General features: G+C 37.3%; 2 protein-coding genes across 2 annotated transcripts; one reads left to right on the top strand and one right to left on the bottom strand.

Annotated features, from left to right (window-relative positions):
• Positions 1 to 2,831: 2,831 nt before the first annotated feature.
• On the top strand, positions 2,832 to 4,297 carry LOC127661825 (cyclin-dependent kinase inhibitor 1B-like). The gene is made up of 3 exons (XM_052152783.1): positions 2,832 to 3,473; positions 3,581 to 3,677; positions 3,868 to 4,297. Exons 1-2 carry the CDS (start codon positions 2,936 to 2,938, stop codon positions 3,673 to 3,675), a joined length of 633 nt encoding a protein of 210 aa, XP_052008743.1. The 5' UTR covers positions 2,832 to 2,935; the 3' UTR covers positions 3,676 to 3,677; positions 3,868 to 4,297.
• A 3,899-nt stretch (positions 4,298 to 8,196) lies between these two features.
• Positions 8,197 to 56,607, bottom strand: LOC127660947 (potassium voltage-gated channel subfamily KQT member 1-like). Its single transcript, XM_052151487.1, has 18 exons — positions 56,457 to 56,607; positions 56,273 to 56,426; positions 47,712 to 47,802; positions 38,042 to 38,168; positions 37,859 to 37,937; positions 37,678 to 37,774; positions 36,729 to 36,869; positions 36,481 to 36,591; positions 36,294 to 36,389; positions 36,061 to 36,171; positions 35,690 to 35,828; positions 34,053 to 34,106; positions 33,780 to 33,909; positions 18,073 to 18,148; positions 15,506 to 15,600; positions 15,238 to 15,284; positions 14,970 to 15,031; positions 8,197 to 9,539 (listed from the first exon to the last, which is right to left on the bottom strand). Exons 1-18 carry the CDS (start codon positions 56,605 to 56,607, stop codon positions 9,315 to 9,317), a joined length of 1,986 nt encoding a protein of 661 aa, XP_052007447.1. The 3' UTR covers positions 8,197 to 9,314.
• Positions 56,608 to 67,951: the final 11,344 nt, after the last annotated feature.

The following is a 67,951-nucleotide window of genomic DNA, read 5'->3' as shown; positions in this document are numbered from 1 at the left end:
CACAAATATGGCAGGCTGGGCCCAAGGCCCCGAAACCTAAAAAAAATGCTATTGCTACCAAGGATGCAATATATCCGGCGAGATATATGAGGTAGGAATACATCTGAAATACATTTATGTACCTTCATACGACAACACTGTAAGCCATCTGACAATGCAGCAAGGTCATCAATCGCTTTAAAAAAATAAATCTAACTTATTCCAAATTTTCAAGGTGATCTGATTATTTAAGAAACATATATTCAATTAAAATAGAAATTAAGTTACATTATATGACTAAATATAAATATTAAATTAAATATTACAAACGTGTGTGTGTGAATGGGTGATTGGGACACAGTGTAAAGCGCTTTGGTAACCTCGAAGGTTAAAAAAGCGCTATGTAAGTACAGACCATTTACCATATTATAAATACCTAAACTTATATATGTAAGGGCTGTCAGTCGATTAAAATTTTTAATCGAATTGATTACATGATGTTGCGATTAATCGCATTTAATCGCATATACAAATATTTGCAGAGAAAGCCCCTCATATAACAATAATTCAATATATAATGATGAAATAATGATACATGTTATCTTTAAATATAAAAAAAATTATATATACTGTATATATATATATATATATATATATATATATATATATATATATATATATATATATATATATATATATATATATATATATATATATATATATATATATATATATATATATATATATATATATATTCAGATAATTAAAATGCATTACATTCCTGTAGCAGAAGAGTTAATCATTGATAAGACAATACAAAAAGCGGCTTTATAATACAATGTATTGTTTACAACCATATTATTGATCATAAGACAATCATTGTTATACAGTTCACAGCAATCCATTTCACAAGTGAATTTTTCAATCAGTCCGAGATTCATTATGAGGGCTTGTTTAAGGACCTGTCTGGGGTGCATTGCATCATAAACATAAAATGTTTAGGTCACTGTGTCAAGTTAATTATATTTTAATACTTAGAACACATCTTGAGATCACTTAGTTTGAATTTGCGCTCCATTAAATGTTTGAATGCAAGAACGTAACAAATGTCTGTTTTGTGCTGTCTGGTTGTTTTCTTGTATAAACTTAATTTTTTTAAATCGACAGACTTAATATATATATATATGGCTATATATAAAGTGTTGGGAAGTAACTGAATACATGTAGTGGGATTACATATTTAAAATAAAAAGTATAAGTTACAATTTAAATAATTGGTAATTAGAATACAGTTACATTCAAAAAGTATTTTGATTACGGAAGAGATTACTTTGCATTTTATTGTCATTTGTTTTATTTAATATTTAGTGCTTTCAGATGGAAAACATATAAATGATGCGATCCAAAGTGCATTTGAACAGTGGTGAAACAGTAGCCTAAGTTTGAAGCAAAAGAAATATAAATAAACCTTGTGTAATTTGTCAGTTTTACACTAAGATAAAATGCTATTTCTAGAATATTTTTATTTTTCCATGCACATGTTACCAGACACGATCATATTTTTTTTTAACAAGAAAATTCATGTTGGATCATCATTTCTTTTTTCTAGTGAGACCTTTGTATTGTATAATTTCAGTAACGCTGAATTTGAGGGGAGGGGTGGTAATTTAGTAGCCTACTCTTCACGAGTTATGCCATAATGCCTAACTTTAATCATGGTTAACAAGCCAAACGAGAGCTATATTATATACTCAACGTCAACAAAAATCGCGGCCGCTTGGTGAACATTGCGCCCGCTGTTGTAGCTATCAGCCGGTGAGCCTGACGTCATCGCATGCTTCATCTGGTTGGTTGCGTTTCCCGCGCGATTTGGTTGACTCCGCCCAGGGGATCAGTACATGTGCAAATGTTTGTTCTCGATTTAGATTTTACGTTTAGATTTACAGTAGCCTATATTTGCATTTTGATTTAAGTATTAATATATTTAAATTACAACATATAACCTAGTTATTTTTATTATTATTATTATTTCAATATTTGAGAACATATGTTTTTTTTTTTTTTTTTTATTCTATGTACAGAAATAAAATTCCAATTTCATATAGGTTATTTATGGTTTGGGGTTAAACCATGAAAACAATAAAATGACAATTGCGCACATTTAGGCAAGGGTCAACTGTAATGAAGGTTTTAACCGAAAGATGAATCTGCATTTTCAATTTCAAGACAAGGATATTTTCATAAATATCAGGTCAGGGCAAGCTGTCAGTGTTACAATATTTAAAACAAATATAGTTACAATATTTGTTGGCAAAACAGTTGTTTTATATTTTTGTTGGTTACATTTTGCATTGTTGTATCATGAATTGTTTTGCTGTTTAAATTTAGCTGAAAAGTGTGTAGGTTGTTCCAATGTGACAACTTACCCCATAAAAGTTCAAAACGCAAAAAATGAAAACACATTTTTATTTTCCCCCACTGGGCAGTAACGGTGGAACTGTTGAACAGTTCTTTTGTAGCCAAGACTTTTAAAGGCCTATCCGCAAACTGACCAAAACCTCTATATCCTATATTTTAAATGATTCGATTAAATAAGACAGTATATGTTCTATACAAATTCCACATTATACATCTGTTATTACATTACTGGTTTAAAACAATTCAACTTTTTTTTGTAAGCTTTCCAAAACAATAGCTTATTTCATGGTATTCATGCATGGTCTGTAAATTTGGCACTCCGGTTTTTAAAAATGCACTACTTGAAGGGGGAAGGTGACTGTGCTGATGCTGGTGGGGGGTTTATTACACAGGGCGTAGTGTCCGTCTAGCCAATCGGAGGCCTTTGCTCGTACAAACGCTGGGCTTTAACCACCGGCACAGATATAAACAGACTGCAAACAACAAGTACCAAACAAACGTCGGTCCACGTCTCGAAGCACCGACATTTATAGGCACCATGGCAAACGTGGACATATCTAACAATCTGGAGCGTCACGTTGCACGTAGAACCTTCCCCCTTCTCGCCCGGACAAGGGTTTGTCGCAACCTTTTCGGACCCGTAGATCACGAGGAACTGCACTGTGAAATGAAACGTAAACTCCAGGAGATCTCCGAACGAGACCAGAGCCGGTGGAATTTTAACTTTGAGACCAACTCGCCATTGCCTGGAGATTACGAATGGGAAGCGATGTCGCAGGACTGTTTGCCATTTGTATACAAGGATACTGTGCAAAATAAGAGAGCGCGCGCCGCGGTGTCTGTGAATGCAACAGAAGATGCATCCGTCGTTGACTGTGGATCTCACGGTTTATCGATATCGGATAGCGGTCCAGTTCAAGAATCTGCGGACATCCCGGGTAGGTCCAACGAGCGTAACCAGGAGAATCACTCCAGTGCACTTAACTCAAGACCTGCTCGCTCTGCGTTCGTAAGAAATAGACGAAAGAGGACACTGATCCCAGAATCCTCCAGAAACAGCACACCACAAATTACAGGTTAATACCTTACTGTTGCATTCTAATATTCCAGCGTTTTTAGTGTTACATGTTTTTATGTAAATTGCAATTAAAATGGCTAACAGCATATTATGATTTGCCACCAGACTTCTTCCCGAAGAGAAAAAGGACCCTGGAGTCCAAGCAAGATGAACGCACATCAACCAGCATTGAAGTAACGCCACGAAAAACTATACGATGATGGTAGGTAGTCACTATGTTTATTTATGTATTTGTAGTGATTTTTTTATCTGTATTTTCCGAGTAGGCCTATGCGAAATGTGCCAATTTCTAAAGAGTTTAATTATGAAAGAGTTTAAAAAATATCCTAATGCTTGTTTCTTTGAGAAAAATATAACTTTTTTATTGACTGTTTTTGTCATTTGCTGTACAGATATTTGCACTCCACTGAAAATGCAGCAGTCCATCTGTGTTTATCTGCAGAGCGGATGAAAGGAAACAAGGGGACGAAACTTGAACTCTCTCTCTCTTGACTCAGATACATGTAGCAATAATGGCTCCTCCAGCAGAGACTTTGTTGAAGTGTTACAATGTCTAAACGGTGCAATTTTATATTTCCTTTGTTGTAACTGTGTAGATGGCTAGGCCACACAGCTCTAATAGTCTAGAGCAATACATTTTTTTTTCTTTTGCAATGTGCAACTAACTTATTTTATTTATGTTTCATTAAAGTTTTTACATTTTATTATTTACAGCAATTGTTATTGTTTCATTATTTCTGCCATATTTTATTTTTTATTTAAGTTTTGTTTGCAGCATCATGTAAAGAATGTTTGAGCCGTGTTTTGCAAATATATTCTATAGCTCACATTGTATCTTTGAATCAAAATGTAAATTAAATTATATTTTTGCTAACCTGGTTGTATTCACGTGTGTTTATGATACTGTTGCAGTCCATTTTAACACATAATGGCATATGTATTAATGGGATGTGGGTAAACGGCGGAAAAAAATGGTTTGACCTACACTTTTGAGGAGTCAGCATTTTGCCGGTGACAAAAAGAGTAAAGTCCGGCCTCTAAACAGGACGGACTCAGCTGTTCCGCCCTCGGTGTCTGTGGGGAGGGATCTGCGGGCAGCTGCGTGCTATAGGGAGGATTTAAATGCCATTTTCTTTCCATAATGAAGGAGGCAGGTGCCCTTGGAACCCCGCTTTGTCCACATAAGACCTTCATTTTCAGCACCCTCTTAGCTATCCCGCTAATGAAACACTTACCAAGACTTGAACAAAATGGGCTTCTATTTACACGCCAACCACCTGCCTCCCCTCCCCCTACCTACACACTTTCTGTGAATAACATTTACTATAGATACCACCACACGCCAAATCTGAAATGTCATCGAGCTAGGGGAAAAAAGGAGACAAGAACAAAAAGGTATAAGGTAGCCTAAATTGTGACCAAAACGAAATGTAGGCTATAATTGTGCATGCGCAAAGTCTGTATAGGCAACGTTGTATATTTATCAATAAAAATACAATATTTTGTTAGTTAGGCCTACTTGGCCAAAACACTTTTTCAATTGCTTTATTATTATTATTATATTTTTTTCAAGCGTTATGACTAAATTAATATCGTTTCATTCAGTTGCTTTGTAGGCTATTATTATTATATTACGTCAATTATTTCACCGTCTCCATTAACATAGCCTATATCAAAATGTACTCTCTATAATGAATAACAGCAATCACAGTTGGCCTACATGTAAAGTTATTATGTTAGAAACAATAACACGTTTCTTGTGAATGAGCTCCATATCGTATCATTTAAGTCAGCTGGTTTTATTAAGTCAAAAATATTATTTAATATGACGGAAATTAGACTGACCATTATTACACCAACAAAAGAAACGTGTAGGACTATAGGTCAAACCAAATATATTTCAGTGTAAAAACTGCAGATACATTTTGTGAACAGTGCAAAAATCTTTGGAACTTGGATCAAAATGAACTTGGAAGGAATTATTGGATAAAAGAAGATTAGCCTATACATAGGCCTACACAAGTAGCCTAAATAAGGTTTATTATTCGGATGTTACACGGACAATTAAAACATTTGTTTCTCTTCCAAAACATAATAAAAAATTACATAGGCCTACGCTCAAATATTTCTTATAATTTCTGTCGTTAACGTTTAGTTTTGGTGAAGAGTGCCTGTGATTTGCCAGATATAGTCTTTCTTTAAAGAAGGTCCCATTTCCATGACCATCTGGCACCAAAAAAGGCGAAATGGAACAAAGGAAGCTAAAGGCGTAAGGCGAAGCGAGTGCCATCGCATTCACCTGCAAATGAGGCTTTGTGCTCTATATAGGAGCACTCGGTGCTCACAAATCCTGTTTGGTTTTGTTTCTAGTCCGTATCTAGTCGTGTGCAGGAAAACAGAGATACTTCAATCCGTCAGCCTCCTTTGTCATGCCAGCGACTGACCGCAATTCAGCAATTCAGACGATGAAACACTTATAACGTAGAAATGATTGTTGGGAAGCACTTAGAGTAAACGGCGTCCATGCAGCTTACATATAATTAACTTCAATTGTAATAATACTAACAAAGGGTATTTATTAGCAGGCATACTGTACAAAAACGACACTATAGTGAATAAGGAGTACTCTGTAGCCTATTTAAAAAAAGTGAAACCAAGTGTTGCAAAAAAGTTTATTCGGCATCACAACAAACATGATCAAGCAGTTTAAAAAAGCTTCAATGCATCTGTGAGATTTTTCATTTTTTCCCGTGTTAAATAGTTGAATGTCAAACGTGGTATTGCGTTTGCGACAGCTGCATGCATTCTCCAAGTAAGCGTCTGTTATAGGCTATACATAAAATGTTCTCAGTATTATTAGAATTCACGTGCTTCCCCCTCATAATTATTCATGAAAAAACGATTTTAATAAAAGTAATTGTCTGATTTGTAATGTGAGGACATTGAATCCCCAGGGTTTAAATTGGACCTCATTATTTGAGCTTTTACACTAAAATCATTATGTCCAGATTGTCAGGGTTTCCAATATGTTCAGTAAAGATGGGTTTTTGACCAGATGGGTTACATCCTCAGGCTCAAGGGACCTCCAATTTTATCAGCAAATCCCAGTGACACACATTCATTCAGCCCATACAATCTGTACATCATTAAATGAATCCTTTTTGACTAAAGAATTATTTAAAATCTCTCAGTTTTTGTAGGTCTGATTGAAAAAAAAAGAAAAAAAAAAGTTAAATACTGTGCAATGATGTAAATGTAAAATTCTCAATGCAATGTACTGCATTAGAGCACACAAAAAGAAGATGATAAAAACAGATACATTTTATGACTGGTGAGTATACTTGACAAGTTGATGTACCAGAACCATTTCTGTCTAATTCTAAAAAAAAAAAAAAAAAAAAATCTAAATTGAACTTGTAATTTATTCACTTCCAAAACACCCAAAGAACACAAATTGTCAATTTTAAAATATATATATAACAATTTTAAATTAAATACAGACAAGAAGCTCCAAACTTGGCTTTTCCTCTCTATTGATATTTATTTGGTTTTTCTTTCTAGCACAAGAAAATCACTTTTCCGCCATTTCTATTCCCATTTTGACGAAAATATCTGGAATCTGCAGTAAAACTATCCAACCACTTTTCTTTATTTTGTAACCCTTTCCATTTCTGAGCTGTTTCTCTTTCACTCAAAAACCCCATAAAACTAGTGGAGGCACTGGCAAGCTGTGTCTTCAAGGGTGGATACACCTCTATGGGTTCACTAGCTTGGATTAATGGCATTTGGTCCCAAAGTTTGCTCAGCAGTCTCAGAGACAGTGACAGCAGTACGTCCTTTTAAATGAATAACAAAGGTTTATCATTTATCTGGCAGCATATGGGCCAGACCCCTCTGTAGCAGGCCTGCTCTCTGTGGTGCCTGCCAATACTGTTGTCCTATTGATTCCATTGTTGACATAGTTGTCCTACCATGAGGAGGTATACTCTAAAGAGTAGCAAGCACTCTTCTTATTCCTCTTCCCTGTTGGGACTTTAGTCTACTTCTTGTTGACAACTTAGAAGTGATATGTAACAGAAATGTGTCTGGTCAAATTAAGATTTAGTCAGCATGAACATGTAGTGAATGGTTATGTTTGCTATTTTGCCTTTCCTGGTGCATAATCCTAAGAACTCAATTATGATAGTAAGTTAATAAAGACTTGTCATGCTTTTCAGGAGTGTATATGTGATGGAATGTCAGATTTGTTGCACATATTACAGGTGACAATGGCCAATACAAGATGCTGTTGGGGAACAAAGGCAGAGTGGACAGCCCTGTTCATGCCCAAAATAAGGTCAGAGGGTGTACATGTTGTCATCCCCATAGCAACGAAACCCCTCACCCCTGAGAGCAAATGCATTGTCATAAGATCAGAGGTCATGGTGCTCCCCATATGGTTGTGTGCAGCATAAGTCATTGATCGGTTGGGATGCTCTAAAGGAATTCTGAAAGCGTCACTGAAAGACTTTTAGAAAACGCGCAACAACTGAATGCCATAAATGCTTCCACACAAGCATAAATAGCACCATTCTGGCCTGATGGTGCAGGAAAAGAGCGGGAACCTGGGTTGCCCACACACTTGTGTTTGAATAGTGAAGATGTTTGACCCCTTGGAAACATAGGGGAAAATAAAGCACTGCAAACAGGACAAGAAGTGACTGACAAGATATTTATTCAGGGTAAAACCAGAAAACGGTTAGCCAATATTGCATTTTTGCCACAGTGAAAAACTCTCAGTACTTTATAAAATTCACAATTTGGATAAAACTGTTCACTGGAGAATTTAATCAGTAGTGTTGCTTGAAAGATCAGCACATTCACATTTGTACTTCTGTAAATATACATACATATAAACTTAATTTGGAGGACAGAGGTAAGTGAAAAGCCTCTACAGCTGAATTCACAGATCAATGTTTCTCTAAACTGTTTATGACCATTTCATAAACGGGAGCAATGAGCATTTTGTTCCTCTCAATTTTCAATAGCAATCATTTACCAGAAAAAAGGTCAATTCATAACAATCCAAAATAATGTCTTCATTGTAACATTCATATATGGAGGGTAGAGGGCAAATTCCTTACAACATAATATTTTCCAGGGCTCAACAGTTAGGATTTATTTTCTTGCTAGTTCAGATTTCATCATTTTCACTTGCTGTATATGTGCCAGGAATAATATTTTTCATTAAATGTTAAGTTTTCTTTCCATAAAACTAGCTGTGTTGGAAAACAATATGCATAGCAAAATGTTACTGATTGGTTTATGATTTTCATTGTATAACGCTTCTAAAACTATTACGTCATTCTCACAATTACCACAAAACATTGGTGACAAGTTTAAATTGGAAGAATTGGCAAGAACAATGCTCAAACATCACATAAATGTATATTTGTAAGTTTGCAGTGCAATGCAATGCAATGAAAAACAAAAACAATAAAAACAATGAATGTAACATTTGGAGTTTTGTTAACTGGCCCAAAAATCTCTCCATTCTTATTGTTGAGCACTGCTTTCTATCTGTTTAAAAAAGGAAATCATCTACTGGATAATACCAAAAAGCCATACTTATATAATTGTATGCTAAAATATGTATACATGTCTTGTTGCTTTAGAAGAAATCCAACTGTCCAACAAACTTACAGAAAAATATTTAAAAATTCAGTACATATCTTAAAAACAGCCAACTCTGAACTCTGAGATGAGCTTTAATCTGATGTTCATACCTCCCAAATATAATCTTCTCTATTAATTTAAGACAAAACTGACACAGTTTCAGGCACTTTGTGATTTAGTGGACTCAGCTTTCCACCCTATTGGGAGAGGATAAAGTTTCTGTTGAGAGTTGCTGGTAGCTGGGTAGGCTGTCTTGCCTGTCCGGCACTGTCAGGCCATGGTTAGCTGATTGTCTGTGGATGCTGACACCCCTTTTTTGCCGTCTGGCCAAATCCCCCTGACTCTCTCTACCCAACAGGAGGATCAGAGACTCAGCAATGCGGTTGAGTGTCTTGTCCATGTGTGTGATCTGTGAGGAAACGAGTGTGTGGCCTCAGCACATCTTTCAAAACATTGTCTAAAATAACATTACAATGCCTGTGTAAATACACATGTCATAAACTTGAGACAATCTGCCAATACGAAACATAAAACAACAGCTGATAAAATGGCCCATCTGTAAATTGACTTGTAAAGGCAATACATCAATTATTTTATGTGAATAGGATTAGGAAACATGAAACTAGATGTAAAGAAGTAGATTTAAAATGATCAGGCCACACTTATTTGTTAAAACTGAAGGGTTATATTATGTTGTTGAGTGCAAAACCATCTTCTTGAGACTCATTAAATAGCTATAAGTATTTAGTCCATATATTAACTATTTTAAGTCCGAGGAATTGTCTATGTGCCTAAAGACTGTATGCATGGATTGTTGTTTTTGAATATTTCAAGGGATTCATGTTTGAGGGTAAGAAAACTATCAGTAACATTCTTGCAATTCTTCATTATACAGTTGGGGAGGCAAATGTCATTTAAGCTAAGTGATGTGTGGAGCCAGGGCTGTCTACACCCCATTAGAAATAACCAGACGAGTGTCTCCGTGCTGGACCACAGTTTACACAATGATAGTGCCGCCACAGTCACATACAAACACATGTACACTTGCACAAACACACAGATTTGATCATGTAAACATATAGTAACTCCCAAGGGTGTAGATTTGTCTTAAAATTGGGGGGTTGCAGCATGAACCATTTCCATGTTTCCATTTAGTAAGGTATAAATATAAGTTGTTACCTTCCCCCCATTGGGGGCTTAAAGCAGTTTGATGTGACAAAGCATGGAGGGTCAGTAACTAGCATGTTGCATCCATACTGCAAAATCATGTAAAAGACACATTTACAGTTTTTTCTTAACAAACCATTAAATTATTATGTATCAAAATTAAAACTATAAGGAGCTATAAATGATGTTAATGTTTGTCTGAGTAAACGTGTTGTATATATGTATATTATTTAAAAAAATAAATTTTGCAATTAAATTTCACAGAAAAAAAGCACAGTTAAAGTTTAAGTGGAAGTGCTAACAGTACACTGATTAGTTGCTTAGGCGGGTGTTTGTATAAGAGCTATTTGTTCCTGTTTATGCCAGACACTGCCTGCTTCCTGTTTACCACAAAATTGGAAAGAAGAATGACACTGAAAGGGGCAGGGCATCCTGTCATCACTGAATGCTGTCCACACAGGATCTACAACAAATGGCACATTTTCAAACAGTTCTATACAGACAAAAGTCAAACACTGTGGTTCCTACTGGTTTTGCACTTCTCATCACTGACGTGTGGTCTGGGTAGGCAAACTAGGCACTGCCTACCCTGCCAAAATTAAAAAATAAAATGTTTATTAAATAATAAACTTGTATTTGTATTTTTACTTTTTATTCTTGTGATTTATATATGCAATATGTGTGTTATTCCAATTGTTTAGACGTTATGATGACAAATGTAGCAGTTACGCATAATCAACTAAAAACAAATGGTAGAATAAGCAGTGCTTTTACGGTCCATTCATTGCAGACGACACGCGGAAAACCCATGTTGCGCATGCGCACTTCGATCCTGTATTCTTTAACATGTACGGCAAAAAGCACAAATCTGCTGTGCCTTTTGACGTAAATATGTAATGCCCGTAATCATCTCCGTTACGTATCAGACATGGACCAATTAAAATCGAGATATTCCTGGACATTTGCGTAGCTAACGTCATTACACCACAGCTAGTGTACATGCCTAATCCCCGCCAAATTCAAAATCAAAATGACAGCACCAGCCATAATCACGGAATTAAGAATTTTTTCCAACTTCCAAGCTCGATTTTAATTCCAAATATGAGTTAATTGCTAGAGGGAGGTCTACGCCAGCCTTAGATTGACTAGTACAGCAAAAGGCACAAAAATTATCCGATCATTTCAAACTGATTGGTATGTAAGAAAAGATTGGCTATGTGGCTGTGCTAACAATCAGCATCCCTGCCTGCTTTTTTCAACCAGTCAGACTGTTTGGACTTCAGCGGGATATTGTGATTTGAACAACCAAGCATGAAAAGTCGTCAGCTCACATCCAGTGTCAAATTACACTGAAAACCTTTGGAAAATCTCGGATCGACCTTGCACTTGAGGAGCAAAGGAAGCTGTATATAACCTACCACAATGAAAAGGTAAAGGATTGTTGTATTGTATCTTCTGTTATAAAGATGAAGATTGCACATAAAAAAATAAGCACATAATGTTGTAAAAAATAAACAACTTATGTTCTGTTATATGTTCTGTGTTTTGACTACTGAATTTTGTATAATAATATCTAATGAAGATATATTAACAAAATCGTATATATTATATATAAAACATATATAAAATACATATACATTTCTTGATATGCCGCGCTTGTGCGTAACGTTCACTGTTTACGCGCTTGTGTGTGTGTGTGTCTGTGATAGAGAGAGAGAGAGAGAGAGTACACGATATACATCCTGATTTTTACATTTCTTGATATGCCGCGCTTGTGCGTAACGTTCACTGTTATTACGTATTATTAGCTTAAACAATAAATCAGGTAATCTGGCTTTCATAACTCAGTGCCTAGCCTCTTTAAGACATCACCGCACGTCACTGCTTCTCAGTACATCAATTACTCTTGCCACAGAAAGATGCATGGTACAAAAATGAGACCAATGACATAAAAACAGTTCTAGCCTACAGTCTTCAACACTTTTACATTCTACTTATTTTAATAAAATGATTTCAGACCAGGGTGTCACAATTCATAGAAAAAAATAATTGTGATTACAACTACGGCTGCCGCAAATAAATAACTGTACAAAGTAAATTGTGTAGATTTGGTTTGAACATTGAGGGGGACCAAATGTGGTCTCTGCGGACAAGATAAATAAGAAAAATAAATAAAGTATATCCAATGTAGGGATTTGATGTGAGATTTTGACAGATAGATTACCGTCAATAAAACACTGTTAAATGGATTTACAATTATTTGCACATTTGCTTATTATGTTAAAACTTTGATGCAAAAAATGTTTATCACATAACAATTGTCTAAACGTCTAATGCCGAGTTAAACTACACGATTTTAGGCCCGATTTTCACTCGCCGACAGTTTTGTGAAGATCGCTGACCAAAGCTCGAAATCATAGGCAAATCGGAGCTCGCTCCCGTGAACGACGATCACAATGTATGAATTATCAAAGATGCGATCTGAGAGAAGTGCTGATATCTAGATGTTCTGTACATCAGGACTCCTCCCACTGAAACTTCCCGTGCCCCGTTTCTTGCTCTCTCATTGGTTGTAGTTCAACGCTGCTGTTGTTTTCAGTTGTATTCATGGCTCCTACACACTACACGACTTTCAAAGATGTCGGATCGTGGTACCGTTCATATTACACAATTGTCTGTCTTGTCACTGAGGTTGTATCGTTATCAAATTACACGACAAATCCACGACAGGTGTGAACACATTACAAGACATGTTACGATTGACAAATCCCCGATGACTCTGCCTGGACTCCAAATTACATTTCACAACAGAATACACATGATACGACAGACGAAAACAAATGCATGATCATACGTTATGCATTTCAGAATATGTTTTTAATCACCTCAAGGGATCATATATTTTATTGGTTACAATATGAAAATGTATCTCCTACTGTAAAATCTACCTATTTGCTTACCTGACTGTCCAAGAGAATTGGCAATTTCTCTCCAACTCTTCTCTTTCTCCACCCGGTTGTGGTACAGATCAGATGAAACATCAAATATGCACTGGTGCTTCTGCCAATTTTTCCTCCATTTCTTCGGTCCAATGATACTTTCTTGATACCGCAGCCATGCTAGTTCAAATGCTAGTTCTGTTGCAGGTACTTCAGGACTCCTCCCACTGAAACTTCCCGTGCCCTGTTTCTTGCTCTCTCATTGGTTGTAGTTCAACGCTGCTGTTGTAGTCAGTCAAAACATATTTCACATTTCACGATTTGGAATTGCAGACAGGTCCAGATATTTAACATTCTAGATATCTTGCTAACATCTGCGACGCGTCGGCGCTTCTCTCAAATCGCGTCTTTGATAGTTCATACATTGCGATTGTCGCTCACGTGAGTTAGCTCTGATTTGCACACGATTTCAGGCTTTTGTCGTCGATCTCCACAAAAATGTCGGCGAGCGAAAATCGGGTTTAAAATCATGTAGTGTAAACTTGGCATAAGTGTAAACAGAGTGTTTATTAAACAGTTTATTAAAGAAATCCGATGTCTGTCAGATGCCCCAACATAAAGAATAAGCAACAGACTCTTAATACTGTCCACAACACCTTACAAATGAACCTTTGGACTATGAATAATAATGGGAACATTGCTTACAGCAGGCAATTTAAAGTCAGATCATGACTCAAATGGACCTTTATTTTTGATTGCGGTGAAACTATACAGAAGCAATGTACAAGACGCAACTTTTCAAAGTTTACTCAATGATAGTAACTACACACAAATGCACCACGTGCTGTCAGCATGCTTAAACATAACAAAAAGTGGCATCTTTAATTCAAAAAGATAAAATTCCTCTTAAAATGCTTTTCAAAATAACCAAAATTATTTTTTTTACAATTTTTAAAGAGTTTTTTTCTCACATTCCATTAAAATAGCTAATTTGCTACTTACAGAAATATCTAAGCGAGACAGAGAGGCAGAGTGAGAGAGAGAAAGAGACAGGGAGAAAGAAAGAAAGAGAGTGTGTGTGAGCGGGCATACGAAAGAGAGATGTGAACAAGTGTGTGCTGTTGTGAGTTTATGTCTGTGATGAGAGCTGTTTGTAAAAGGATTTATGGCTGGAGTGGCAAATGAACAGGAGCAGAGTGAATGTTTGTAGAGCTCCTGAATCCCTGTTTTTCTTGGAGGCCAATAGACCTCAGAATATAACGCACACACACATGACCGTTCTTTTTAGAGTTTTAACACTATCATCAGCACATATCACTCACAGAGAATGTTTAAAATGTCATCCAAATGCGATGTATGAGTGGGGGCAGTGAAAGAGAGAGGTTCACTCTCCCTCCAGGTAAAGGATTGATGATTTAAGCTTAGAGATCTTTATCTGTGGATTCTTTGCAGTAAATCCAATTGTGTTACATGCATTTTATGGTATATTGAAGAGCTGGAGCTTGAACTTTTTATACCAGTGTTTAAGTTGTTGGAAGAGTTTGTTTTTGACCAATCTTGACCAAATTGCTCCCTGAGTATGTGATATTTTGTGAATCCTTGAACATTTCTAAAGAGAAGGTTTTTATTTTTCCTGTATTCTTTTTCCCCAGCACAAAAATTCCATAAATCTCCTTCTCACTAAGTTTAGCCAAACCCTAATCTGGCTGTAGCACAAATATTCAAGAGCTTACCTTCTCCTCCATCCTGTTGAGTCTGGAGCCAATAGTGTTCGTGCCTTTGTCTTTGAGGCGCTCTACAGAAGACAAATACGGCGCCAAGATAAAAACTTAACAAAACACTTCACAAACATGAATGTGTACTAAGATTACAAGACAACCCTAAACAGCAACATTAAAAGCAAAGAAAGAATCAGATATGATTTGCTGCACTGTAGCAGCAAAACATTGTGGGGGTGGAGGGATAAGAGAGCAGAGAGTGTAATGAATGACCCAGCTTTACCTGAACTTGTCTGGAATAGAGACAGCTTCCCTAAGGACTGATCCATTCTGTCAGAGCCAAGTGCAGCACATGAAATGTTAATGGACAGAAATGGCAAATGGAATGTGAGAGGAATTGTTAAAGAGGTCAACGTATCGAGAATTCCAAAGGTCATAACACAGTCATCTATACAGCTATTATACCTATGAAATTTCATACAGGTACAGCCATGCTGAAGTAAACACTTTACTCTTCACATGCTGTCACATAAATTGTGTTTTCATCTCACCTTCTCTGCAGCTCCTTGATGCGCACCATGAGATTGAGGTTACCCTGAGAATACTGCTCAATTACGTCTCTCACATCGTATGGCTTACGTGCTTGCTGCAGGCACACATACACAAACCAGCTACTGCAATGTGCATTCATTACTTATCACAGTTTAATTAAAGACCTCTGGATAACCGAAATGTACATGTACAGTATGTACTTTGAATTCCTGGCATTTGACTTGGTTGCAATCTCTGAATTGGTGATAGTTCATCCAAATATAAAAATTAGGTCATCATTTACTCACCCTCATGCTGTTCCAAACCTGTACGGATTTCTTCCGTTTACACAAGTTATTGTTTTATTGACTTTTGATCCCCTTTTCTCCCAATTTGGAATGCCCACTTCCCTCTACTTGGTAGGTCCTCGTGGTGGCGTGGTTACTCACCTCAATCCGGGTGGCGGAGGACAAGTCTCAGTTGCCTCCGTTTCTGAGACAGTCAATCTGCGCATTTTATCACATGGCTCGTCATGCATGACACCACGGATACTCTGCATATGTAGGCTCATGCTACGTTCCGCGATCCACACACAACTTACCACATGCCCCATTGAGAGCGAGAACCACTAATCGCAACCGCGATGAGGTTACCCCATGTGACTCTACCCTCCCTAGCAACCGGGACAGTTTGGTTGCTTAGGAGACCTAGCTGGAGTCTCTCAGCACATGCTGGATTTGAACTCGCGAACCAGGGGTCATAGTCACCGTTTAAAACAGGACAGCGCAAAGAACAGGTGTAAACAGGTTGTAAAGCATTTGAGATTTGTCCACTTCAACCACATTCGGAGGTGGTCAAAAGTGCTTGAAAATGCATCTAATGTACACATTGGTATCGTAGTGTAAATGCTCATCAATTTGAAAGCAGCAGTGGAGCCTGCCATACTCACCTGTCAATTAACTGATGAGCTAAAACAAGAGTTTAAACTTTGCAGGTTTTGTGTGGCTTTAAAGGGAATGACTATTTAATCTGACATTTTTAAAAGATAATAAATACATGCACATGTACTTATTGTAACTTCTTCAGTATTCTTGTTATCAGCATGCAGGGACACAGACTAAAAGCACACACATCTGAAGCTTAGTTAATACAGGTAATATATGAAAATATTTGACAATTCTACTCTTAACATGTTTGCGCTTAGATTAAATAAAAAAGTATAATTAATAGATATGAGTTTCAGAATACTTTTTTGCACTTTATTGTCATGCAGTAATGCATTGTTGAATGATTGATGTTTGTTGACATGAAATCAGAGACTCACCTCTCAAGATCCAAACACAAGTGGTCAAAAGAATTGCATGTTACGACAAGGTGTAAACTGTTATATATCTTGCTTGTCCACTTATGATCAGATCAGCCAAAATGCAATTTAATACCTGGTGTTAACAGGGCCTTAGGCAGAATGATAGCCTCAGTCGCCGTTTACTTTATTGATTAAATAAAGGTGCAATGAGTGAATGGTGATTGAGGCTAACATTCTGATTAACATCTCTTCTTGTGTTCCACAGAAGATCACACTGGTTTTGAACATGAGGGTGAGCAAATTATGTCAGAATTTTCACTTTTGGGTGAGTAATCCATTTAAAACTTGAATCAGATGGAGCTTGTGAGTGAACCTTATGATCACTAAAGTCTGAACTAATCAGATCATCACACAGGTGAACTTTCTTCACTTGTGATATAATCAGACCCACATCAAACAAGTCCCAAGGGCTAAGATATTCTCTTGATTGTCACCTTTAAGGATAATGGCCCACATCTGCTGGCACCAACCGTACAACCTGATCAAATGCTCATTCTTTGCAAACAGGGCAGATCGAGCACAGGTGATGATGCTCTTGGCTGTTAGAGTCTATTTGAAGTTACTGACTAACATGTGGAAGCGCCACATTTGCTACAGAACTTGAGCTCAGTTTGATCAGTGTCGGTGAAACATACAAACATTCACACATCTCTGGCACAAATAACCAATTCAGGACAAACTTGAGCCATTGAAAGGAAAGTAAACATTGCCATGACATCAGACACAGCAAATCTAGCCAGCAGCATCTGACAAACACTCCAATGTGTCACAAGTGTGTGTGAGAGGAGGAGTGAAGAACAAGGAGAAAATAAGGGATTGAAAGGGGACTGAGGCAAGCAAGTGAAATAAAATATGCAGAGCAGGATGGGAGGGTAAAGGGAGAAAACAAACAAAGTGCAGTAACGAGTATTAAGTGCCACATAATCGTACAAAAGCAGGAGAAATTGTGTAGGACAGCTATTTAGGCAATCCTTTGAAATTAACATGTATGTTGTATGCTCCAGAAAAACCAACTCTCAACTCCTTCAACATCTCCCACTCAAAATGTAACAAAAGACAAGTTAAACCTTGATTAGGCTCAAATTCCTTAATAGTAATTACAACATTAATCTGAAGTCACTATTTTTGCAATAACACATAAAACAGTAAACAGTAAAACAGATATGTTTGATTGGCTGAGATTTGTTCTGTGGTGCAAAAAAAATAAAATAAAAACCTTACCAAGAACTTTTTTTTTGCCACAAAGTAGTGCATTCTCTGGATCACACGAATGGCTGCTCTGTGGGAATCCCGCAACCTGTGTTTATGTGTGTTTTGGGATTATAATCAAGATGAGAGAGAAACAAAGAAAGAAACTTTAAGTCACTATTGATTATATTAAGTGCTGGGTAGGTTCATCAAAAAGGTAATCCAATACAAATTACTAATTACTTCTGTAAAATTATAATCAGATTACTTATGGATTACTTCATCGGAAAAGTAATCAAATGACTAATTATTTACTAAATGACTTTCTAAAAAACACTTTTTTAGAAAGGACAAAACGTTTTTTCACTCGAATTCGTTAGGGGGCACATGTCCTTTGGCAGGCACAGAAACACACTCAAACGTGTTTTACATGTATTCTACATAAAATGATTTTAGAAATATGTGTAACCCAATTATTGTTCTTAAAAGTAATTGACTTAATTCAAAGTCAGTAATTGTGATCTGATTACAAGAATTTAAAATGTACTTTTTGTACAAAAAGCAATAAGATTACTGTAATTAATTAATTAAAATCACAATTAAAAATTGTGCAATATTACTGTAAACTGTTATAACTTAAAATATAGCGTATTCGTTTTTATAAGGTCACAGAGGTGGTATCTAACATTAGACTTTAATACGCCATCCCTTACTAATTTACCATAATCAATATCATGCCCTTTCTCATTTTCAATATCAACTGCAAAACAATCCTATCAGTCTCTAGCAGGCCCTCAGGTGAAGCCCAAAGACACTCCAGAGGCTGTTCATGTGGACAGGACTTTTTCAAGTGGCCATTTAGCACAAGGGTCATGACCAAGACACAGTGTCTGAGAGAAAATACTACTCAGGATTTCAACCAGCATCCCTCTGGGTAATTTGATGAAGGTTAAATTGCAGACCTTTTTATCTTTGTGCATTATCATACTCTCAGCAATGCAGATGACTGTTAATTTGCATAAAAAGATTAGGAATGGAGGAAATGGAAATACTAATGAAGCTTTTCTTGCGCCATTAATTATATACACTCCTACTTATTCTTTATTACCACTACTTTAGGATATCAAAACTATAAAAAAAAAAATCTAATGGAAGAATGGGAATTATGCAGTGACTAAAATCTTATACAGCATTTTACATATTCAAAATATAATAACAGCTTTGCACACTCTTGGCATTCTCCCAACTAACTTCATCAGCTGCCACCTGGTATACAGTTTAAAAGGTATTGTCATTAAGGGGTATTTAGTGTAGATGAAGGAAAAAAAATGAACATAAAATATGAAAACAGTGAAGGTGTCTGAATACTTTCAAAGCATGTGTTTCTCATGATATTCAAAATCTTTTGAAAAAGGCATATGTTTAAATGCTTGTTTTTGGGCTCTATTTTTGTAAGTGTGCAAAGCGCAGTGCTACTCTCACAGACTATGTGCTGCCTCTTATCTAATTTTCATTAGAGTGCTAATTCTAAGAACAATTTTCATTCACGCTAGAAGCACAAGTGGGTGTGGGTGGGAGTGTTTGCACTACCTCTGGGTGTATGCGCACAAAGGGTGAGTGAATTGTATGGTAATAAATGAATGCAATTTTCCTGAGAAATATGTCATTGTGCTAAAACGTTTCAAAAGCAGGTCTGTTTTCAGCTCAGAGTCTTAATTCAGTTCCTACATTTGCAGTTTGGAGATTCCAGCAGAAGGTGATACTAAATTTCATGCCCAAACTCTGAAAATATTGTGGAACATCAAATTATCACCATTTTATGTTCAAATATCTATAGGTCAGGCACCCATGACCCTGTTGCCGGTTCATCAGTTGTCCTTCCTTGGACCACTTTTGGTAGGTACTAACCACTGCATACCGGGAACACCCCACAAGACCTGCCGTTTTGGAGATGCTCTGTCCCCGTCGTCTAGCCATCACAATTTGGCTCTTGTCAAAGTCGCTCAGATCATTACGCTTGCCCATTTTTCATGCTTCCAACACATGAAATTCAAGAACTGACTGTTCACTTGCTGCCTAATAAATCCCACCCCTTGACAGGTGACATTTTACCAATATAATCAATGTTATTCACTTCACCTGTCAGTGATTTTAATGTTATGGCTGTTCAGTGTATCTATTTTCCTGGAAAATATTGGTGAAAATGCTAGGTAGTTTTTTTGTAGCCAAGACTTTAAGGTATGTGGCTGTGCAGAGATTAAGTTTCATAAAAAAAACATACACTGAGAAATATTTACAAGAGTAAGAAGTGACAACTCACATACACATATAACAGGCAATATCTTTTTTCTTTAAACTTATCATGATCAGTGTGATGACTGACAACAGCATGATAGGCTCTCTTTACTTGTCAAGAATGTCTTCAATTGAAAGCAACATAATCCAAACTGATAACTTCAAGCTGGAATCTGCCAGCAGTCTGCACAGTTCAGGAATCATACTTCCTTGGCTGTTGTCATTCCAATGGAGCATGAAAAAGAGAGAGACAGAGTGAGAGAGAGGGGACATAAGAGATATAACATGGGAACCACCCCATCTGTCCCTGAGACAGAGCCACTTCCTCTCTCCACTCATGGTTACCAGCATAGCAATGCTGGTCTCATGACCTCAGCGGGGTCACCATCTGCCTCTAGTGCTGGCACAAAGCCTGGCTAATGGTGAATTCTGGTGGAGACTTGCGCAGAAAGGAGAAAGGCTCCCATTGGGACAGAGAGAGAGAGAGAGAGAGAGAGAGAGAGACAGAGACAGAGAGAGAACGAGAAAAGGAGGAGATCATATGAGGCCTTCTTTCTGCCAAAAGCAGACTTCAACACTCTCTTCCATTCCCAATAATATTTTTTATGTAGTCTGTCTGCTAAACAATAGCAGCCAGATGTGAAAGCAATTGCATATCCACTGATGGCCGCCAATGACACAAACAGGCAGACAAGCTTGTCTACACAGACAAACACTGCATCATGCATCTTATTGTACTATCATTGTTATCTTTAAAAATGTGTCAAAATAATCCCAAAAGGAGAATGCAAGAATTAATGCTTCCTGTGAGAAAATTATTAAAGCTGACAGTGTTGCCTTTTGTTAGGGTGTTTGTTCTACACATTGATGTAAAGACCACAAATAAAATCAGAACTTTATCACAAATTACTGCATAATTTGTAGAATTTGTGCTGTGAACCAAAATTAAGCAACTTGTGCATGTCTTAATGGCAAGAGATGATCCAATCAAAAGAGTTTGCGTGCTTGTTCATGTAAATAACGATTGATGTTGTTCTTGTGACAATACCCGCCATAACTACACCAAATAAAGATCAAAGAAATGTATCGTGGGACAGGAAATAGCCATGTAATTTGTACCATCAACACTTCAGGCCAAAGCGTCTACCTCCCCTCCTCTAATTAACTCTAAGCCTAACTAACAGGGTGTGTTCAACAACACTTGGTTGTAGGTGGTGATCTCAGTTTGGCCTCTACATGCAGAACAATGACATCCACTATTTTACACATCTCTCATCTACCAATACTCATTATGGATGATTGATGAGCAATCACCTGATAGTAGCTCAGCACCCATGGGGCTGGACAACATATGCAACATCTACTGTATTGATTAGAGTTAAGCTGATGAGATGCTATTGGAAGGATGACGGAAATCAATAGGGGAAAGAGAAGCTTAAAAGAGAAATGAAGGTACAGAGACATATTCCTGACTGAACTAGGTCTTGTGTATGTATGGATTTTCATAACAAAGTTCGGGAGGAGCATGTTAATTTAAATGACCAATATCATCACAAGAGTAAGCACATATAAACAGCTGCTTCTTTTGGCATTTGGCCCTTCCCTTACTTGAAGATGTCCCTCGAACTCGAACTCTTCTCAATTCTCAACTGTCCCCGACTCTCCACAACAGCTTGATGAGTCTGGGATCATCTCTCCTTCTCCCAACGCGGTGTCTCAACCTCCGGACACAAATCGGGGTCTCCGAGCTATGCACTTGGAATCATTCACCCCCCACTGCATCCAACGTGTCCGATTACCCAGCTTTCCCAACATTTCCAAGCAGTACCGCCGCTCCCTATAAGCAGACTATGCAGCCTGTGTAGGGCACCAACTGCCTAGGGGGGCACCATCTTACCCTAGGAGGGCCCAAGAAATTCCACCGGCTGCTTACTCACAAGTTATACATTATTCAAGGACCCGAAAGTAATTGTGGAACACAGGTTATCGCTTTCGCGCAAGTATCACATGAAAATGTTTTCCTGCATATTATTCAAATGTTTGTTGGTGATTTAGTGTTCAAAGTGTTAGCGAAGTGTTATTGGTTTTCTTTATGTTTTAACCATATTTGAAGTGTAGTATTTAACTTTATGCACTTGCCAGGGCATGCACGGACATGCCGCAATTCACGGGTGATCGCGTGATAGTTAACTACTCATCTGGTAATTAGTTATGTTGTATAAATTGGTCTGTGATAAATATTGAGCTAAATATTACAGTTTACTCTGTAAACTGCCTGTAACATGTCAATTATTGATACTGCAGAAGGGTTGATCTGTATTATTTTCATCTGATGACGTTCATTTGGATTAATAGAATGTTTCAATTTTGATTTGAATTTATTGATAATAACCTTTCAATATTGAAGTAATTTCTTGGAAAAACCAATAATTCTGTCGAACTTAATTGCACATTCTGTGTATGTGGAGCTTTTGACTGTTATGTAAATGTGAAGAGAATATGTTTGAATTCTGGATTGAGCAGTGACAGTTAATGTACACATTCATACTATATTTTAATGTAATATGTCTGAATGTTGTTTTTCAGACTGTGAATCGACTGTGATTCAATACACTATGGAAAAGAAGCTCCAGTCTCCTCATTATTCATGTCTTGACAGACAAACAGGATTGTTTACTGCTTATATGAGTAGAGTCAGAACCTAACAGTCCATTTGCCTCTCCAACAGTAGTCATTTTTACATTTACCATAGGCTTTTCTCAGCAAAATGCTCTGCGAAAGTAGTCCAGTGGAATAATTGTCAGTACTGGAGAGCACTAGATCTAGATTTAAACAACAGTGTATTCCTGAGATGCAGGAGCATCTCATGTGCAGTCTGCAGGTCTATCGAACACCAAACCGAGTCCTGCCCCATGATTACGGCCCCTCGCTCCGAAATCCCGGTTACGAGCAAACGAACAAATGATGTCCCTCAACCCAGCAGTGGGCCTTCAGCTTCCTCCTTCAAAGATTTCAAAGGTAGAACAATGAGCTACTCAGCAGGAAAACAAATCTGTAACAATTTTAAAGACTACAGCTGCACCAAAGCTCAGTGCCATTTCCTGCACATCTGCAATTTCTGTGGAGTTGCTCATGCTTGCTCCATATGCCCTGTTCAAAAGGCTTCAAAAAAATAAAAATTTAATTGTTTCTGTCTAAGCCAAAGAACTGGTTAACTATCCTGATACATCTTTCACCCAATTTTTATTGACTGGGCTAAAACAATGTCATCTGTCATAACCTACTATCAGCGCTCACCAAACCCAAGGTAGTCGATGATCTATTAAGCAAGGAAGTTAAATCCGGCCCCTTTGAAACCCCAACCATTTGAGAACTTTCGCATCAGCCCTATTGAGGATGTTACCAGAAAATTCTCAGGGAAAAAACACCTCATTATAGACCTTTCCGCTGCCCATAACAGACCACACCCGAGCATCAACAGGCTGATATCAATCGACGAATACTCTCCAGTTACCATGATGTCGACCAAGCCATCCAAATGATCCCAAAAATAGGCAGAGGCGTATAGCTCGCAAAGGTCGGCGTAACTTAAAATCAATGCAAAACTCTTTCATGCAATGAAAGTGAACGGGGAATGAGGCTGTCATTCCCAAACATTTTATTCCTAACATCTCCCTTTGTGATCCAAAGAATAAAGAAAGTTATACGAGTATGGAAAGACAAGTAAATAATGACGGTATTTTTATTTTCAAGAACATTATCACTTTAAATTATCTGAATCTGGCAGTCTGATCTAAATAATAGTGATAATTTATTTTATTTTTAGGTGGAAAATTGGTCATTTGACCTCTCCCCAAAAGCCCCCTGCAACTCTAAGTTTAATCACAAGTAGCTAAACAGGAAACATAACAATCATGGGCTTCACTCTAATCTTATCACTAAACAGTATCCATGCACACGCATGCACGCATACATGCACACTCTTTTATACCAGCATTGCCTTGGTAAAAATATTTAAATGCATAAATGATGTGAAACATGTATTACTGGCACTACTTCAGCTGACATCCTTCCTTCAAATATATTCAACTGCACATTTTGTCATGTATGCTTGGACAGACTGCTTAATGAAGCTCGAAAAAGCAAAAACACGCTGTAGCTTGATTATAACTGCATGTTAACATACTCAGAGGTACTGCACATAGACTAAACTCAAACAGACAGATATGTAACTATAAAACAAGAGTTTGGGGTGTAAAAAATAACAATTCACTGATACATATATTCCTGGAGTGTATTAAGGTAAACACGTTTGGTGTGTTTTACCTGTGCTGAACTCCACACGTGACTCTGACTAAAGCAAGAAATAGAAAGACAGTTTTGAATAATAATTGGCATATGTGTTCTAAAATATAAAGGTGGAGATGGGGATGAGGATGTGGAGGGAGCCAGGAAGAATAGTCACCAGTGTGAGGGAAGCAGATGCTTACTGTATTTCTTTAAGATATGACTGGCTGGCCAAGATGAACAAGCTCCTCCTGAACTTACATTTGTAACTTCATAAAAATGACAACAAATGTAAGTTTGACACATAAATTATACACAGGGAACATATTCACTACAAAAATAAATAATTGAGCATAAATTTTACATTTTGTGTATTGAGAACTTAATTGAATAAAGTAAACCCAAAGACTTGACACGTCAAAATAACTCAAATGAAACGTAATATGTCGGCTAGTGACAGGAACAATTAGCGTGCTAAATACATACTGGTGGGAAACATTACTGAGTCCAACTTGGTTGCAATGTCATGATAGCAAAGCAATTGCTCAATAGATAAAGCAATGCATGCATAGAAATCAACTTGTATTGGTCCTCAACCTATGCTCAAGCTCCACGCTTCACCATGATGCTAACCCCCAAAATTACAACATGAGAAATTCTTCTAAATCTAAACAAAACCAAACATTAAACACTGACAATTCTCCCCCATTATATTAATCACAATCAAAGACACATAAAATAATACTTAATTGTTACATTTACTCTCCCTGTCGAGTCTCATGCAAAGCAAGTTGGGAACTAGAAATTTTCTGCCCAGTTTCAGTTAACCAAACCAAAAAATATGTTGTCCCAATACATGCTGATTAAGTAAAGCTGAAAAGACACTTTGTAGTAGAATCAACTCAGTATATTTAATTTCCCTTGAACATGGGAGGATTAAGCAAAAATGAAAGTAGTGAAAGTAAATGTTTATAAGTATATACTCTAGAAAAGGAGTTTTCAAATATGATGATTCCATGCAGGGGACCCCCTTGCCTAAAATATAAAGGCAACTATGTATTGTTATGTGCAAATAATTGTATATAATGTTAAGACATTTTGCAATTCATATTACTATAAACATACACCTGAAATGTTGATTCAATAACAATTTTCTTTTATTATTTGACAACTCACTATAGCCACAATTAACAATTTTCTGTAGCTTCTGTAGTTTTTAGTATTTTTTATATTTACATTAACTGAACAGGTTGCCTTTTTTCACAGTATTAAGGTTAGATGAAAACCTGAATGGCAGCATTTGTTTTACAAACACATGAATCAAACCAAACAACACCACATTCACTGATTCAAGAAGTCTTAATGGGATGGATGACCCTGATAGCTTCTACACAGTTTGTCAATGTGTGGTTACATTTTAGTGAAAGCAAGGCGCATGTCCCTTTGGACCTCCAGATGGGCCCGGTGCTCTACTGAAGTACTTTCAGTGCTGGAAATCCAGCTTCACACAAGTAGGTTGTTGCAAAATGTAAAATTAACTTTATTGCCTTCTCAGACAAAACATGGTAGTCCTTTCTTACAGACATCCAAAACTCAGAAAGAGGAAGGAAGGGGAATTTTGTTTTCATCTCTCCCTCATTTGTCAAATCAATCAGTTTCTCTTGGGCTACTAGATTCAGATGAGTGCCAACTCCTGGTGCAAATGGGTTTCTAACAAAGTCCAGGTGGGTGTTGTTCAAATCAGGAAAATATTGTTTAAAATAGCCCTGAAGATATGACAGGTGAGACTGGATTATGGGCGTGATGTTGTCAGCAGTGGAGGAGATGCACTCCTGGTTATAGATAGGAAACATTTCTGTAACTCCCTCTTTCAGTTTGCTTTCCCACAGAGATAATTTTTGCGTGAATGCGCACGCCTTATCTTGTGCATTCAGTATGTGAACATTGTGCCCTTGCATGCTCTGATTGAGGACACTGAGATGCTGAAAGAAATCTTGCCATGTATGACAAGTTCAGTATCCATTAGTCATCTTCAAAACAGTTGGCAAGCTCTGACTTTTCACCAGAGAGAAACTATCTCAGCTCTTTGCGCAGAGCATACACGTGATTTAACACAGCCCCGTGGGAAAGCCATTGTACCTCTGAGTGGAGCTGCAAGCTCTCGTAATCAGCACCCATTTCTTTACAGAGTAAACCGAATAGTCTGTGTTTCAAGGGGTGTGATTTTACATTTACATATTTACATTTATGCATTTGGCAGACGCTTTTATACAAAGCAACGTGCAGTGCACTTATTACAGGGACAATCCCCCTGGAGAAACCTGGATTTAAGTGCCTTGCTCAAGGACACAATGGTGGTGGCTGTGGGGATTGAACCAGCAACCTTCTGATTACAATGTATGTGCTTTAGCACACTACGCCACCACCACTCCCTGATTTAATATAGTCCATATTTTTAACTACATCTCTCAGCATGTGATGCAAAACATTATCAATGTGTTTGGCCATGAGAGCCTCACAGAGAAGCATACAGTGTGTGGCAACAGTGTTGGGGGCTTTCTCTTTGATCAGGGTCACCACACCACTGCGCTTACCGGTCATAACGGCAGCACCATCAGTACACACTCCAACACCGAGACCGGTCTATTGAATTGACCATCATGAATTGATCCATCATATTAAACATATTAAATATGTCCTGCCCTGTGGTTCTGCCTTCAAGGGGTCTAAATGTTTCCTGACTTGGAAACGAGGAAACGAATGTAGACCATAAACTGTGCTTGATTTTTCAACATCAGTCCTTTCATCCAACTGCAGCGCAAAATATGCATTTGTTCTAAAAGCTGCAAAGGATTATCATTGGACATGTCACCTATGCGTCTGCTCACTGTGTTGTCCAACAAAGGCAATCTACTTTTCGTGACGCTTCCTCTCCAAATAACTCCCTGACAATGTTTTTATTTGCTGGTAATAATAATGCTTTGCCAATTGTGTGTGGATTCTTAGCATATGCGATGTGGAGTAATGCCAAATATGAGGCCTTTAATCACCTCACAGGGACGGATGCTTGCTGCGTAAACGTACTAGTCTGCTGGGCCAAACACTAATCTTGATGTTTAAAAAATAGACAGTGGACTTTCCTGCCTCATTGGGATGTTTCTGCTTTAGATGGCATTTGAGCTTGGATGTTTCATGCACTCATAGGAGAGAATCTCTTGACAGAGAACACACTGGGGTCTCTCAACTACCTGCTTTAACTTACAACTAAAACCAAACGTAATGTAAGATTTGGCATATTTTCTAGTTTTTTGTTTAGCTTTCGCCAAGTCGGATTGACACGAACTGCTTGCCGGAGTGGGATTCTTTAAAAGTCTTTCCATAATTTGTAGAGTATGTACTTAGTCGCTAATTGCTCCATTCACCTTACTGTAAGTGCAAAATGTAAAGAGCGCAAAGTATTTTGGGATAAACATGTTACAAGGAACCACTCTTATAAAATATTTGTAGACTTTCTTTTTAAAATAAAATTTTTAGTAAAGTTTTCCCCAGTTTGAAAACCCCTGCTCTAGAAGACAAGTGGTCCCAATTATTTTAATAACTAACACTACACGCTACCCGCAATCTAAAGCAGAGCCATAACCACTATGTAGACATGAGAGAGGGACATGTGTTTTTCCCAATCCTGAATTTGTGGTTACATTCTTGATTTGAAGTTTGGAGACTTGAAAAGGCATGATAGAACTTACAACTGAGTCATACAGAAAGAACAGCCCACATACTAAAACCCTCTCTAATGTTTTGTTACGTCATATGATGAATCGCAAACACATGTCAATTACCACAATGTCCCCCACAGAGGCCATGTGCACTCTTGTAACTCGTCTCAGTGAGTCAAAAGATGAAGACATTTGTGTGGTGGTGGTGTTGCACCACAGGCTGCAGGATTGTGGCACTATGGCACTAAAAGGCTCATGGGGGCCCTGTGTGTCTAAGAATAGCTCTCTTGAAGAGGAGGGGAAGAGCACAGTGATTAGCCGCGGTCTGAGAATCACAAGGTTTAGGGAGTTCAGTGCAGTAAAAGACGTTATCCCAAATATCAGCACCATATTCTGCCTTGAGCTCAAATGCCTCAATGACATTTTAATAAATGGTCAGCTGAGATAAGGGCAGCTGAGGCTGTAATGACTGATAATCACTCAGTCACTCAGACCAGAGGCCGGACATTGTACAACGGCAAGAGCCCGAGGCAGGGTCTGGGCTGCTGGCCAGAAGCCATCACACACACATATGCAGACACAATGTGTGTGAGCATAAGACACACATGCATACACACACAGCAGGGGTCCCAGTGGCTTCGGCCAAGCAAAGATCTCTTTCATCCCGATCATCAAAGAGCCAGGCTAGTACGGAGAGTATTAAATGTCCTTACGAGAAGCGAAACAGAGGGATGCAGCATTCACTCTGACGTTTAGTCCTCTGCTGCTTTACACCATGACTAAATGGCTTATGTCCCAAACTTGCGGCCTCATATGAGCCTAAACATTACAGCAGCAAAGAAAGTGACAGCGTTCATTTCAGCACAGCTCTTCAGACATCACTAGTTGTCTCCCAGCCTATTGTCATGTCACGTTGCCAACTAATAAATTCACTAACTTCGCCAGGCCCTTTGAAAGAAACTTGATATGGCACATTGATCTTAATTTCACTAGGTAAAGCCGAAATACTGACGTTCATAGATAACAAGCACTTTTTGTGTTGTAGAGGCAACAAAATATTATTTGTGTAAATTATGCTGACAAAACTACAGTATTGATCTTAACTTTGACTTGAAAGCTTTCTGCCAACTGCTCTTCACAGGAATTTGTCCGATTGCTTGTCAAGTACACCGTGTGCGGTGTTCTGTTACAAAGTTCAACAGAGAGTCTTGCTGCGCTCTTGGTCTGACAGCAAATGAGAGAATCATCTGGGATGTGTTCCTTCTTGCTGAGAAACTTGCTCTCTCTCTCTGTCTCTCTCTCTCTGTCTTTCACTGCTTGGCTGACTCTCACTCCATGTCCCTCGTTAGCTCTAACACACTGTAACGAAACACAATTACTGTTAAGGGGGGAAGAAAAGGGGCCATGACGGGCAAGATAAAGAAACTTGTGCTGGCAAGCCGCGCTGAAGAGGCATTAGCGAGCCAATGTTTCTGTCCTTTTCAGCATGCCGCATACACACACACACACACACACACACACACACACACACACACACACACACACACACACACACACACACACACTTCTACTACACACATTATCCTCAGTTCTAACAGGAAAATTGAAAGGCATTCATCTTGTTGGAGACCAAGATATATTTTATTTACATTACATTAATTTGTTTAGTCAAAAATACCACAAAAAAGGGAAATTATATGCAATGAAAGAAATAACTAAGTTTAAAATTCAGTGCAGTTGGGCATAAGTATATGTGTTTCAACTTATGGCACTTTTAGCACTGTGAACTTCTAAAAGTAAAGTCTTGTAGTATTATTCACACTCTCATTAGTTTAATTGGTTTGTTTTAACAAAGTCCAACAGTGTATGCACATGCATCCAAAGTAGTTTATGATATTTTTGTCATTTTTCTTTCTGAAAGTAATAAAAAATTGTTTTATGAGTGAGGGGGAATGATAGTGATGGAAACAAAACTTTTAAAGTTTTTTAAATAAAGAAATTCACTCCTTTGTCTTACAAAGGTTTATTTTATAGCAAAAATGTATTTCCTCAAATCCACACAATTATATATATATATATATATATATATATATATATATATAATTGCATTATTTGGCAAAATTACTGCATGGTTGTAAATGTTTTTCTATTTAAGTGCTACAGTATTTATCTTGATTTTTTTTCCTTTTCTTCAAACATCACTCGTCTCATATTTCATCTAAAGCATCCTCTTCACTGACACTTTTATCGACTTTATGTGCAAGTACATTAATTTTGGAAGAAAAAAAGATTATTAAGGCAAAATTGTGTGGTATGGTAGAAAAGATGCTATAACTATAGGACAGTCTTTATTTTTTATTTTTATCATATTCATATTCAAAATTCAAATTTATTCAAATAATTTTCACACAATAAATATTGAAATGGTTTATGGTTAACATTTTGCAATAAGGTTCAATTCGTTATCATTAGTTAATCCATAACTTATCATGAACAAACAATGAACAATACATTTCTTTGCAGCATTTATTAATCTTTGTTAATGTTAGATAATAAAAACACAATTGTTCATAGTCAGCTCAAGTCAGTTAATAGTGCATAAAATAATGTTAACAAATACAACTTTTTAAACTTTTAATTTTAAAACACGATTAGTAAATGTTAAAATTAACATTAACTAAGATTAATAAATGCAGTAAAAGTATTGTTTGTTGTTAGTTCATGTTAACTAATGTTGATGTTGTTAACTAATCTTGAAAAAGGTTACCGGTTTATGTTTAGGTCAACATATGTTTGGATTATCATAGTTTTAAACATGTAGTCATTTGAATTTTATAAAAGATTTTCAAAGTTTAATATTAAAAGTCTGGGACAAGGCTAAAACAATAGAATCTATCCATAAAAAAAACATTTGAGTCTATTGTTACATTGAGTTTAATGTGACCTCTTTATAACTAAAAGAAAAACATTGAAATCTGCTAAAAAATAAAAATCCCTATAAATATAATGCATTCATATATAAGATTTCTGTGAAATTGCCAGCATGAAGATTATTGCTCTGTAAAACAAGTGTGTTCCTTACAAAAGTCACTGTTGCAGACTTTTAGCCCAGAAGCCCATTACGACTTGGGCTGCTTGTCAGTCAGGCTATTGTTGGCATGTGTAGAGCCGCAGACAATGGCTCTTTGTCTCTGGACCAGTGTAGACGGCCTGGCTTTGCCTCTAACACTAGAAGTCCTTCTCTGTTTACTGAGAATAAATCAATCTTTTCAGCCAGGTCTCCTTTGGTATACCTCACACCACAACAAGACTGCTACAGCAGATATTTGGAAGTACAAATGGACACTTTTAGACACACCTTTGTTTGCTTTGATTTCAGCTTTATATCTGTGTCACCCTGGACAAGAGTTTAATTTCTTTGATCCAGAAAGCCACATAAGGTGACTTTGTGTTTGATGTAGCATGATTACTTTCTACTAAACGGCCAAAAATTTGAGACACGTCAATTGGTTTCTAATGAAAAAAAAAAAAGAGATATAATCTAAATATTCTAACAAAGCTTATACCACTAGGCGATTTAAGAGATTGTTTAGGTGTAGAGTTTGTGTTTCCTTCCAATGTTTGTGTGTGTTAGGAGTACACAGTCAGAAAGATGTTTCTGTGTCATTGTTCTTTCCCCACCCCCAATGCAGCCGAACTGTTTCAGCTGCAGGCACGAGGAGGGCTTTGTGCCTCTCCCACCTCTTGAGTTAACAGCCTGGGTCAGAGGCCAGAGCAGGACAAATGTCCAGAGGGAGAGGAGAGGAGAGGAGAGGAGAGGAGAGGAGAGGAGAAGAGAGGAGAGGCGAAGGGACACTGTGGATCTGGTCTTTTCTGAGTCCCCACCCTGCTCTGTTGGACATAAACAAATAAACATGCACTCACACCCACAGTGAGCAAGAGAAGAGAGAGAGAGAGAGAGAGAGAGAGAGAGCAGAAGAGAAAAGAGGAAGAGACAAGACAGCTGTTACCAATGCAGCTCAGTGTGAGGCGAATGAAAGCTCATTAAACCTCAAAGATCAAATGAAAGCTTGTAGTGACAAGGCTCCTTTGTAGAAGAGTCCCATGTCTCCTACGAATGAGGATTTAGAAAGGAATCATACTTCAGTCTCTGAAAAAAATGCCTATCATCCTATCATCTAAATAAAATGTCTAATGATTTGGTCGAAAAGAGCTACATTTTTCAGCAACCATATGATTACATTAATTTCAGTGTACAAGCAACATTGTAATCACATTCACAATATTTTTTAAATATTTTAAGATTAATAGCATCACTATGTTAGCTTGATCAAGGTCATTTTAAACACACAAGCACAGTACAAAAGTGAGATTTTAGATCAAATCTAGACTAACTATAGCCAAGACTAAAATTTATTGTGTTTCTAAAAATGCATTTGTGTTAATTTGTGACACAAAACATGTGCTGTTTTTTTCTTCAGCATTTTGAGTTATATCCTCCTACATGGTCTATATGCATGATTACTATTTACATACTGCATAATACAGCAGTGTTATGATTCTACCTATAATCCACTAGAGAAACTCAACAGAGTGAAGAATATAGCAAGGATTTGGTCAAATTAAAACACCTTCACTGCCCTCTTGTGGTTTTCAAAATAAAATAAAATAATGTGCACGTGGAAAACCCCCAAGTACTGCTTTGCAAAGAAAAGTTAGCATTTTCACATTATTTAGAGTATTACAGAACAAAGGCTGAATACTGGAGAGTGCCACAGGCATCAAAAATGGAATGAGCCACACTCTTGGGAATTTAATGGACTGTATTCTCCAACAGAGACATGGTTCATTACATTATTCAGAGAGTGGATCGGTCCATTGCTTGTGTACGTAGATGCTTGCAGTGTACAAGCTCTGCGAAGTTCCACATGCTGAACTGCTAATGGGGCACAGAGATTCTGATAAAGACCCCCTCTCAGGCAAACCACTGCATGACACATAACCACTCTTCATGGGAATGCTTTGGGCACCAGAAACCTGCACATTTTCTAGCCATGTTTTAACACCCCCCCATAAAAAAACAACCTGTGCTTGAGGTGGGTGGGCTTGGAAAGCTGAGATCTGTTCTAACAGAGATGGCGCATATGTGTTAAACAGTTTGAAATATTTAAGATGAGAATCCAATGATTAAAGAGATTAGCAGGCTGATTAGAACCTGTTTTTATTCACAGATACAATACTGTGAGTGTGAACTGCAGGGTAAAGGGGTGTGCTAACCCTAACGCCATCAATATAATACTGTTACATGAAAATTAAATGTCATCTAAACTGTTCTGAAAGATTGTGGGTAGGATGAACACAGTTGAACTTTCTGACTGATTTAATAATTGCTGCATAAGGTAGATAATTTTTGTTTAAATTATTCTAAAAATTTGCACTCACTGAGACACATGAGTGACTGGAACGAATGAACTATCTCTCTCTGCCTCAGTCTCTACATCATCTGCAAAGCTGCTGCTCCTCTGGAGTGTTGGCCGAGATTGCACCTCCAAAAACCCAGTGGACTTTTTTGCTGAAGACACAAATACACACATGATTTCAGACCAAAAGAGCCTTATCTTTACTTTTGTTTAAAGAAATATTCCTGTGGAATGTTTGTAACATCATTCTAGCATTCTTCCAATTTAAACAAGACCATGAAGTTCTGTTGCGCACCTGTTAGTGGAGAGAACTGGAAGGAGGATAGAGAATTCCATGATTGTTCCCGCTCTGTGAGGAAAGAGATTGAGCTTAGTGCTTTCAGACTTAACAATGCAAATAGACTGATGCGACCATGTATTTGTTATTTCATGTTAAGTAATTATGCTGTTATGGACATACACTGTTCAGTCATAACATTAAAACAACCTGCCTAATATTGTGTAGTTCCCCCTCGCGCCTTCAAAACAGCTCCAACATGCATCTAAGAATAGCATTCTGAAATGATATTCTTCTCACCTCAATTGTACAGAGCGGTTATCTGAGTTACCATAGAATTTTTCAGTTTGAACGAGCCTGGACATTCTCTGTTGACCTCTCTCATCAACAAGGCATTTCTGTCCACAGAACTGCCGCTCACTGGATGTTTTTTTAATTTTTGGCACCATTCTGAGTAAATTCTAGAGACTGTTGTGTGTGAAAATCCCAGGAGATTAGCAGTTACAGAAATACTCAAACCAGCCCATCTGGCACCAACAATCATGCCACGGTCCAAATCACTGAAATCATACCCCCCCACCCCCTGTTCTGATGGTTAATGTGAGCATTAACTGAAGCTTCTGACCTGTATCAGAATGATTTCATGCACAGCACTGCTGCCACACGTTTGGCTGTTTAGATAATTGCATGGATGATTGTGCCAGATGGTTTGAGTATTTCTGTAACTGCTGATCTCCTGGGGAGGGAGGGAGGTCAGCAGAGAATGGTCAGACTGGTTTGAACTGACAAAGTCTACGGTAACTCGGATAACTGCTCTGTACAATTGTGGTGAGAAGAATATCATCTCAGAATGCTATTGGCACTTTTGGCACTGTTTTGGTGGCACGAGGGGGACCTACACAATATTAGGCAGGTGGGTTTAATGTTGTGACAGAGGTCATATCATGAGGAATCAAATTTGGACTATGTAAACACTAAAAACCACTGAAAAAAGAGCATTTATTGAACTTTAGCTGCCAAAACAACTTGTTCTCAACTCTCGAACTGTCTGAAGTCAGACAGAATACATCAAAAAATTACCATCTGCATTTACATGCCTGTTGGCCTGCTCAGTCACAGTGATGTAAAAAGAGAAAATTAAAAGGAAAATTATAATGAAAAACTAAATTATGAGCAGTTTTGGGCATATATACCTGTATTAATGTTATACAGTATGTGGACCTCAGGAAAGATTTTGAAAATTTTGACAAAACCACTTTAAAAGTTGAAATGCCACATGGTTGAATAAAACAGTAACTTTAATTGTATATGTGGGGAAAAACACACACACACACACACACACAACACACACACAGGAATATAGAAATGGCACAGCTTAGTATCAAGTGAGTACAGACACAAAACATGTAGCAAAAAACACTAACTGAAGCTCACCACTTCTAAGCGTATTTTCCCCTGTTGTGCAAAACCAGATGATCGGAGGGTATAGAGAATTGACAGTGTTAGAGTAGAAATGTCAGAGTAAAGATGCTATATAATGTACTTTGAGGAACCTCAACAGTGTGAAAGATAAAATCTCAACTTAAACACACAACACACAAAAGGTCAACATGTGAAGAAAGAAAAATCAGATCCCAGTTTATTGTTGGTATTACCTGACTGTTGAATGCTGCTCACTGTATCTTGACTGGCATCCTTTGCATCATAAAAGGAATCATAGGTTATGGTAGGTATGGTAGAAGAACTGGGACCATTTTCCCTGTCATCACTCTTCATCTTCCTCCTCATCTTTACCTGCCCAAAATAAATAGAACAGTATGGAGGTAGAACTATCTAAGCCCTTGATAGACTTTAATTGAACTTTTTTTTATTACTATTATTACTACCACATATTAAATATTGGTATTTCAGTGATATGATTGAGGTTTTGACCTTTTAAAAAATCTACTATTTTGCATAAGTGACACAATTTGTGCTTTTGTTCCTTAACTGAGCCTGTGAAAGCATCTTTAGGTAGGTAGCCTACCTTTAATTTAGGGCTGGGCACTGAGGTGCTGGATGCCACATATTTCCTCTTTACAAATAACTTGTAAGTGGCAGAATCATTGTTCTTTAAGGCAAAGCACCTCCAGGAGGCCTTAACCATAAGAGCACAAAAAAACAACAACAACAGGTTGACTCTGGAAGGTCAGTTCAGGGAATATATCTACTGACAAAAAAATAAGCTATGTGAAGTCTATAAGCTACTGTAAGGCATACCTGTATCAGACATGCAGCTGCAGGGATTTGCCTGTTGAAGTGTTTTTGTCTCTGTTTCTGCTGTACCTTCAGAGCAAAACCAGAGCCGAGTATTCCCTGTGGGGAAATACTGTGATTATTCTCATACACTGGCCTGCTGTGCGTAGAACAATTGTTCTGGCTATTAAACTACGACCTTGAAACTTACAGCAGGGAGGGCAAAAAATGAGATGACAACTATAGAGAAACATGATGCGATAGTCTTCCCAATCCAGGTCTGAGGGACCTTGTCTCCATAGCCAATAGTCGTTACGGTTACCTGAGCATTTGTACATATAAAGACATTTGACATTCAACACCCATTTCTCAGCATGATCCAATTCATGGCTATATGCCTTCAATTATCCATGCAATAGCCATTGTGTCTGTGAAAGGCATGGGTTGGGATCTACCTACCACACCCCACCACAGAGCATCAGCATAACTGCTGAACTCTGTGATACCATGATCATCTACCGCATCCTTCTCTGCCAAATACACAAAGTAGGACGAGATGATGAGCCCCAGGAATCCGATATAAAGAGTTGCAATCAGTTCCTTGAAAGAGGAAACAGACTTTTTAAAGTACTCTTAAAATTAAATGTTCTTCAATGGCTTTTAGCATAACATTCAGAGGCAAAGAACCCTCTTCTTATAAAGACCAATTTTTGCAATATGCGGTTATTGAGTTGGCTATATGGTTCTTTGTTGATTATAAAGTCCTTAAAAGCCTAGTATGTAAATTGTGTCATAATTTATTCACTCTCATGTTGTTCCAAACTCATTTGACTTTCTTCCACTGAACACAAAAGCAGATACACAAATAAGTTTTTGTTGAAAAACGCATTGATTTCACTACATTACTCCTCTCATCCACATTGGAACATGAACCAAAAAATTTAAGAATTTCAAAAATGCTATCCATTACTACCTAATTTGGAAAACGATGACATTAGGAAACTTAAATCAGAGGTTTCAAATGAAAACTGATTAGTGTGAATGTGGCCTTAGGCATAAAATTAGGGACTGACAGCCTCAGTTCTCATGTATCAAAGACCAGCGTCAACATTCTTCAAAAAAACAATTCCATGGAAGGAAAAAGTCAAACAGGTTTGGAAAGACATGAGGTTAAGTAAATGACAACAGAATTTTCATGTTTGGGTGATTTTGGTTTAATGTTACATTATCAATTCTTCAAATCAGCAGCATCAAAGAGCCAATACAACAGTGGTTTTCAAAAGATCTAGAGTTTAAAACATTCTTTTTAGATCATAAAAGGTTCAAATGCATCATCCTCTAAAAACCTTCTACGAGTGTAGAAACACTGCAGTGTGTCTTAGTTAATGTGCTGTTTAGGATCCCCCACCTGCCGATGTATGTAGACAACTGATCCAAGCAGCCGCCATGTTCCTCCTTTTCGATCCACATGCAGCATCCGTAGGATCTGAAGGAAGCGGACTCCTCTGTAACAAACACGGTTGCATCAAAGTCTGATTAACGATGTGCTTTCAGGGCCAAAGAGATTTTAATGACTTGAATTACATTACCTGACAGCAGAGGTGGCAAAAACCTGACCTTTAGAGCCAAATGCCAATACAATAATGGAGGCCACTACCACAATCAGGTCTAACAAAAAGAAGGATGTATAAAAATACAACAGCAAAATGTAGTTTAAAACAACACTGCTCATTAAATGCATCAGAATTTTTAACAGAAATTCATCCATTCACCAATAACAGAGATGGGTTTTCGGGCAAAGCGAAGCCTTCCCAGAATTCCTACATATTTACTTCTGCATCCTGCTGACCACAGGCGCACCACATACTCCACACCAAACAACACTACCAGCACTAATTCCTGCAAAACGAAAGAGATAGAGAGAGAGAGAGAGAGAGAGAGAGAGAGAGAGAGAGAGAGAGAGAGTGTGTGTGTGTGTGTGTGAGAGAGAGAGTCAGAGAAAGACACACTGTGCTTACACAAAAATGAATTAAATGCATAAATCAGTGACACGCTGCACTCCCAACAATGAGAAACTACTGTGAACACTGTGTAAACTGAGAATGATATGAGAAATGATTGGTAATGAGAAATAGTTGTGACTGAGACATAATGTAAAATGCTATGCTAGAACACAACACTAAGTATAGGGAGGTTTATTTGAGCAATGAGTTGACAGCTTTGAGAGTGGGTTTAACAAAACATCTTTACGGAAAATGTGAACAGTTGTCATTGTAGCGTTCTTCAGCTATCTAGAAATACTTCATGAGAATAGAATAGCCTTTTTTTTCAAATATTTATGAGGTATGTTGAGAACAAAATCCTCCTCTGTGTCATTCACCTATTGCAGCTAAGTGCTGCAATCCCATGACTGAGATGCATAATGGCAGCTTTTTGGATAAATAATCTATTGAATTAGAGTGATTTGTCTTTTGTGTTGGATGGAAGCTTAAAGTTGAATTCATAAATTGTTCATGAATCATTTAGAATGTGACATGCTCACAGAATGAATCGCATACCTCAAGACAACCAGAGTAATACATGGCATCCATTTAAAACATGCATTTTAAGGCCTGGTGTGATTTGTTGAAGGTTGTGTGAAAACACAGGACGGCTGGTTCATGGTCATGGCTAACAACAGCAGTTGCCCTGTCTCCTTCTTATAGAAGTGAAAACAAAACAGGGCTAAGAGTCTGCTGAGCGCAGGCCCTTTGAGAGCTGCGAGGAACCAGACATGTATGAGTTATGAGGCTGGCAGTGAAGCCCTCTGTTACAGTCTGGAGAGCTGGATCCAGGCTATAGGTCTCGGTTTGAGAAGGGACTAAGGAGAAGCTTGGTCAGCTGCCTAGGTTGGACAGCTCCTGGCACCTAGCCAATAGCTTAGCTTGTCTAAAGCCCCCCAAATAACTAAATGTTACAGGCACAGCCCTGGTCTGTGGGAACAGACAGAGCATGAGAGGTGAAATGGGAATGAGAATGCCAGCACCTTGTTTAAAATGCAACATGATATTTCAGGTAAAAGATCTTATTCAAAGTAGCGCTGTATTTTATTTTTGACGGGAATGAAAACAAGACTGTGAGGGATTCTGTCTCTTCAATGCCATGCACTGTATAAAGGTTTTAGGTCACATTTAATTTTTACAATGTGTGTTTCTGGAGTTTTATTGACCATAATTTTTTTGGGAAAGATTCAATGTTTCATCAGCTGAACGATCAACACCAATTTAAACAACAGCACAACCCATTGAACAGTCTGTAAGTCTATCCCTCACATCTCCCTTTCTCACAATTTCATTCCCATAAAAAAATGAAATAAGGTGCTACTCATACACCTGTCATAAGATTAATAAGGAATAATTCATGGCATTCTTATAAATGGGTGAGACAACATCATTTTTTTCCTAACATTTAATGAAGGAAATATCCATGTAGAAAATATTAATTTCTTTCATTTTGTTTTGTCTACTGTGTAAAAATGTGTAATTGCTGGCTGACAATAGACTTTATTCACAGAGGTGACATCTTGGATTATTGATGGGTATGACAACAAGGCTGTGTGGTATAGATTTGCAGTCTCGTCAAAGGGTTGTACTGTGATTTTTAATTGTTTTGCTGACGAAACATTGAACAAATATTTTTCCAAGGAATTCCAGTATGTGAAAAAAACAAAAAACTCCGGACAGCATGAATGTGAAACATTAGATATGCTCTAGAAGCTTTTTGATACTTTTATACAGTGCATGTCACTGAAGAGACTGTAAACTGTCCCTCAAAGCCCCATTTTTATTTCCATCAAAAATCAAAGACGGTGACCCGTGAATAAGGTGGCAGTCAACTATCGAGTAATATTGCATAAACACATTATCTCTCTGCTATATTGCCTTGTCCTACATAATGTAATTTTTTTGTGTAATTATTTACATTGATATTTAGATATTGCCAGCAGTGTTGCCGTACTTTAGAACGGACTTTTACATATTTTTGAATTATTTTTTGTCTTAGACAAAGAGCACTCAGAATTATATTTCAAGACCGGTCAAGACCACAACTTGGATATCACTAAATTGCCTGTGCATTGTCTGATTTATTTGTTAAGATCATTACTGTGACAGGATGTAAAACATCCTGCTTCAAATGCAAGCAATAACTTGACTCATTTCTATTTTAAATTTGTGTTACTGTTATAGGCTCTCACCCCTCTCAGCTCCCCTTCACACGCGCTCCAAGAAAGTGACTGCAGGAGACAGGAGAAGAAACCGTGGCTGTCTGAGAGCACAGCATATATTTACATATGTTATGAACAGATGTGGCTTACTTGTCGCGTTTCTCTTATAAAAAAAATTGAAAGAATATGATAAACTGTTACATACAATTATGAAAAGCAATCTGTTTCAAACAAGTCCAAAAATACTGTGATACAATGTTTACATTCTGAGGTACTGTAATCTTCACACGCATTTGACATCTGAACCAGTGAATGGAGGCCTGGCGGCTACTCTTGGGCCCTAGTTCCTGTTGGATCCAACCTCTGTCAGTGTGACTGATGTGTTTTTATTCTCTCTATCAACAATGCGATTTTGACCCGGTGCGACTTATAGACAGGTGGGAATTTATTTCCGGAAAATACAGTAAATAAATAAAAAGTAAAACATTATTTTCTGTGCAGTTGTAAGAATTAATTTGCGAACAAAATCTACAAATTGAAAAAGACACAAATTTGTTGGTTTTTCAATATCCAATAAGCGCGCTTGGCATCTGTGACCTCAATTATGTTGTGACTAAACAAAATCCAAAATAATTCAAAACTGTGTTACATTTTAGCATCTTCAAAGTGGCCACACTTTGCCTAGAATTTGCAGACATGTACTCTTGACATTTTCTCAACCAAATTCTTGAGGTATCACCCTGGGATGCTTTTTAAACAGTATTGAAGGAGTTCCCATCTATGTTGGGCACTTATTGGCTGCTTTTCTTTATTATTTGGTCCAAGTCATCAATTTAAAAAAACAAATTTATTTTTAAATAAAATTGTTGTTTTTTAATTAAATAAATTTATGTTAGCACAATTATATTTTTGTTTACAAACTAATTTCAAACATATAAGCATACGCATTCAAAAGACTTTTAAGATCATGAGAAATATTTCAGGCAAGTGACCCCAAACATTTGAACAGTAGTGTATATATATATATATATATATATATAAATTACATTAAATACTTGATTTAATGACATGTGCAACAGTAATAAAGCACATTTTTTAATTACCTTACAGTGTCCTTTATTGTTTGCAATTAATTAAAAACAAAAGAAAACTAAAAACTAAAATGATCTAAGGTTGTGTTGATGTTTTAATTCTGTTTTCTAACCCTCTAATTATATACGGTATCTAATTAGGGGCACCCATTCTGTTCACTCCATGCTCCTGGTTCCTTCGCTTGGTATCTAATTAAATCTAGGCTGTGATCACACTGACCAGCTGTCATATGAAAGGTCTGGGTGGATGGCCAGTGGGCGACATAGGCCATGGGATCAGCATTTGGGGAGGGGGACCCCAGATGCAAGGGCCTCTCTCAGATACCATGGCAATGGGATATCCCATCCAAATCACAGGGGGAATGTGGCCGCCAGGGAGCGCAGCGGAGGGGTTGACTGTAGTAACAGCAAGGGCCAGCTGACCCCAAGTCATTAATCTCATAAGATTCCATTAAATATAAAAAATGGACTTAATATGAACTGCAAGATTAAGGCTCACTGAATGACTAGCCTCCTTATGCTCTAGCCTCTGCAAACACTTGAAGTCCATTAACAAATAATACCTGCTAACATTAACTAACTCCTCACACTGCAGAAGAGAAAGGCACAAAGCAAATACATGATTACTAGTGTTCCACTGTAAAAGATTCACATGGCATTTGTGAGGATTTGGTTTTGAAAGCGACACAGTAAAACATTGTTTGAGAAGATACACAGTCTTATCTATTTCTCTACAAGCCCTAACATCCTGATACACACACAAAAAGGCATTAGCTACTGTGGTGGGGGAGGGGTGACTGACTGCGGTGTTTTGAGTTCCCTATCAGTGAAAATAGAATTAAGGTGATTTGTCCTAACACTCTGGGTAACCCCTGCATTAGAAATTAATATTTACAGTTTTTTTCAATCGCTTTATCTCATTTTTTCCTCATTGTCTTAACATTCTCTAAACTGTAAGTGCAACTGTTTTATGGGACATCACAACTCTATCTGTCAGTAAATTGACCAATTCTAACTAAATTAAATGTTTTTTGGTCATTGTGTGAGCCGTACAGGTCAAAATGTTTAGATGTTTTTCACCATGGCAGTCAACCAAGGAAATATTTGATGTATACAAATTTAATTTTTTGCTCTACTTTTTCCCTCTACTCTATTTTGTATAGTCTACTGTACTATACAAGAATGTCAGTTTTGCCTAGCTGAATACTACTGTGTATTGTGAGTTTTTTAGATACCGATTTCAGCAGTAGGTAAAAGTGTACTGGGAAAAGTCAATAATGTACAATACTGTAGTACACAGAAAAAGGATATGCACATTTGTATGTATACAGTAGTTTCTTTTGTAGTAATGTGTTAAATGTAAACAGAAAATTCACACTTGCAATTTTACAAATTTCTTACGTGTAAAGTCACACATAGTGAACAGAAATTGCCACAAAATGGCATCCATGCAAAAAAACAAAAACAAACCCGCAACATTGAAAAAACCTGTGGTAGTTCTGTAAAAAAATAATAAATTGCACCTTCTCACAGTACATAACATTACAAGTTCCCATCTTTATAGTGGACATCCTGTCACTCTTGTTGGTCTGGCTGCCCTGAGTTGGCAGACATCACAAACATGTCATGTCATAGATATTTATGGAATATACATGTATGTCTGACAGATTTTTATAATTGAATGGATCATTTTGCATGTGATGCTCACATAATGAAAGAATGTTTCATTATGTGGTGGTGGCGTAGTGGCTAAAGCACAGGGCTGTTAATCAGAAGGTTGTTGGTTCGAACCCCATGGCCACCACCATTGTGCCCTTGAGCAAGGCACTTAACTCCAGGTTGCTCCGGGGGGATTGTCCCTGTAATAATTGCACTGTAAGTCGCTTTGGATAAAAGCGTCTGCCAAATGCATAAATGTAAATGTTGTGAAGAGTATGACAATTTCACTGAGAATCAACTCATCAGTTCTGATCAGCAGCCCATGTGCATTTAGTTACTGTGCAAATTGTAGACAATTGTACTTAGTCTTTTGCACACATGCCAAAACAATTTGCTTAAATTAATAAGAAATTAAATTCATCTAATGTAGGCAAGACACTAATTGTTTAGAGATTTGAACTTACTCGAGAATTGAGCCAAAGCGATTGAGAAAAAAATTGAAAAAAAAAAAACTCCAGGGGGTAGGAAGTCCTTTAACCTGACTATTGCTGGTATCCCTACATGCAAATAACCACACCTTATTCCAAATCAAGAGAGGAGCACCCTTGTAAAAGTGAATATTTGCTGAATAATGTTTAGTTCCTATTAACCTCCCCAATCACAAAAAGTCTACAAAGCATATTTTAAACCAGGGTTAAAACATAACAGTGAATAGCTAAAATAAAGCAATTTCAACTAGGAAACATTTCATCACTGTGGAGGCATTTGTCTATTTACAGTTTTATTAGCATTGCTGGTGGGCCTTGGTTAACACTAGGCTCTGACAAAGAGAGATACATCTGTGCTCTGTCCAATTAGGGGAGGGTTATATCTGTAGCTGATGATTGTTTGGAGTAGGAGTTAGCACCTTGTGGCAGGCTACTGTCCTTCCAACACCTAGAGACAGAGACTGATGATGTGTTATCACACTTAGCATATAGAAGACGTTTATTGGCATATGCTTCTTCGTGGGGAAAGTTGAAGCATGTGAGATCACAAATATTTAGTGTGGAATTTCTGAAGGCTTGTAGTGTCATGTGTGACTTCCAGCACCTATGTACAGTGTAATGTCCTGTGTGACTTTCACCGCCTACCGCTCTTGCACAGGTAATGATCACCTCTGATGCTTTACCCCAGAAGTGTGACATACACAATAGACTTTTCCCCCATAGAATTGTGTCAGTTAATAAGTGGCAAAGGCATGTGTGTGGCTGAATGTAGTGCTAATGTTCAGTAGAACAATGTCATGTTAATATGGATTAACAGGACCTATCAAGACTGTTACTGGCTGACACTAGAAAAGGAGTTAAAACATTGATCCAAGTTAATGGTTAATCTGCATTTTGCAAGATTTGCCTGATAAGCTTTAGCTTAATTTACATAGGGTGACAATACGTCCTCTTTTTCGGACCTTAAAAAAGCATCTAGGATTTGGCTTTAGTTGCATTATGATGTGCATCTGGTCTAATACTTAATGTAACTTGCATTGCTTTAAAATAATAGTAATAGTAAATGAAGGAACACTTATGGCATCAAATATTTCATTTCAGTACATGGACATCAAAAGAATGTTGGAATTTTGTATATATATATATATATATATGTTATGCTAATAGGGTGTCTTCTTCATTTTATTAAAGTTTGCATTCATAGTAACACTGTTTTGAACCCTGTTATTCCACCCCATCCCCACTCACCCTTGAAAAAAATAGGTGTCCTCTTTTTGGAAAGCCAGAATATGGTCACTCTAATTTACGTATTCTCTTAATGTAAAGCTCAAAATGGGAATTGCCGTTACTTACATACACTTTCTTTGCTAAAATTAAGTCACATAAAAATCTGGGTTGTATAACATTTTTGATCAGCAGTTTGACCATCAAGAAAATATTTTGAAAGGGGCATGTCTGCTTTTGTTTGCATCAACAGCTGTGAGACGCAATGTAGAGTGCCATGTCTCATTAAAATAGGGGTGTGAATAGAGTAGGGAGTGACATGGTGGTTGCGTCTACAGGAGGGTTTCAGCCCTTTAATCAGGGATTCTACTTCCTGTGAGAACAGCACGAGGTGGCGTGCTAGAACTGCTACTGGATGGATGGATGAATGGATAGATTAGATAGATCTCCACATCTCCGGTATAATTGGGTTGCTTTGGTTCATTGCAGAGTTAACTGCCTCTCTAACTAACTTTGCAATAATGAAAACACCACGATTTAGACAATACCTTTTTTAAATGTCAATGTCAGTATTATATACTGCCTATAATATTATAATGTTATATTATTAAATGCATCCCCTGAATTGCGATCCAGGCAATATCTTTTTTAAAAGGTTTATGTCATAATAATATTGTAAAACATTGTTTTTACTGTGGATTGATGACAGCAGCCATGCTTCAGATCATTTGTGAGTTATTCTTTGGGATTTTTAAGTCCTCAGGAGGACTTCTAAGCTGTCATAGGTTTAGGAGTTACTTTAAGCATCAACATATTTCATGAATTACTCCTAATTTTACCTAAAAGTCCTAATATTAGGAGTGACATGCCCCTAATTTTTAAGAGTGGCTCCTAAATGTCTATGTTATGGGGCTATTATTAGTTTTAAGAATTTTTGGTGAATACAGGCCCAGGTTTTTTTTAACTTCCTAATAAATATTACCAAGCCAATCAAATGGGCTCCAGCTAATTTTAAAGTAACTTTTATTCAATGATTCCCATCTAAACTGCTATGATAATTCACCCTTGTAATCAGTTACAACATCTGTAATCTAATCTAATCTTTTAATTATGCCATCACTTCAGATAGATAAACTTGAGTATGTGAATGGGATCAGTGATCAGTCTATAAACAAATATACTCAACTGTCATAAAACTATAAAATCAGCATTTCAAATTAAAGTTAAACAAATTTCTGTGACAGGATTTGGGATATTGGTTACAGGTTAACATCTGGTGTGTCTTGACAGGACGATTACATAGTCAGTTATTAAACATGTTGCTTCACAAAATGAATGAAAGATACTTTAATAAGAAAACCTACAACTGTTTCTTGATGTCATCAATCTTTAAAAACCTATGTACAATTAAAATTGGATACTTTTTACTCTCACAGTAACCATACTCTAACTTAAAAATTACTGTATATATATCAATACTCAGTACATTCTTTACCCCTGCAAAATGCCTCACATATTTGAAATGTAGATGCAAAAATGTCCTTGAGGTTACAGATGTTTCCCCCTTTCATATCAACACTAGGTTTCTTTTATTATATTCTACTCTAGGCCTATCTATAGTGGGTTTAGTGGCTCTACATACATGTAGTGACCTGTAGTTGTCAGAGAGGCAAGTGTTGTTGAATGCTTTGCTAACATGAATTGGTTTGTTTGAATTAATTAATTTAATTGAAGTATTTGACATAAATAGGTGACATGTTTATCAATAGTGAAGGGAAAATGTGCCCATATAAAAAGTAAAAAAAAAACTGGTATATCCACTCATGCTAAAAGTATGGTATTCGATTTTTTATGGCAGAGTTACCCTTCACAAACAATAGACAACACATGTTGTAAGCTTGGTTAAGTCCAGGGCTGCTTTAGCTGGCCATGCCAGATAGCTAATCTGAAAAGGTCTGTTCCGCATCAAGCCCTAGACTCTGTGGAATTAACTTGTGATGTGAGGCATTGCCTAATGAACACAGCGCATAGATTTAATCCCATTAGTTGGTGGCTGGATTGACCTCTGACATGCAATCACCACATTATAATTTCTATCCCTCCCTTACCCCTTTTTCTGCTGGTCTAAGACAATTGATTCTCTTTTTCCTTCTTTTGTCTCTGTTCTGCTGTCTATAAACAAGCAGCGTGAGCTTGCAAACAGACATAATATTGCATAGGGGACTTTGACTAATGTGGACATATGGCATTGAGGCTCTGGACCATTGACATACAAGCAACCTATTGTCTTGAAAATTGTATTGATTATGTTCATATTTAACATGGCCACTGACGAGAGAAAATGCTTCAGCAAGCACACTAATTATTTGACAGATTATGATCTGAGTATTGATCAAACAAAGCCCCAAATGCACTAACAAGGTAGCCAGAAAAGCTGCAATGAATTATTGAACAAAGTTAACAGAATTATTGAATAATTATATTCTGCCAGTATAAAAAATAAAGCATCATCCTTAGTAACTCTGGCTTTGTAACTGCTTGTGTAGTACAGACTTTGTGGTTACTATCCTACAGGGTTATTTTAGTAATAGCTAAAAATAGTATCATTCTGTGTTTTCACGCATCAAACCCATCAAGGAAACTTACGCATTGATGCCCTCTACTGGAGAGTGCCATCAGATTAACCTAAATCTACATCAGGGCACAAGCTGAACAATTATTTTACAATTGTATTTATTTATTCAATAAATTGAAAGTCTAAAGCAGTGTGACTCACCACCCAGAATAGTGTTTTATTAGCCAGTGATTGATACTCATCAATGGTGGACAGCACACTGAGGTTCAGGCAAGAAAGCACCATGAGGAATCTGCAAGAGGGAAAATAAGATTATGGCATTTTAAAATGTGTATAAATGTGCATATACTGTAAATGTTTACATGAGAATCAGTACATCTTTTAAATACACTACCAATCAAGAGTTTGAACACAACTGACTGAATATTACTTTCAAAGATCCCCTCCAAAGACCACATCGTAGTACAGACCTTCAATCTAGGTCAACTGTCAACATACACGCCTCTGAACATACAACACACAGTGGATGTACTTTAGCAGGATGAATCCTTAATGTGTTTTATGTGTAACAAAAATAATACATCTTTTAAATGAACAAACTGTCATTCACTTCCATTTTTGTGGTTGAGAACAACTCTTTGTTTACGCTATTATGAATTACTTCAATCAATAACACATAAAAGACACTCATTTGTGCAACGCGATCACACAGGAAGTCAGCTTATTTCTAACTACCCTAGGATCGGCCACATTATGCCTGATTTGAAGGTTGCATTTTTCACTCAAACATTACATTTTTAACTCCACTGATGGTTACGTTTAGGTGTGGTGGGGAGTACTGTTTAATATATATATATATATATATATATGCATCTTTGCTGTATTACAGCCTGAAGAGTTGAAAACACCTGGCTTCACAACTAGCTTTTGGCACCCCTCCATTAACATACCACCTGGAAAATGGAGCACAAACATTCCCATACCCTCAACAATACTTACCGCTTTGGCCACTGGGGCAATGTTTTGAATTTCGGTAAGCACAGAATTATATTAGCTAAAGAAAGTCAACCTACTGTTGACAAATTCACTGTGAGACACGCCTCTTTAGTACCTCGAGTCTAGGCAAAGTGTGGCTACTTTAAAGATGCTTAAAATAAAATGTATTTGATTTGCTTAACAATTTTTGGTCTTAATTGCCATTATTCCCTATGTGTTATTTCATTATTTTTATGATTTTACAACTATTCTACAATGTGGAAAATTGTAATAATAAAGAATATGTGCATCCAAGCAATTAACTGGTATTGCAGATACAGTACCAACTTTCCTTGTCCCACCTTAAAATATGGGCATACGTAGTAGGCCCGGAGCTAGGCCAGATTTGGCCTGTATAGTGCATTAGTAATAGGAAAAGCAGGTTGGCTACCATATACCAACTGCACATAACTTAAAAAGCACAACTTCATCTACAGGCTCTAATGAACACTGGGAGTGTAAACAAACTCATCTTAAGCAAAGTCTTTCTAGCAAGCCAGTTCACTGTCAGCCATCATCAAAAATGGTTGGTCAAGATTACGATCTAAGAACATACAGTATTTCAAATCAGCAATAAAATTGTGTAAAAAAAAAAAAAGAACAATTGTTCAATCCATTTTAGGGTTTTGTTTTGCACAGATATTAACGGTAAAGTTTGTTCTATAAAATCAGATATTTGAGCCAAACAAACAAAAAAACATATTGCTTCGGGTCTGAAAAGGTATGTGTTGGTGTACTGTTCCTGAAGCTTTTTGACTGGCTGTCAACAGTCAGTTAAAATGAATATTCCAGGTTCAAAACAAGTTAAGCTCAATTGACAGCTTTTGTGGCATAATGTTGATTACCACAAAAAATAACTTTGACTTGTCCCTAAAAAAAAATAAAAAATAAAATAAAAAAAGTTTTCAGTGAAGCTACAATCGAAGTGAATGTGGCCAATTATTGTAGGGTTTAAAGGCAGAAATGTGAAGCTCATAATTTTATAAAAGCACTTACATTAACGTACGTTAGTTTAAAACGTATTAATTATTTGAGCTGTAAAGTTGTTTAAATAGTCATTTTTACAGACATTATAGGGTTTGTTGACATTGGATCATCATGGCAACAAATTGTTAAATGGACTACAGTTTTACACAGAAAAGTTTAGTAAGTGATTTTATCACATTCAAATCATGATTACATGCATTTTGTTTACGTCTTGTAGCTATACATTTGAAAAAGTGAGTATTTGAATTCAGTTCCACTGTAAGTGCCTCACTAGAACCAAGAGTTTTGCTTTTTTTTTAAAGAAAAGGAGGGGCAAGTCAAAGTTCATTTTTGTGGTAATCAATTATGCCACAAATGCTGTCGATTGAGTTTAACTTGTATTGAACACAGAACATTCCTTTAAGGTTAAGCACAAGCAAGGTCATCATATGTATGTTGAGTTTGGAGCAGCAAAGGCTTTGTTGTAACTCCTTCGACAAAAGATAAATGTGTTCTTTGGGAAAGATAGGAGTGCTTGTTCACATACAACTATGCTATTAATCTGACCGGGACAAACAACAAATCGCAAGATTGCTTCGGCGCTCTATATTTCCATAATGGCTTTCCGTTCCTTTTTTTATTTTTTTATTTTATTTTACCAAAATGATCATAATGTCCAGAAGCATTTAAAGGAGAGAAGAGAAACAGCAAAATGGTTAACAATGTGTTTGTTTTTGGTACTGATGCTTAACTTGTAAAACTGGTCTATCATCTCAATAATTCATGACTGACTGTATGAGCAATAAAAATGAAGCACCAAGAGGTATGAAACCCAGCTGCCACAAGCAAACAGAGCCCAGCTGTTGTCTGTCATCACAAATTCAGAGGGAGGGGCCGGAGATGTAAACAAACATATCCCTGGGGTAAGATGGCTGGTTGACAAATATCTATCTTATTAAGTTATCATTACTGTTGAATGGCCTTGAACCTGCTGCAAGCAATCTATGACCGAAGTAACATCAATAAACACACCATAGGCTACGATACGACGCATCTAGACTCATCAACTCAGCGATGCTAGGATTTAGTGGCTAGTATAATTGATCTGCCAATCCATGGCAGTTAGTCAGGGATAATAAACTTTGCAAATGACTGTGTTGCTCACAGCAATTAGAGGTGAAATATTCACAGTAATGAGAGCAATGAGAAATATTATTTTGATGAGAGGCGTTAAAAAAAAATCTGATATTCATTAGACCATTTAAACATTCATACCTGGAGAAACCACTGAAAGGTAGACTTCACCAGCGGGTCCGAAAATCTTGGGAGGCATTTCTTAATATTTTCACCTCTCTCTTGACACTGACAAGATACACTGTGTATCGTAGGTACAGTGAGGAAAATAAGTATTTGAACACCCTGCTATTTTGCAAGTTCTCCCACTTAGAAATCATGGAGGGGTCTGAAATTGTCATCGTAGGTGCATGTCCACTGTGAGAGACATAATCAAAAAAAAAAAATCCAGAAATCACAATGTATGATTCTTTAACTATTTATTTGTATGATACAGCTGCAAATAAGTATTTGAACACCTGTCTATCAGCTAGAATTCTGACCCTCAAAGACCTGTTAGTCTGCCTTTAAAATGTCCACCTCCACTCCATTTATTATCCTAAATTAGATGCACCTGTTTGAGGTCGTTAGCTGCATAAAGACACCTGTCCACCCCATACAATCAGTAAGAATCCAACTACTATCATGGCCAAGACCAAAGAGCTGTCCAAAGACACTAGAGACAAAATTGTACACCTCCACAAGGCTGGAAAGGGCTACAGGAAATCGCCAAGCAGCTTGGTGAAAAAAAGTCCACTGTTGGAGCAATCATTAGAAAATGGAAGAAGCTAAACATGACTGTCAATCTCCCTCGGACTGGGGCTCCGTGCAAGATCTCACCTCGTGGGGTCTCAATGATCCTAAGAAAGGTGAAAAATCAGCCCAGAACTACACGGGAGGAGCTGGTCAATGACCTGAAAAGAGCTGGGACCACCGTTTCCAAGGTTACTGTTGGTAATACACTAAGACGTCACGGTTTGAAATCATGCATGGCACGGAAGGTTCCCCTGCTTAAACCAGCACATGTCAAGGCCCGTCTTAAGTTTGCCAATGACCATTTAGATGATCCAGAGGAGTCATGGGAGAAAGTCATGTGGTCAGATGAGACCTTTTGGTCATAATTCCACTAAGCGTGTTTGGAGGAAGAAGAATGATGAGTACCATCCCAAGAATACCATCCCTACTGTGAAGCATGGGGGTGGTAGCATCATGCTTTGGGGGTGTTTTTCTGCACATGGGACAGGGCGACTGCACTGTATTAAGGAGAGGATGACCGGGGCCATGTATTGCGAGATTTTGGGGAACAACCTCCTTCCCTCAGTTAGAGCATTGAAGATGGGTCGAGGCTGGGGCTTCCAACATGACAATGACCCGAAGCACACAGCCAGGATAACCAGGGAGTGGCTCTGTAAGAAGCATATCAAGGTTCTGGCGTGGCCTAGCCAGTCTCCAGACCTAAACCCAATAGAGAATCTTTGGAGGGAGCTCAAACTCCGTGTTTCTCAGCGACAGCCCAGAAACCTTACTGATCTAGAGAAGATCTGGGTGGAGGAGTGGGCCAAAATCCCTCCTGCAGTGTGTGCAAACCTGGTGAAAAACTACAGGAAACGTTTAATTGCAAACAAAGGCTACTGTACCAAATATTAACATTGATTTTCTCAGGTGTTCAAATACTTATTTGCAGCTGTATCATACAAATAAATAGTTAAAAAATCATACATTGTGATTTCTGGATTTTTTTTTTAGATTATGTCTCTCACAGTGGACATGCACCTACGATGACAATTTCAGACCCCTCCATGATTTCTAAGTGGGAGAACTTGCAAAATAGCAGGGTGTTCAAATACTTATTTTCCTCACTGTATGATGGACAAATCAATACATAAATAATTAGGGATTCATTCTACTCTGTATTTATTCTTGATTTGGGTTTACACTGTTTTGTAGCTAAATTCTAAATTTGTTTTCAGTTATTCTCTAACTGTACTGTTTATTAACTTTGTTCTGCACATCTGTGCTGTCTTTAGACAACCTCTGTGCTTAGTAAAAACCTTGAATGACTTCCAAAACAGTTCACTCGCTCATACTGGTTACAAAGAGGTACACAGTTAACAATGAATATGTACTGAACACAATTACTAGTTTTTCCAACAGCATATGCACACATACACAAACAGGAGTCATGCTTTGACGAAAAGTGCCTTTCGTTCCCCCACGGTTTTGCAGCCTTTGAATCAGTGATAAGCATGTGCACATTCTTGGCTAACCTACAGTACCCTGCCTCCTACACTATCACTGAAAAGTAGAAACACACTTCTATATTCAGTAGAGACCCCTCAATTTTCTGCTGAAGCTAACAGTACGGCCGAATGGGACACTTGTGGTTAAGGCCCTGGGTTAGTGAGGGAAAATGTGGGGATGAATTATCCACCAAGGAGCCCAGTTATTTAAGTGAGACAATTAACCACAAATGGCTCCATAGGGACTGTCCCCAATAATGGTGCACTATAAATCACTTCAAATAACATAATATGACAAGCAACCAGTTAATAACAGAGTAAATCCAAACTCTCTGCCTAATGTTCAGGTAGTTAATTATTCTTACAATATATTGCAGCATACTGTGTGTGTGTGTGTGTGTGTGTGTGTGTGTATATATATATATATATATACTGTACAAATATATTGACTGATCAGCCACAACATTAAAACCACTTGCCTAATATTGTGTAGGTCCCCCTCAAGCCGCCAAAACAGTGCCAACCCGCATCCTTGAATAGCATTCTGAGATGCTTCTCATCACAATTGTACAGAGTGGTTATCTGAGTTACCGTAGACTTTGTCATTCTGGCCAAATCGCTGAGATCAAATTTTTTCCTAATTCTGATGGTTGGTGTGAACATTAACTGAAGCTCCTGATCCGCATCTGCGTGATTTTATACACTACACTGCTGCCAAACTAATGGCTGATTAGAGAATCGCATGGATGATTGTTGGTGCCAGATGGGCAGGTTTGAGTATTTCTGTAACTGCTGAACTCCTGAGATTTTCACACACAACAGTCTCTAGAATTTAATCCTAATTGTGCCAAAAACATCCAGTGAGCGGCAGTTCTGCGGAAGGAAATGCCTTGTTGATGAGAGAGGTCAACAGAGAATGGACAGACTGGTTGGAACTGACAAAGTCTATGGTAACTCAGATTACCGCTCTGTACAATTGTGGTGAGAAGAATAGCATCTCAGAATGTTATTCTGAGATACGGGTTGCTGCTGATTTGGCAGCATGAGGGGGACCTACACAATATTAGGCAGGTGGTTTTAATGATCGGTTTATATATATATATATATATATATATATATATATATATATATATATATATATATATACACATATAAATAATAAGCTTCAGTCATACTTGTTGTAGGTTCTGCACAGTATTTGATACTCTCACACTCAAATTCTCATGATCTCCTGGCATCTCTATATGTGTCACAGAGTTACTGAACCCACAGGGCACCTGCTGAAGAGAGCCACCACTGCAGCCATGATTAGCTGTCCACTATCAACTCCTCTCCTGCTAGAGATTCTGTATAGACCATGAAAGGGACTGTGTCCTGTCATTTTGAGAATTACAAAACAGCATCCAGTTGCAAAGCTTCCCATAGTTGCTTCAATGCTTGAGATTACACTTCTCAGTCATGTTTCATTGAAGTATCAGCTTGGTCAAAAAGACACTAATGAGTAAAGTTTTTAGCATACAATAAAACTATTGAGCTATAAAATGATGTGGATCACTTAGCTCAAATAATTTGCTCTTAGAAGAATACGATGAGTTCATATTGAAATCGATTTATATTATTTAATTTTCATTGCAGACTTTTGGCACCTTGGCAAATCTGAACAAGGATTAGACATAAATATATTTTAAACCCTACATTTATAAAAAGTGTCTGACATTGTCAACAAAAAGCAGAGTTCGATGATAAAGTAAATTAAACAACAACTCTGCATTTATTTTGTTTGATTGTTAAAATAAAAACTAGTTAATATTCTTGTTGTGCATGTTGTGCATGTCACGCTTCATGTGGTTCTGGGTTTGTCCTGCCGGTGATGTCGGTGTAAATAAAACAACATGTTTTATGTACTGTACCAGGACATGACACTGTTGTATGGCAAATTCGTCAAGCTGTACCACTGTGTGTTATGCTATGTAAACAGTAAAATTGACATAGAGTTCTTCTCGCCTATGTACTGTAAGTGTATTGCTCTGTTTTCCTGTGAGCGCTCAGTGCCATCTCTCCCGGGAGGAGACTGTTCCGTAGCTCTCAAAGTTGCGCGGTTTGGTCATAATTACACTAAAATGTATTAGTTTATGTATTGTACGATAAATGTGGATTTTAATTGTGAGTGTCGTATTGTACAATACAATGCATTTCAATATGTTCGACACCCCTATAACTAACACAATTCCCCTTTATGCATGTGTCTGTGTGTGTGTGTATGTGTGTGTGTGTGTGTGTGTGTGTGTGTGTGAGTGTGTGTGTGTGTGTGTGTGTGAGTGTGAAGTTTTATCAATCCATGCATTATTTGCCTGTGCAGTGGCTTTGTTGTGTATTCATTGCCATGTGTCAAAATAATTGCTATTTTACATTCAGCCTATACTGTATATGACAAAGTTAATAAATGGCTTTAATTGACATTATATTTTAGTTTATCATCTAGGTACTTTAATAAGATTACAGTTATTAGAGGGGGATTTTAACCTGTCATGTTTCAATGTGCCCTTCACCTGTTACAACGTGCCCCACCTATAGGGGCCATTCATATATTTCACATTTCACCTTCATTCTTTCCAGGTAGATGGTGAAAAAAAGTACACACGGTAATAATAAAACAAGACCATGTATTTGTATCAGATATGTGTTAAATTAATGTGAAAAAAGAAAAAATACTTCGAACCCCCAGTACATTTACACAACCATAAGAAAACCAAAAAGTGTTCATTTGTGCCTACTCTCCCATAACAATGGCAACTTTACAGGTAACTTTATAGATAATGTTAGTAAGCGATTTTATCACACCCAAATTATGTTTTCATATATAATTTGTACGTCTTGTGGCTATAATTTTGAAACAATTTGTATTTTAGCTTTTATGCACTGGCCTAATTCACTTCAATTGTAAACACCTTGATGAAACCAGTTCTTACAATATATTGTAAGTTTTAATAAGCCAAAAGTATATATATATATATATATATATATATATATATATATATATATATATATATATATATATATTTTTTTTTTTTTTTTTTTTTTTGGTAGGGTTTTTGGTGGGGTTAACTTTATGCTATGTGCTGTTGATTTAAGCAACTTCTATTGAACCCAGAAAATTCCTTTATTAAAGAGATCTAATTTCTATAAGTTCCTTTATGTTAATCATCATGCACCATTCAGATTCTCTTCTTTAGCTTGCTGTTGTTGTTTTAGTTTTTTTGGATACAATGAAAGGCAAATGATTTCATGCTAAATAAAAGGTTTGAGCAACCATCTTGCAAAACACTATTCTTATAAAACTTTTTATAAATGTAAATATGATAATATGAACTGTTTTCAATCTGAAGCATTCACAGTAAATATACTCACACTGTGAAATGATACAAAAAGCATTTCCAACCCGATGGTCTCTCCAAAAAATTATATGCACGTCCCTGAAAGAAGGATCTAGTGGGTATGGGACGGGCGGTGCTGTACACGGACATGCGGTGACGTAAGTGAGATGCCCGGTTCTGAGTGATTACTGTCTGGATTGTCGGGTACTCATTGCGACTACTACCGTCCGCAGTCGCGCTACGGGACCTGCCCAACCGCACAGTGGCCCTTTGCATATGTAGAGTTTCGCTCATCTCCAGTTTCGGTTGCGGAGAAGGTCCAATAATCCATGTAGGGTCTGTGGCTGTATTACGAATTGCAGAGGTCATGCTGCTGCCGAGAATACACTTTGACGCGTAAGTTCTCACGCGACTCCGAAACAAACTTGTCACAATTTCAATGAGACGGAAGAATTAACAGATGATAACTTTTCTTTAGGACAGGTTTCACCTTTTGTTTCTCTTGTGCTCAAAAAAATAAAATAAAAACTGTTTTTGCATTGCTTCCTTTGTGTTTTCAAGATGATTCCCAGCATCTTATACTGTACTCTAACAGTAAAGTGCAGCTGGCATGTCAGAAGGCATCATATCTGGTGAAGCAAACCATCAGCAGTGGCACTTGACTGTGCCTAAATGATACTGCATGCAACAATATTCCTAATGACGTACCAGGAAGCAAAGTGAACCACTGGTGCCAGTGACAACTATAGAGGCTAAATCAGTAATATATTTAATATTGCTTAAAAATTAATATGTTACAGTGCATTATTGTAGATTAAATGCAATGCAAATAAAACTAAAATATTTTAATCTAATACTATTCAATAAGCTAGTAATATTTTAGAGAATCTTCCATTTAGTTCTATAAATGTATCAGACAACATTTGTCTTTGCTAAACACAAAGGTGCAGTTTCATTTAGTATGTCCTTGAATTGCTGCCTCACCCTTGAGTATTCAGGAAGGTATCGATTTGCTGAGATGCAGGTTTCAATTGCTGTCATGTGCCAGAGAAGTGGTGACAGATACTGCTGTCAAGTAGATATTAAGATAGGAAGACAGAGAGAGATATAGCCAGAGATCATCTGAGCAAAGCATATAGACGACTCTCAAATACTTCAAATATTCACTGAAGCCAATGACAAGAATTTTTATAAGGTCAGATAATATGATATAGTTCATGCAGTTACCACAAAATCATTTCTGGAGTGCTTTTTCAGGGCTGCAAATTAACGACAATGAAAGAACTAATTGATGTTTCTCCTTGTGCCATCATGCCAATCTGTGGTACAACTGAGTCAGTAGTCGTAAATCATCCTCCACTGTCAATAAACATGAGTGGTGGCCAATTTTTTTTATTTTAATTTTAAATAACTTCTAGTTTAACCCTGCATTTATTACTAAGTGATAATATAAAGTGAAAGTCGCCAAAATGTTTTCCAATATGTCAAGCAATAGTTCACCCAAAAATGAAAATTCTCTCATCATTTACTCACTCTCATGCCATCTCAGATGTGTATGAATTTCTTTCATCTGCTGAACACAAATGATGATTTTTTTGTAGAATATCTCAGCTCTGTAGGTCCTCACAATTGCCAACATTTTTAAGATTCAATTCATATAAGGGCAACATAAACATAATCCATATGACTCCAGTGGTTAAATTAATGTCTTTAGAAGAAATATGATAGGTGTGGGAGAAAGAGATCAATATTTAAGTCTTTTTTTTTTACTATACTATTTTACTATAATTTACTATTCTCCTACCGGCTCAGTCTATCTCCACTTTAGTTTCTCATTCTTCTTCTTCTGTTTTTGGTGATTCACATTCTTAATACATATCACCACCTACTGGGCAGAAAGGAGAACATAAATATTGATCTGTTTCTCACCACGCCTACCATATAGTGTCTGAACATATGGATTTAACCACTGGAGTAATATGGATTACTTTTATGTACCCTTTATGTGGATTTTGGAGCTTCAAAATTTTGGCATCCATTCACTTCCATTATGAGGACCATCAGAGCTGAAATATTTTTTAAAAATCTTAATTTGTGTTCTGCAGAAGAAAGAAAGTTCAGCAGATCTGGGTTGCCTGGATGATAAATAAATCATGACAGAATCTTTATTTTTGGGTGAACTATCACTTTAAATCCATATTGTGAAATTGGACCAAGAGATGTGGGATGGAGGGGTTCCCTTCAGAATTGAGAATGCTTATCAAAAAAGCATGACGCATTACAAACATCCGTCGCCACCAGCTAGCGTACAGAATTAGATTTTAGCGCATTAGTAAACAAATCTGACCGAATCTCTCTGGTGAATGGATTCAAAAGACTTGAGTTAGTGGGATGAATCAAAATCACCGTAATCTCTAGCCACCCTTGATAGGTTCTCACACCCCACGAGTGAAAACTCTTGATCGAAGTGATTGCAAATACAAAACTTTATTAAGGAGATAACTGAGTCCAGTTTTAGAATTCATATAATGGATTTCATAAAAAAAGCTTGCAAGACCATATAAAAGAGTGTACCTTAACATTATAACTCGTCATTTTTTGCTGTTATGTTGTGGTGCTAATGAATCGTGGGATGCTCTAAAGCTGAGTCAGACAAGCTCTGGTCTCGGCAAAGGCCTCGTCTTTTTTGGTTATCTTAAGATCCATTGATTTTTAAACGTTAACCTAGATGCATTAAAAGCAACATATTATTTTTTTATTTTTTTTTAAGTGAATTCAGGTTCACAGAAGTCAATATTCAGCTGCAGTGTCTTACATTGTACAGCAGAGTGCAGCATTTCAGAAGTGAGCCTTGACCTGTCCTCCTCCTTTGAAAACAGAAAAACATAGACAGATCGTGCAATTCATCTGATCTCCCACTGGTTTGATAAAGCCCTGTTTGAGTTGACACCTAGATGCTTAAAGTGAATTAATGAATCAATTCAGTGTTGCTGAGAGCAGTGTATACCAGTATATTAACCCATTGGTGAATATAGCACCAGCTTTCACACATCAGTCAAAGTAGAGACTAAGCACTGAATCTTTCATGAAACAATGCAGCCAGTTTTCAGAGCCTAGAGGGATAAGGCCATTCTGAACATTTCTCTTGTGGAACAGTAAGAAATGAAGATTCATAAACGGGTCAGTCATGCATGTTTTTTTCTACCTACAGGCTCAACACAACCTTTCTGTAGGGGAAAAAGAAAAAGAAATTCACAGCACCTCTCATGCCATAATGTTTTATGGCACTTTTCTACTGCATGTTATGGTTCGACTCACCTCAACTCTACTTTACTTTTCTGAGCTTGCATTTCAAATCAAATCAAATCAAATCAAATCACTTTATTGTCACACTACCATGTACACAAGTGCAACAGTAGGTGAATATCTTGTGTGCAGTTCTGAGCAACATAGCAGTTATGATAGTGACGAGACATATACCAATTACAATAAACAACATATTTACAAAACACAATTTACATATCAAATGTACACATACTTACACAACACAATATAATATACAATGTAGAGTAAACAATACACACAATATAGAATACACATAAAATAAAAAATAAATAAATAAGAGTATATCAAATATATATATGCAGTAGTTGTATTGTGAGGTATATATTGGACAGTTCAGTGTGAGATAAGATGAAGATTAAGAAGATTAATAAAGTGCAGTGCTGATTGTTGATTGTGAGAGATCAAGTGTTCAAAAGTCTGACTGCTTGGGGGAAGAAGCTGTCATGTAATCGGCTGGTACAGGTCCTGATGCTGCGATACCGCCTGCCTAATGGTAGCAGTGAGAGCAGCCCATGACTCGGGTGGCTGGAGTCTCTGATGATCCTCCGAGCTTTTTTCACACCGCATGTTATATATGTCCTGGAGGGAGGGAAGCTCACCTCCGATGATGTTTCTGGCAGTTCGCACCACCCTTTGCAGGGCTTTGCGGTTGTAGGTGGTGCTATTGCCGTACCAGGCGATGATGCAGCCAGTCAAGATGCTCTCTGCAGTGCTGGTGTAGAACCGTGTGAGGATGTGGTGGCTCATTCCAAACTTCCTCAGCCATCTCAGGAAGAAGAGGCACTGGTGAGCCTTCTTCACAATGGCCTCAGTGTGGACGGACCATGTGAGTTCCTCAGTAATGTGGACACCAAGGAACTTGAAACTGCTGACTCTCTCCACCGGTGCTCCTTTAATGGTGATGGGGCTGTGTTCTCTGTCTTTCTTCCTGATAGACTGCAATTTCCATTGCAGTTTAGTGCCACATCAATGTGGGTGGGATTATAGGCTGACCGTTATAGTTGTGCCGCCTCTACTGCCGTAACATCATCTTAAACACCACACAAACTGACCAAAACACGACCGCTAGCTATTAGCTACTAGCTCATTGTGCTGCATAAAGTAGTTGTTGCATGGTGATTTTACACAAGTATAACAGTTAAATTGGCCTGGTTGTTTTAAAAGCAAGCTTCCAGTAGCTGGTCAACTAAATAAAGTGAAGCTTTTAAGCAGAATATAGAGTTAACATAACAAAAGAGCACAGTCCAGGGTACTCTTCCTCCCATTGCTCGCCGGTTTAGATAGCGTCCATTTGGTCAAACCACTTCCACTTTTCCTTGATGGTTCTGTAGTTACTTTTAAGTTTTTTTTTACTTTTCCCCTACACGGTTGGTAGGTCCGGTGGAAGTTGTGTGCGGCCAACAGCTGAGACACTTCCTGAGAGATATTTTCGTTTCGCTCATCGCTAACGAGTGGACCGTCTGCACCTTGTTTATTGAACACGGTGTGGTTTTGCGCACAGCCATTTCTTATTTCACAATTCGAAAGTCGCGTGAACAAATGATACTGCTATCGCTGTTTATAACTTTAAAACTAGTGGGTTGATGTCACGTGTCGGAAATCCAGTGACACTGTTAGTGACGATTCTCCCTGACCAATCAGTGATCTGCAGGATTTTGACTTCACATTTAGTATTGGCTCACTTGGAACCTCGACCGAGGTGGTGCTAAAAAAGTATCTGGTACCAGGTACTATCCACAGTGGAAAACCCCCAAAAAGCAAGAAGAGTCAAGTTGAGTCAAGTTGTACCGTTCAGTGGAAAAGCCCCATTAGATAGGAATAATAGGACAGGTATATTAATATTCTATTGTTTATTTTTAGATGTACTTATAATTGACAGCAATATTAAAAGTAATTTGCTATAACCTACATATTAAGCAGTTTTGTGAAAACAAAAATTGCATATACCACACTATGATGAAACTGCTAAGTTCTGACTTCACCGCCTTCTTCCAGCACTTTTTAGAAAGGACCATGAATGTGAAACAGATTGCCTTAAAGGAATATTTTGCCCAAAAATGTAAAATTCTCTTATCATATGCTCATCCTCTTGCCATCCAGGGTGTGTATGACTTTCTTTCTTCCTCTGAACACAAACAAAGATTTCTGGAAGAATATTTCAGCTCTGATGGTCATCACAATGCAAGTGAATGGGTACCAACATTTTGAAGATTCAAAAGCACATAAAGGGCAGCATAAAAGTAATCCATACAAATCCAGCAGTCAATTCTGAAGATCAGAGGAGATATTTGTGGGTGATAAATAGTATAGTATTTAAGTCTTTTTTTATTGTATTTTTTTTAACTATCTGTCCACTTTCACTCTCACAGTCTTCTTTTTTTTGACAATTTGCTTTCTTAGTGCATATCGCCACCTACTATGCAGGGAGGAGAATTTATAGTAAAAATGGACTTACATATTGTTCTGTTTCTCACTCGCACCATTCATATCGCTTCTGAAAATGTAGATTTAACAACTTGTCTTGTGGATTATTTTATGCTGCCTTTATGTGCTTTTAAGAGCTTTCAAACCCATTCACTTGCATTGAGAGGACCTACAGAGCTGAAATATTATTCTAAAAATCTTTATTTGTGTTCTGTAGAAGAAAGAAAGTCATACACATCTGGGATGGCATGAGTGTGAGTAAATTATGGGAGAATTAAAATTTTTGTGTAAGCTAAGCCTTTACGATCCTCAATATCAGTAACAGGAGATTATTTTACTCTAAAATAGTTTCCCAATTTTTTCAATTCTTGACTTTTTATAGGTACTATATCTGACCTACTTTTTGACCCCAAAACTAAACAGCAGTAATCTTAGCTGTAGAATTGCGATGCAATTCCCTTAGCAAGCAAACATGATTCAGCACAGGCGGCAAGCTTTAATTTGGCCCATCTGCCACTGGGCTCCTCCATAGAGCCCTCTAATGGAGGTAAACTGATGTATTGTATCTAAATGGGAGAATATGGATCCGTAATGATCCATTTTGGATGAGAGACAGAGAAGAATGAGTATTTTTTTTCTTTTATGTTGTTTGTTTTGATGTCAGGGAGCAGATGCTAGTGCTATGAAAGACAATTTGCTGATGAAAAGAGCTGGCTGTTATAATGTCATGAACACCTTTTTATATATCAGATTTAATGCAATGCCTTTGAGCACTAACCATACAATGAACTGTATCATAAAGCACCTATTGGGGTGCCTATATTGATTGAGACCTGCAGCGCTAAAGTTCATTACAACTGAAATGGCTTTTGATAGCATGTTTTTATGTATTACCTAGAAAAGTGTCTCTTTCTAACTGAGCAGACTCAGACACTGTCGATTTCATATTTTTGAGTCACATAAAATAAACTATTGCCTGCCCTTAAGCACAGTTACATCTCTTTACTCCCTCTCACCCAAGGGATAAAACCCCTTGGTGTAAACAACTTTGTAAGTGTGGGTGTGTCTGTGTGTGTGTGAGTGTGAGTGCAGTTCTTGGATGGTCTAAATGGGCTGTGTTGTGTCGCTGCTCAGGGAAATTAGAAAAAAATCATTGGATATTTTTTATCCACAGAGCTAGATTAAAACAACGTGGACTGGGATTGAATTATGAAAACTTCCTCAAAAGATAAAGAGGTTTTGTTTTAACTGATGAATGTCCAAAAGCATCTTTGATCGAGTTGGTGGGTTATGAACAGATCTCCTTTCCTGAGTGGAACAAATATATTTTCAAGGGAATCATTGGTGTCTGCCTTTTATGCCAGAAATCATTGATCTTCAATTCATTTCATGTCAAGTATGTCAACGATTGGTTGGGAGGAAGTCCCCAGGGCAGATGGTGAAGCTGTACAAAACCTTGAAAAGCTACTGATTGAAAAGAGAGAATTCACTGCTGACATCAGGAATACCAATGTGGTTCAAGTTGTTTTACACCTGCAATGAACTGGAACAGAATAGTTCTTCGCAGAAGACTCTTCGGTGTGCCCTTGCACATCTATCTCCTTATGGAGTGTAAGTGGTTTCACCTCTCCTCAACCTTTCAATGTTGTAGAGGCAATATACATCCAGACTAATGGCTTTTAAATGATCTTTTAGCTGCAAGTCACAGTGTAAAGTGTGCACAGGAAAAAAGCACAAAAGATGATGTCAAGCGAGTGTCTGGAATAAAGCTGGTGTCTCAGACCGTTGTTTATCAAAAACAATTCTCACACTGAAATGCAAATTAGATTTTCCTTCAATCCATAAGAGACAGCAGTTTAGTACCTTTAGTAGTAGGAGTGAAGACTCCTATACTATTTATCAATATTTTTAGATCACATGGTGGGAATATAAATGTTTTTTTTTTATTTTTATTTTTTACTTAAATACTTAAATGAATCAATAAATATCTAATGATGTTTGTTTGTTTATTTTAATCGTATCCAGGTGAAATGTATTTTGTTAGATTGGTCAATTATGTGACAGATCTATTACTTTATTCAAAAATACATAAAAAAAGAAATGCACACAAAACAATTACTTAATAACACATTTAGTATAATTACATTTTTTTCAGTTTCTGTATTTAAAGTCAAAGATGTCTTTTTGGGGCTTAAAGAAAAAATGTCTTAGTGGTATAACCTATAGACAGTTTATAAATGAGAAAAATAAAGAATATCTCATTAAAAGCTGAAATTCTTGAAAAAAAGAAAAGAAATGTCAGCATAAGTTGTTTGGAATAATTCTTTATTATTATCTCTTGGTAAATAAGCAGTGATGTTTTTTTTTTTTTTTTTTAAATATTATTAATATTTGAAAAACATTTGGCTAAAACTGGTGGTGTAACCAACATGCAGGCAGTTATTCTATTGTCATGTGACAAGAAATCCATAAAACAGTTCAAGCTAGTCTAATTTATTATTATTATTATTATTATTATTATTATTATTATTATATCAGACATAAATTTTTTATAAAAAGGCTCAGTTTGTTCAGGTCAGATGGATTAACCCTAAGAAAACTTAATGACTCAAACATTTATGATATTAATATAAACTAATATATATATAGTTTATATTAATATCATTAATTTTTGAGTCATTAAGTTTTCTTAGGGTTAATCCATCTGACCTGAACAAAATGTGCCTTTGTATATAAAAAAAAAAAGTTCAGTAATGTATTGTAAATACGTTGGATTACTTCTTCAGCACTGGTCGATTGTTTCAATTGTACAGTAAGACAAAATACATTTTAAAAATACATTCTCTGAAAAACATAAATATATTAAGCATTATTGTTTCTAAAACAAGATTAATAAAATTGATTTTTTTTATATTTTTACAGAAATACAATGCAAAAATTTATGATTTTTCCCCTAATATCAAAGGTATTACTAAAAAAAAACAAAATTATGAATTTTCTTGATAACAAATATAATCGTGCCTGGTAACATGTGCATGTAAAATGGCTAGAAAATAAATTTTAGCTTAGCATAAAGCTGACAATTTATTTATATTTGTTCTGCTCCAAACTTACTTCAGACTTACTTCTCTGTCTGCTCGGATGACTGTGACACATCATTTGAAAGAGTGTTCAAATGCACTTTGGATCACATCATTTATATGAATAAATGTTTTCCATCTGAAAGGACTAAATATTAAAATAAACAAATGACAATAAAATGCAAAGTAATCTCTTCAGTAATCAAAATACTTTTTGAATGTAACTGTATTCTAATTACCAAATATTTAAATTGTAACTTTAGTGGAATACAGGTACTTCTATTTTGTATTTTAAATATGCAATCTTTGTATTTTTGTAAAAATAGCATTAGATTTAAAAAATGTATAAATATGAAATCAACATGGACACAAAGATTACATTTCAATGAGCACATGTGTGTTAAATTATTATTATTATTTTAATATTTCTAATTTGTATCATCACAGATAAATGTATTTGCCATTAACCCATTGTAAAGGAGTTCAATGGAAAGGAGGAGGCAAGGACCGGCTTGACGATATAAATAATAGTTTTAATGAGAACCTTAAACAAAAGACACAAACACACATGACGGACATCCCCGTAAACCATCTTCCGCAGTCGGAAGGCTTGATTAGCCCGATAAGGGACAGGGTGTGTAGAATCACTACCCGGCCCCGCCCTCTACCCTGCCACACCCACAGTATACATATAATTTGTGTTGCTAGCAATTCATTTGTCAATTTCTAGGCTTCATCTAAGCTTTAAATGATTTCCAATATTTGGTTTTATTGATTTTTGTATGCTATCTTTAGATTCACTGTCAAAGCATCTTCGGTTACACACATCCAGATGCATCCACACACATCCACATAGCAACAAGAACACACTCATGCTGACATGTAGGTGGGGACTCTTTACCTCCCATGAGGTGAAAAATGGAAGAGTTTACCATTTTGTGACATCACACAGTAATTGCTGAAGAGGGCGAGAGGGATAGATTGGTGAGTCACTCTCTCCCTTCAAGACACTTTTTATTCCATGCTGTTAAACTAATGGGATCAGCACATGAACTACAACGACTGAATATGTCAGTCCCAGACAGATCAGGGGTATGGTTCTCAGCTCAAGCTACTGTCACAGAAACCATCAGGCAATGGCATGAGGTGACATATGGGTTTCAAAGGAGGGGGTGGCAAATGAAACATCATGTCTGATTTGGCCGGGGACGGAATTCTTGCAGTGTTGCGATCAATCACTGAATACATGCAAATGTAGCCTTTGTTTTGTTTATGCCTCAGGAAATTAGAAATAACATGTGATGCATAACAATTAAGATGTACTTTCGATCCTGTCTGTCCTGACAACATGTAAACTAATCTGCAAAGGAAGAAACATGGATTTGCTCTTAGTTTCCTTAAAAAAAAACAGTTTTTTGCTTGGATTTGTGAGAAAGGACAGATGCATTACCAGACTCAAACCCTGCACTCACATCAGGCAATGGTAAATAAGAGGAAAATTGGATTTCATAATGGACAATTCTTCACAGCCTCTCCATCATTCACTATCCTTAAGCACCTTTAGCCACTGGCTTGTTCCTCCCCTCTGCTCTTAGAAACACTACTGGGAATACTTCCTGCCTGCTGCCATTAGCCTGTACAACACTGTCTCATCACATATGTGCCCACATATTACTCCAGCGGATACCCAGCTAGGAGTAATGACTTTGAACAAGGTCACTCTTGCCCATGCAAAGACCCATTATCATTAATGAATAACACATTGATATTTCTCGCTGTGTGTGTAATGCTATTACACTGCATGTTTCTTCTTTCAGTGTCTTGTATGATTGCCCTATATGTATTGCAATGTACCTTTTTCTCTGGTGTGTCAGGGTTCTGCTCTTAGGTTTGTGTTTTGTCCCCTTTGTGGCAGTGCCCTGACATGTATGTGTTCTTTGTCTGTTTTGTGTTTTTTTTTGTGTGGATTCAGCAACTTCGATTGGTTCAGTTTATTCACTCTGTGGCTGTTCCTTGTGGCTGTTGAGGAGCCTATCCTGCTCCCTGTGGCCTTCGACGAGCCTGTCCAGTTCCCTGTGGTCATCGAGATTGTCCAGTTCCTCGAGGCTGTCGACCAGCGTGTTCTGTTTCCAACGGTCGCCCAGTCTGACACTTGCCTAGCGGCCACCACCCTGCCTGACCTTTGCTTAGCGGCTGCTGCCTAGCTTGACCCCTCTCCAGCGGCTGCTGCTCTGCCTGTCCAATATCCTGTGGTCACCAATGATCAGCCTGCCCAACTCCCTGTGGCCACCAATGACCGATCTGCCCAGTCCCCTCGGACCACCCTCTCTTGAAGCCTCAATTCTGGCCACCAGATCCCTCCCTGTTCCTGATGTCTCCTCCCCAGCCACCAGACCCTGCTCCCTGTTGGAGCCTTCCTCCCTGGCCACCAGACGCTTTGCAAAAAACAAAACAATTGTGCATGGAACTACTTTCATAAGCCACGGATCAGGATCTGCCATTCCTTGTTCAAAAGATGCATACAAGCCTCCGTAACTAATTCAAAAATGTCAGTTCAGTACTTGTAATGACGGCTTCAAACAAGTCATTGGTGAAACAAGGATGTGTGTGTGTTTGAAAGAGAGAAAGAGAGAGTGAGAGAGAGAATGAGAGAGCAATTGAACTTGTGCGATTACCTACGTCTGTCGCGACTCCCAAGCAGAAGTGTAGTGTAAGTCAACTTGCTGAAGATAATATAATTCTGGTCAAATTCATCCTATTTTCTCTGCGTAAAAATAGCCATTAGAGCGAGGGGTCCCCCTGAGTATTTTGCGTAAATGGTTCAAGAAGTCATTCACTATAGAAAAATTCTCTCCTCCGCATGT

The sequence above is a fragment of the Xyrauchen texanus genome, chromosome 1 (assembly GCF_025860055.1).
Source record: "Xyrauchen texanus isolate HMW12.3.18 chromosome 1, RBS_HiC_50CHRs, whole genome shotgun sequence".
Taxonomy (NCBI): domain Eukaryota; kingdom Metazoa; phylum Chordata; class Actinopteri; order Cypriniformes; family Catostomidae; genus Xyrauchen; species Xyrauchen texanus.
This window is presented reverse-complemented; position numbering and strand designations above follow the sequence as displayed.

Excerpts from the sequence above, each read along its gene's own strand:
- LOC127660947 (XM_052151487.1), bottom strand. The coding sequence starts at position 56,607 with ATGACCTCTGCAATTCGTAATACAGCCACAGACCCTACATGGATTATT. Across the intron at positions 36,172-36,293 it reads CAGCTGCATGTCTGATACAG|GCCTCCTGGAGGTGCTTTGC; the intron begins GTATGCCTTACA and ends CTTATGGTTAAG. Across the intron at positions 9,540-14,969 it reads TCAACAGGATGGAGGAGAAG|ATCACACACATGGACAAGAC; the intron begins GTAAGCTCTTGA and ends GTTTCCTCACAG.
- LOC127661825 (XM_052152783.1), top strand. The coding sequence starts at position 2,936 with ATGGCAAACGTGGACATATCTAACAATCTGGAGCGTCACGTTGCACGT. Across the intron at positions 3,474-3,580 it reads CAGCACACCACAAATTACAG|ACTTCTTCCCGAAGAGAAAA; the intron begins GTTAATACCTTA and ends ATTTGCCACCAG.